Source organism: Taudactylus pleione, unplaced genomic scaffold, assembly GCF_031769625.1.
Source record: "Taudactylus pleione unplaced genomic scaffold, aTauple2 ptg000066l, whole genome shotgun sequence".
Classification (NCBI taxonomy): Eukaryota; Metazoa; Chordata; class Amphibia; order Anura; family Myobatrachidae; genus Taudactylus; species Taudactylus pleione.
The window spans coordinates 19855709-19927797 of record NW_028284468.1 but is presented as its reverse complement, the minus strand read 5'-3'; positions in this window follow the sequence as shown (position 1 = coordinate 19927797).

Sequence of the window (72089 nt, the reverse complement as noted above, 5' to 3'; positions counted from 1 at the left end):
CTAGCAGTACTTTTATGACAATTAGAAAAAAATGCAGGATAAATCTGGTTTTAACGACGTACGGATAATGCTCTCATTGTTTTATAAACAGATTTAAAAATACCAATTTATTGTATCGACCAACATTCCTGATTGTGGAATATGGACAAAATAGTCCCCCATCCCTAATCTGATGAAGTCATACACACACAGCATACCCATACTCACTGGAAAAACCCATTTTTTTTACACTTTTCTAATAAAAATACAAATATTTGTAATATTTGTAAAATTACTATTTTATTATTATTTTCATCATCATCTTTTATATATAAGGCACAACAAGAGTTCTACAGTGCCACAAAAATACCTTGGTTTCAGAATAGTTAGCATATCTTACAACCATCCCTATTTAAGCAGGACAGTCCCACCCAATGCCACAGTGTCCCACAGGTGTTCTATATAATGCTCTGCCACCGATATACCTGTATATATATTGTGTGCTGTGCCCCTATATACTTTGTGCAGCTAATTGAGGCGCTAGGGATCTTCATAAGGAGCCCGACCTATCAGGTGTGTAATAAATCCTCCTATATGTGAGCGACCGGGTCAACAACTTTTCAAGGCTGCTGGTCTGGTGGCTAGGATCATTTGCTGGCTGCAACACTTCTGTCTGGATCAGCTCCAGCTTGGAGCTTCTTGCAGCAAACTGTAGGTCACCTCAGCTCATCTGAGAGCGGTATAGAATTGCAGTAAAAACATTGTGTCATCAGTAGTAGACCTCTGCAACGAGACCCTAAAAACAGTGCAGGGACTGGAGGGAGCTGGGAACAGAGGCTGGGCACAGTAGGCTAGAGGGTTGGTGCCAAAGTACTCTGTTGGGGGACCTTGGGTGACCCGCCATTAATACAGCACTGTGAGTGGGGAGTGATGATCCAAGAATGGATGCTGGGGACGGGGCTTCCCAGCAGGAAAGAAGGGCCCAGGGGGCTGGGGCATTGTGGTGCAGGGGCCAGGCAGCCACTAGTTTGACTGAGCTGCGGGTGACAGTGACATATTGTGTATGCCCAGGGCAGAGAGGGGTGGTGTAAAACTGTAAAAACAAAGCCACATGGAGGAGAAGGGTGGGTAACAGGAGGCAGAGAGAGGATGGGGTGGGGTGAGGGGGGCACAGGGTGGACAGGAGCCAGGTAAGGATGGATAAGGGGTATAAATAAAGGAGATAATGAAAGATGGTCACCAGCCCTGAAGGGGGCATTCTGACCTCCCCCATTGTTTCAGTTTCTGCTTTATGTGCCCTGGAGCAGAAATAAGCAGGTAGACCAGGGAGCATGTCTCTATGGATGGATCTCCAGCAAGTAAACCTCACCAGTGTACATAAAAGGGACAGGGCAGAGGCTAGAGTTGATGGCCCTTCCCTCATTTGTTGGTTCTTCCAGCTCATACACATGGGACCTGCTGCCTCTGCTGTTGCAGTGGGAGCAGCAAATAGCAGGAATGGAAGACAATGATCAGCAATAGGTAGTAGATGTGTGCTGGTGTGTTGGTAGTTAATTGGGGGAGAAGTGTATGTCTGAGTGCAGCTGCTGAGGTTTTGGCACAGTGGTGAATGCAGAAAGGGGAATGTATGGGTGCTTCTGGGGTGTTAGTTGGCAGTGAAAGCAGGGAAGAGAATGTGTCTGGGTGCTGCTAGGGTGTTAGTAGTGAATGCAGGGGGGGTTGCCTGGGTGCTGCTGAGGTATTAGTAGTGAATGCAGGGGGAAAAGTGTGTGTCTGGGTGCTGCCTTGGTGTTGGCAGTAAATGCTGGGGTAGGAGAATGTGTCTGGGTGCAGCTGGGTTGTTGTAAGTGTATGTGGAGGGGTTGAGAGTGTGTCTGTGTGCTGCTAACGTGTTGTCAGTGAAAGAAGGGGGTAGAGTGTGTGTGTCTGGGTGCTGCTGTGGTGTTGGCATTGAAAGCAGAGGGGAGATTATGTGTCTTGGTACTTCTAGGGTGTTAGCAGTGAATGCAGGGGGGAGTGTCTGTATCTGGTTGCTGTGGGGCTGTTGGCAGTGAATGCAGGGGGAGGAGAGTGTGTCTGGGTGCTGCTGGGTTGTTGGCAGTAAAAGCAGGGGAGAGAGTGAGTTTCTGGATGATGCTGGGGTGTTAATAATAATAATAATAATAATGATAATAAATAAGAAGAATAAGAAGAAGAATATATAGCACTTTTCTCCCAATAGGACTCATAGTACTTTACATTTGCATTTAAAACACAAAATATTAAATAAGTCTTATGTAAAATAGAAACATTAGTGAAGAGACAGTCGGAGCTGCAAATCTGAAAGCATGGCACCCAGATAAAAGCATGTACTGCTAATAGTCCTTCATCTATGGACCACAGTAATCAATGGGCCCTAGATATGTAGGGCTTTGAATCTTAAAATCGTAAAATAGATTCTCCATCTTGCAGGCAGCCAGAGAAGGGAGTAGAGAATGGGTGTTTGGTGGCTGGAATGGTGCTGGTTGGTTAATAGCCTGGCAGTTGCATTTTGCAAGCAGTACAATTCTTTTGTTGGGAGACCCAGGTAGAGGGCATTGCAGTAGTCTAAGTGTGATGATACAAATGCATGTATGACTTTAGGCTGATCTTCTTAGGCAATTAAGGGGGTGATTCAGACCTGGACGCTAAGCCACGATCGCTTGCATCCAAAAGGGGCTGGGTATGCAAATTCCGCACTGTCAGGTGTAAGGATGCCCTCTATGTCTTGGAGAGTGACGGCAGAGTAAACACAAGCCGGTCTAAAGACGCCCACTTTTCTTTCTTAACACATGTCATCTCCAGGAAGTGTGTGATTAATCAGAACCATCGAGAACCATCGGAGCAGCACGCAGTGCTTGAGGTAGGCCCTACCCCACCGCAAGCACTGCGATCACTCCAGGCTGAAATACAACCAAGTGACATGTACAATGACGCTTCCATGCTAATTATGGATGCCCATTAAATGCCGTTTTGGTGGCCAGACGTGCCTGCGTTGCACTGCCAATCCCCCGTTCACAAGCACCTTTCCCTGTTACACCCACAAACGGCACTATCTGTCACTCAAAGTAGCATCCAGTCTGTGTACTACGAGCACACAATTCCTGAGTGCAGTGAGTGACTCATGCATGCGCATATTGACGCATAAGCATGCACAGATGGGCGATTATCGACCATAGCGTGCTTCCGCGGCTTAGCGTCCAGGCCTGAATCAGGCCCTAAGTGCTTACTATGACTTTGTACTTCAAATGAAACAATGATGATTTGATTAGTAGTGAATGCAGGGGGAAGAAGGTGTGTTTCTGAATGCTGTTGGGGAGTTGGCAGTGAATGCAGGGGGAGGAGAGTGTGTGTCTTGGTGCTGTTGGGGTGTTGGAAGTGAATGTGGCGGGGGTGACAGCATGTGTCTGGGTGCTGCTGGGATGTTGGAATATGAATGTGGAGAGAGGGGAACACCAACAACTCTCTCACCTCCATGTTCCTGGTATGAACTTACATGTCTGGGTTGGATCTTCATAATCCAGATAAATCAGGTTGAACCTCTTAGGGAATTAAGTGCTTATTATGGATTTGTACCTCAGATGAAAGAATAATTTGATTAGTAGTGAATGCAAGGGGAAGAAGGTGTGTGTCTGAGTGCTGCTGGGGAGTTGGCAGGGAATGCAGGGGGAGGAGAGTGTGTTTATTGTTTATGGGGTGTTGGAAGTGAATGTGGAAGGGGTAACAGTGTTGTCTGGGTGCTGCTGGGGTGTTGGAAGTGAATGCAGGATGAGAAGAGTGTGACTGGCTGCTGCTGGGGTGTTGGTAGAGAATGTGGTTTAGAGGGAGTGTGTGTCTGAATTCTGCTGAGACTGTCATGTTGGAAGTGAATGTGGGGGAAGGGGAACACAAACAACTATCTCACCTCCTGTAAGTACTTACATGTCTGGGTTGTACCTTATTAATCCCGATAATTTAGGTTGCTCCTCATTGTCTGAAGTCTCTGTAGCCACTTATGTTTTTTCCCCCCATTTCAAAAAAGCCTCACATGCTGGCCATGTCCACTTTAGCAAAACTCATTATGGAGAAGATGGGGGCACTGTAGTGTAGGCATGCTCCAGGTGCCATAGCTCCACGCTACACCTCTGGTTACAAGTGGACTACTGCAGTAGTTCTCATTGGTGACCACTGTCAGCTGTAGAGACAGAAAGTTAAAAAATCTACAGCATACTTGACAAATATGTTCTGAAGCATCGTGGTTCCAAGATCCCATTCCCTCTCCTGCCTAGCTTAGGCCAGTGTTATAAGGAAGGAGGATCAGGTTGAGAGTGTACACACACATTACTCTTTGCTGATCACTATCATATACTGTATGATACTGGGGGGGGTCTAGTTACTAAGCAGTGTTAGGAGACAGAGTGAAAAGTGATAAGAAAGTGATAAGGTGCCAGCCAATCAGCTCCCAACTGTCATTTTTCAAACACAGAGATGACAGTTGGGAGCTGATTGGCTGGCACCTTATCACTTTTCACTCTGTCTCCTAACACTGCTTAGTAAATAGACACCTGGGTGTTAAATGAACAAAGTGTTACATTGAATCTACAGTATGGATCCAAAGCAACAGAGTTTGTCTATTTTGTTCAATGCCTTCATTACTGAATTTATCTATACAGCAGTCATTATTCAATATGTATATACAGTACCTGTACATTTCGTAAACAAACTTTGACAATTAAGGGTTGTGGAGGAACCCATCTGGAGATGTTTTGTGGAACTCGGCAGTGATGCCCTCTTTTACCCCTCTTGTATAACTTAGTGATAGATCAGTTACTGCGAATTTAAAGGCCTTTCAATTGTTTCACAGGAAGTTAAACTAATGGCATTTGCAGATGATGTATACATTGCCATCCTGAACGACTCCCTTGGAACCATTATTCACACATTAAAGCAATGTGAACAGATGTCCAGTTTTTCTGTTAACACCAAGAAATCTGTGTCACTTTGTATAGGCACAGTCCCCACATCATTCACAAGTTAGGAACAGAACAATGAAGAAGTTTCCGACTACTTTACATATCTAGGGATCCAGATACCTTGTTGTATGGGCAGCCTCTATTTTGTAAATGACTCCCACATCAGTTAGGTGATCTCTGATGAACTGAAGGGCTGGAGGAATCTCCCTCTATCTTATTTGGGATGGTCTCACTTAAAATTTTCTCTTTTCCAAGATTTATGTACATTCTTCAGGCACTATCTCTTTTTCTTACTCTTAAAGATTTACAAAATATGAATAGATTACTCCGAAACTTTATCTGGACCGAGAAACTGCAACAGTCTAAAACAAATGGTGAGATCGGCTTTCCAGATATACAAATGTACAATCAGGCTGCTATGTTTCATTATCTATCTGAATGGATTCATGATAGAGACATTTATCCAGTGGTGGCTCCAGAGGTGGGGCTGCAGGGCAATCCAAAATTCAAATAGGGGATCCACACCAACTGCCAGTGAGTCCCAGCCAGCGATGTTTGGCCGCGTTTGGGGTGGCAGTTGGTGTGGCTCCCCTATTTGAATTTTGGACTGCACTAAAGCCTCACCTCTGGAGCCACCACTGCATTTATCCCAACTCTTTCCTTGAAAGGGGATTTCTGGAACTGGGAAACCAACTTAATTTTATTTTCAGAGATAACCCCTTGTTATGAAATACTAGACAGACCTGGCATTTAATCAAACATTTGTTTGTATAACAGGGTACTTAGCGCTCATTGCCAGGTGGCAGCAAAAACCTTATACAGAGGTGCCCACCTCCTTACAATGATATTGAGTAGAAAACAGCAATTGGATTTGCGCCTGAGTAGGGGGTGGTGTTGTAAAATAAATTCAAATATATAAAGAAGTATACAAATATTGTTGTGCTGCATAAACCTTTTATTCTATTTGGAGTCACAGTGCTATAATTAGACATAAAACTGATTTGAACTCCCATAAATCCTAGTTTCTTCCATTTTGAAAAATAACCCCTACTTCAAAGATGGCCTGGCTGCACATCTATTTATATTACGGCTGGTTGGTAGAATCACTAATATTGGATGCCTGGTAAATAGAATTCTAATGTTTGTAAAAGCGGTGGAAAAATATGAGACCCTAACTGGTTACCCCCTGGCCTTCTTACAGACCTAACACTATATTTCCTCTGTGGTCCAGGTGTTTTCGAATAGTGACTGCCAGAATCCTATGGATAAACTCTTATTGCTTCCTTCTATGCTTAAAATAGTAATCTCCTATTATTACCTGTTCTTCCGAGACACCATGGATCATTCTATCTCTTGCATTATCTATAGCAGGAAGGTACCAACGATATTACGATATTGACCAGTAGGGGTATGTCACTTCCACAACTCATAGTTTATAAAACGGGGTAAATGGCTACACTCTGCATGCATCAGCCAATCAGTATCACACCAGCCCAAGGACTTGGTACGAGTATCCACAGCTAATTGTATTTGTGCAGCAAAAATAAACAAAATTATAAAAATAAATCTTAGCTTGTCAGGCTCTGTTTAAACAGAAGTCTCCTACTCTAAGGGTGGGAGGACCAATGTCCAACTCACATAAAACAGCATTTGAATAGAGCACTTACATAAAGCCATAGCAGTGTCTCTCAAAAGGTCTGTTAGTCTGCTCTCCAGTTAGTGAGATAATGCCTAGAGAAACGGACACACCTTATATTGGCCTTTAATTGGTCTGGCAATCATGGCTGCTAATTTCCTGTCTAATTGCCACACAGAGGTTAAGAATCTGGGACATATATACCTCCCATCAAAAAGTTCCCCATTGCTTTTGTCACTACAGTATATATCAAATAGGTGGGTGCCTGAACAAAATTGGTATTCTGATGGAGAAGAACAGCACTTCAAGCTGGAATATTTGCATAAACTATAGTTGTTTATTTGCACATAAATAGCTATTAATTGTGCAAATAAACTACTATAGTTTATGCAAATGTTCCCCCATGGAGTGCCATTCCTCTCCATCTATATACATTTATGTGTGTGTGATGTGTACTGCAATACACATGAGCAAGCATTTATCTATCTATCAATATACTGTGTGTGTATATATGTGAATTTGTATATATATATATATAATATTATATATATATATATTTATACATGCGTACATATGGTAGATAAATGTGTGCGCATGCATATTGCAGTACACATTATCACAATATTAATATATTACACTGCTGTTACAGTGTTGTTGGCGTGTATAAAAGACCATCTGCTCTTGTTTGATTATTCAGGTCTCATGAGTTTCTGACCTGAGTTTGCAGTTCAGCTGTGCTTTTTCTGTCTGATTTCTGCATTTTGATTCTTGGCTGTACTTGGATTATTTGTTTGTTCCACAGGTTTATTTACTTAATCTAGTGTTTGGCCCCATAAAGTGACCTCTGTTTCTCACATGTTGCGTTTCTCACATGTTACTATTTCTTTCTCATATCTTTTTGATTATTGTCTTTGTCTCACCCATGTTACACATCAGGTTGTGCTGTAAAATTTCTCTCTTTCCTGCTATACTCACTGTAACAAGGTCAGTTTTGGCTTTGCTTCCATTTTTCACACTAAGGGCCTAATTAAGAGGTGGTTGCAAAACAGAGGAGTAGTGCCATGGTGCATGGAGCAAGGGTATGTTTCTGCGCCCCCCATCCCCTGTACTGAATTGGGGACGTAGCCAACATGTGGGGACATGTTACATTTGAAAATAAAACATTTTAAAATCCTAAATTGGTCACAGAGGGCCTGATTTAGCAAGGATCTCAATTGCAAAGCTGCACGCAGGCGATCCTTGCAATAATCAAGAGCGATTCTAGGCATTGGCAAGCCGGGCCGTCACCCGGAGCACCACTGTATCCGGCGGGCGCAAGAAACGCCCACCCTCCCGCCCGGCGCTATAGTGAATATGTAAGCTCAGGGGGAGGGAGCAGAGTAGGGAAGGGGCGGCAACATAGGATGGCGCTGGGCGTAGCAAAGCCTAGTGCCGGCCCTGGCAATAATGCAAATGCAGCAGGAGGTGTATGACACCACCTTCTGCATTTGCGATCCCAGCTCTGTGACCGAGGTCGCAGGCTCGGATCACTATCACGACCATGGGTGGTCAATGGTTGCGATGGTGAACGGCGCTGGACAGCCAGCCAGCTGAGTAAGCCCTAAGCTTACTCTGCCTATCCGGCATGCGAGCCCCAAAGACTGCGTACGTCCATGCAGTCTCTGGGCTGCCCACTCCCGGAAAACAAGGCGGAAATACCCTTAAATGTCTCTGCCTGTCAATCAGGCAAAGGCATTCAAGGATCTGCATGTGATTAAGCAGGACCCATTCTGCACACGCGCAGATTCATGATAATTGGGAATCTGCGTTCAGCAGTGCATTTTTTTCATATAGTAAATAGATTTATTTTCATATACTGTAGTACATACATTTATTTTAATATAGTACAAACATTTTCATATTGTAAATGCTTTTTTTTTATATACTACATTTTTTATGAATGTCAGTGCCAGTGCCCCCCCTCACTGATTGTAGCAGGTCCCCATACCTCATATTTATTATTGCACCCATCAGTCAGTGACCTGTTAATTGTATACCGGTGGGCCACTGATAATTATATATATAAAATATATATATATATATATATATATAATTATCAGTGGCCCACTGGTATACAATTAACAGATCACTGACTGATGGGTGCAATAATAAATATGAGGTATGGGGACCTGCTACAATCAGGGGGGGGGTACTGGGCACTGTCATTGACTTTACTCCTCCTCACTGGCCGCCTCTATAAATTATATGGTACATACTGTATTAGCCTGCCTAAGGCTATAAACAAAGTGCAGCCAGACCCAGAGAGCCAGAAGTTTTTGTTTGTTCCCGATGCTGTGCAGCACCTCCCGGGCAGCTCCTCTCTCCACACTCCCTTCTCTAGACTGTCTCCCGCCTGACGTCATTCTGCGCTCCTCACCCGTGTGGTACGTGTGACGTCGTGATGTTACATGCACCACTTGGGTCAGGAGTGCAGCATGAGAAAGCCTACACGCGGCTCAGGCTGTCACTGTCTGACAGCTGCGAGCCGCGGGCGGCCGGGCTTTAGGTGCCGCGCGGCGCCAGTCAGGCTGCGGCATGCCCTCTATCATTCTCGGTGACTGGAGCTTGCGCTCCACCGGAGCCGCCCTCCCTACGCCCTTGGTCGCAAATGTCGCCCCCACTGCGTCGTAGCACACAGCGGCTGTGCGACAAACTGCAAAAGCTACAGGAGGCATCTTGATCATTTGGCTAATCAACATCACAAGCATGGGTCGCAGCATCGGACATCTGTGTAACCCTCAGGATTTACAGCAAAACTATGCTGCTGGGGCCAGTTAAACTGCCACTGATGTCAGCATGTCCCCAAAATGGAGATGACATGCCTCTGTTTTGAGAAACGATCCCAGTCTCCTTCCCCAAATGACTGAAGCTGCGGTATCCAGGGGACTGTGACTGGGATAGCAGTAACATTGCAGCACATGTGCACTGCAAACCCATGCACAGTCCTGAAACTATTGGTCAGTTCTGACTAAATTGGGGTGCATTCGAACCTGAATAAGGCCCTAATTTCTCAAATGAATTAACCTGGACTGAATTAAACACTTGAAGCCAAATGTGATTTTTTTTTTTAATTACAGCAATTTCATAAATGATCAATGCAATATCTAGATACATGGTTTACAGATATGTTTGCATGGAGTTACATTGTATAAAATGTTAAGAGACCCTGTTCTAGATTTTCAGTTGGGCTAAATGCTGCTCACTTTGAGTACTTAAAGAAGAAACTTTAAAACGGAGTGATAAAAAATTTCACATGTTTGATACATTGTCACTTAAGAGCCTGAAATATTACCATCTTGATGGAGTAGATTTTAAAGATTCAGGAAGAATGGCTGGAAGTAAATTCTCAATATTCAGAAAAGAAGGTGCAAAGGTGCTAATTAGCAGCACAAGACTGGCACTAATTACAAAAGTTCGGGTATAAGATTGCCCAACAGAAAAATGAATATTTTAAAGTTTCATTTTAGTCATCGGAAAATTATGAATTTCATGTTTAAAAACAAGCTGCGGTAGAGGGAAATAAGGAGACGTTCACTTAGGAAGTGCAGATATTTGGCTCTTGTGGCAGAACAGCTGCAAGGAAAGAGCACAGTTACATAGAGAACTGACTGGTTGGAAATTTGCTATTTAAATGAAAACTTTTAGAATGAATTTAGAAGAGCATAGGATTTATAAACAGAGGGCCTGGTGAAGAGTGTAGCGAGTCATCTGTAATAGCTAATGACTTGTGTTTGCATGGATCTAAATGCATATCCGCATGCAGATCTGTGTGTACCCTCTGGGTTTTGGTAAAGCCACCCTCAAATGTTATGATTTTGGTTTTAGCAAACCACCCTCAAGTGTTTTGATAATTTTCTATTTTGGTTTTCGATTTCTTTAAAATTGATTAAATCAGCTAAAATCATGTAATCTGGACCTGTTTACATGCAATACAAATCCTGAGATATCTTTTTTAACTTCGGGTTCCAAATTTACAGCAGACATGGGCAGGGACTCAGATCTCCTCGGAGCCCCACAAATGATATGAACTGGGACCCAAAGTTCAGGTGTTTTCTGTTTTCAGCAAAACCACACAGCTCTATTACTACACACATACAGAGTACAATCAACTGTGGTCAAAGTAATACACTCTCTTCAATTGTCTGTTTATCCTCCTATACCAGCAGTTACTTACCTTACCACTAATCAGGACACTGGCTACTACAATTTTGCTGCCTGTTTAAGGAACTTTCAACTTCCCTCTCTTATTACCAATGGCATTCAGGGTGCTCACTTTCAAGTCTTTGGATTATATTGTTCTATTTTGCATATGTTCATCCTGGAGTTATCTTATTCATTTTAATGTTGTTTATTGTACCATGTAGCCTATGTATTTTAACATGTGTCTTTGATTATTTTTTTGAAGATAAATTTATTTTGCAGTATATGTTCACACATCAGAGCTTCATTTCTTTCTTCTTTTAAGGATACGTCCAACTCTGCTGTGGTTAACTAAGCAGGGTTGGACGTATAACCTTCATAGCTCCAGAACCTAAGATAGACCATAAAATGTTATATTAAATAGGATGAAAAAGTGATAGATATTTAATGAAGAAAGAATATCAGTAAATTGGTGTTAGGCACATCTAAAAGTAATCTGAACCTTTCCAATGGCATTATAGTGATATTGACCTAAAACCAGAGTCTAGATACATGTTGAAATAACACCAAAAATAAAATGTGGGGGCTAAAGTAATTATTAGAAATATCTACAGTCAGGTCCACAAATATTGGGACATTGACAGAATTTTCATATTTTGGCCTCTATTCACCACCACAATGGCTTTGAAATGAAACAAACAAGATGTGATTTAACTGCAGACTTTCAGATTTAATTTGAGGGTAATTACATCCAAATCAGGTGAACGGTGTAGGAATTACAACGGTTTCTATATGTGCCTCCCACTGGTACAAGTTGATCTTTGTCTCATCTGTCCATAGGATGTTGTTCCAGAACTGTAATGGCTTTTTTAGATGTTGTTTGGCAAACTCTAATCTGGTCTTCCTGTTTTTGTGGCTCACCAATGGTTTGCATCTTGTGGTGAACCATCTATATTAACTCTTGTGAAGTCTTCTCTTGATTGTTGACTTTGACACATATACATCTACCTCCTGGAGAGTGTTTTTGATTTTGCCAACTGTTGTGAAGGGGTTTTTCTTCACCAGAGAAATAATTCTTCTGTCATCCACCACAGTTGTTTTCCGTGGTCTTCCGGGTCTTTTGGTGTTGCTGAGCTCTCCGGTGCATTCTTTCTTTTTAAGAATGTTCCAAACAGTTGATTTGGCCATACCTAATGTTTTTGCTATCTCTCTGTGAGGTTTGTTTTGATTTTTCAGCCTAATGATAGCTTGCTTCACTGATAGTGACAGCTCTTTGGATCTCATATTGAGAGTGGACATCAACTGATTCCAAATGCAAATGTCACACCTAGAATCAACTCCAGACCTTTTACCTGCTTAATTGATAATGAAATAATGAGGGAATAGCCCACACCTGTCCATGAAATAGCTTTTGAGTTGATAGTCCCATTACTTTTGGCCCCTTAAAAAGTGGGAGGCACATATTGAAACCGTTGTAATTCCTACCGTTCACCCGATTTGGATGTAATTACCCTCAAATTAAATCTGAAAGTCTGCAGTTAAAGCACATCTTGTTTGTTTCATTTCAAAACCATTGTGGTGGTGAATAGAGGCCAAAATCTGAAAATAAGCAATAAAGTGTGTCTGTCCGTTTGTCTGTCCTTTATGCACAGCCAGCGCTTTGGACCTAGCTCTACCAAATTTGGCATGGTGGTGTAGTTTGACCAGAATTAGGTTTTTACCTAGGATTGAGCTTTGTTAGGATTGAACTTCATTAAACTTCATCACACAATCCCTAAAAATGGGGACACTCTTACATTACAGTGTCACGACCTGTATGGGAAAAGCCACAGGGTAAGACGGCTAAGGAACAAGCAGGTGAGTGACAGGTGACAGCTAGGTCTCCCTATTGTGGCCAAACTCAGGTTTGGCTAGACCTGCCCCGAGGCGCAGAGTCTAACTCATTTGGTGGTCTACACCAGTTACCCCCCCAGTTGGGATATGGGTTTCACAGTGCCAAGTGAGAAGGTCGTGGCCCTCTGGACAGGTACCTGGGAGTGTCAGGAAGACCGGAACTATATTAGCATGAATACCAGAACACAAGAGATGAACTGGATACTTGAACACAGGAGATGAAGTGAATACTTGAACACAGGAGTTGAAATGAATACTTGAACACAGGAGTTGAAATTAATACTCGAACACAGGAGTTAAAATTAATACTTGAACACAGGAGTTGAAATTAATACTTGAACACAGGAGTTGAAACAAACACTTGAACACAGGAGTTAAAATTAATACTTGAATACATGAGAATGTACTGGAGTAGCTAGAGGTCCAGCTGAAAGCTAACTAGCAATTAGCATGAAAGCTGACACCACAGGAACACAGGGAGGCAGTTAGAGAGCTGAGCAGTGGAAAACACTGGAGAGCATAATAATCACAGGAACAGCAAAGTTGAACAGCAGTTTCCTGTTCCTGGAGACAGACTAAAGTATCCCTGGATAGCTGGTCACTGTATCAGAGGATCAGCTGAGTGAACACAGGACTACCATTGGGAGAGACTAGTCAGGTGATATGGACCAACATGGCTTCGGCCATACCCGGCACCCCAGAAACCAGGATGCACATACAGAAGCCCTAGCAGACCCCTGGGAGAATACTCAGACACCACTCACCTCCACTCCCAATGACTGAACACCTATGCCCAAGGACACCAGCATGTAGGTGAGTAATGGCCAATCACAGGCCACATCCTGACACACAGGTTTCTGTACTGGCTCCATTGAAAATTGGCAGTCTGCCAAAAACATGTGTGAAAGCTACAAAAGTATCCTTTTAATCTCACAGTCTGAGCAATTGTCAAACTTTATGACTCGTGCAAGTTAATATTAAATCCAGCGTTAGTCCTCTTTATAGTGACCATATATATTAGTCAGCAATCTGTGTTTGCATACAGGGGCATAACTAGAACTTTGTGGTCCACACAGTAAGATTTTAAAAGAGCCCTCCCCAGAGGTAAAAACACATACAGTTGCCCCCACAGAGAGCCCATTCATGTAATGCCACACAGAGCCCTTTCAGGTTATGCCACACAGTAATACCCCTTATACACATTATGTCATGCAGTAGTAGTACCCTTATATAATATTCCACACAGTAATGCCCCTTACATCACACAGTAATGCACCTTACACATTATACCACATGGTAATGCCCTTTACAGATTTCCACATAATAGTAGTGCCCCATATGATGCATAATTTCACAAAATAATATTGTCCCTTACACATTATGCCACACAGTAATGCCCCCACAGTAATGTCCATTATAACATTATGCCATCCAGTAATTCCCCTTACACATTTTGCCCCCCCTAGCAACTCAACTCCCCCTGTCTCTCCAGTAGCCTCTTGTCTCTCCCCCTGTGTGCCATCAGCAGTCAGCAGGTATGGATTTGGTGCTGGGCCACCAGCTAATTACAGCTGGTGGACTGGCAGGCAGACATGGAAAGACAGCGCTGCAATTGCTGATTGACTGCTGGTCTGCAAGCTAATAATGCCTTGTGACCGGCGCCACTATCTCTCCATGTCTGCCTGCCAGTGCACCAGCTGTAATCAGCTGGCAGGCTGGCAGCAAATCAACATTGCTGACACCCGGGCCCCCCTCTGTGGCCCTGACTGGACCAGCCCACCTTGTGTGCATGACCAGGTGCAGGGGGATTGGTGGGCCACAGAGGCAGCTCGGGCACCATAGCAGCTGCACCCCTTGCACCCACAGTAGTTACGCCACTGTTTGAATGCATGTTAACAAATAGTGTGGTCCTTTTCAGGATCAATGGAATGGGGTACAGGTGAGAAAAATGTAAACAAATAAAGGCTGAAGGTGTACTTCAGGGTCCAGTCTTCAACCCAGGCAACGCCAGATATACCAGCTAGTAATTAATAAATGACTATATCCCCTAAGTTCTACACTGTAGGTCTGTACACCTAGAAAAATGGTAAAATGTGCAAAAAATAATAGAGCCCTAAAAAACAGCTTTTGATCTAAAAATGTAAACATTTTTTATTATATAAAACACAAGTTTTAACAATAAATTTAATACGATGGTATCACAAAAGCAATGAACACAGGGCCTGACTCAGACCCGCTTGCGAGCGCTATGCACTCGCAAGCGGGTTGATGGTAACCCAGTGCGCATGCGCACGACGGAACCGGCTCCGTCATGCGCATGCGCGAGACCCGGATAGCGACGGACAATCCGTCGCTCCAGGTCTCGTACCAAAGGGGGCGTGCTGTCGATGTTGAGTGACAGCACGCCCCCTTTGGTGGGCAGGCCGGGGGCATGGCTTCCCAGATGGAGATGTTTCCATGGGAACGCCTACCATCTGGGGCCGGCCCCATTGACATCTCAAGGGTCTCGTCGCAAGCCCGATCGTCGTTCCTTCCTGGCCGTTCGCTATAGCTGTGGGTGGTCACCCACAGCTATGCGAGCAGCCAGGAGGCCGCTCTGAAAAACAAGAAGGATGGCCCTGATTCAGAGCGAGCGCTCTGTCAGAGCATCCGGCTCTGAATCAGGGCCACAGGTCGACCCGTAATTTTGTCTTAAAAATAGGGAAAAATACTGTGGCCACAGATTTATATAGGTCCAAATGTATTCAAATATTATCAAGAAGCCTCAAAGAGTCACAGTGTCATAAATGTTATAAGCAGGATATAGATTAGTAATGCAGTAAAATAATTATAGCATACAAGGTGTGGCAATTAAATAAACCATACTGTGTGGGTTAAAAGGGAGTGGGGGAACATTGACCTTGGACTATCCCAAAACGGTTTTGCAAATTTCACCCCTCTTGCACAGATAATTTGCTGTCACACAGCGTTCAAAGAATTTGTGTTTTTCCTGTGCATCTTGAACTGCTTAGTTCAAAAGTATAGCAACATGTTAACTTAAAATTTTTAGTTAATCGAACAATGCACCCACCGAATCTTTCTGTATGCTAAACGAGGCTTACGGGGCAGGTTGTATGTCATGTGCACATGTGTTTGAGTGGCACAAAAGATTTAGTGATGGTCTTGAGGATGTCAAAGACGACGAATGCCCCGGAAGGTCTTGCACATCAAAAACAAATGATGCAGTAGGGGAGTACATAGAAGGTAAACGGAGTTAAAATGTACTTAATAAAATATAACTAAACATAAATGATAGCATCAGTCTCGTTATTTAACAGCCACACCTTGTAGTCACTACATTCTACAGTATGGTAGGGAGACTGTAATCATTTACCAGTGGTATAATGTAATCCTCTGGATGGAAGAATCTAACTGCAAATGATGTTGTATAAACTTGTACCTGCTGCTGGCTCAATGCTGCACTTGGCACCAGCTGTCCCTAATGTTGACACCACTGCAAGCGAAGCTCTGTCTCCTGCCACCGATGGCCCTCCTCAGTGCGGACCAGGTGACAAGGGGTACAGTCCTGCTGATCTGGCAGCAGTGGCTTGACTTTGCATTACTCCCCCTGTCACCAACTGCCTCCCCTGTCCCCAACTGCCTCCCCATCACCCTCTGCCTCCCCTGTCCCCAACTGCCTCCCCATCACCCTCTGCCACCCCTGTCCCCTACTGCCTCCCCATCATCCTTTGCCTCCCTCAATCAACAACTGCCTCCACATCACCACCTGCCACCCCATAACTCTATGCCTTCTGCTGTCACCTGCTACCTCCCTCTGTCACCTTCTGCCTCTCCCAGTCACCCTCTGTCTCGCCTGCCACCCTCTGCCTCTTCCTGTCACCCTATGCCTCCTCCATTGCCCTCTACCTCCCATCACCCCTTGATTCCCTCTGTCACTCACTGCCTCCCCCTGTCACTCTCTGCCTCCCTCTGTCACTCTCTGCCTTGCCTGTCCCTTGAAGAAACATGGTGAACTACTGGCATATTATGAACTCTTGGTGAGATATAGGAGGGGGCCCAAAGCATATTTTTGCACCTGAGCCCACCAGGTGCCACTTGCAACTTCCACCACTGACCAAACTACCTACCTGAAATGAGCACTACCTACTGAGGACACATTTTTTGTCTACTTTAAAGTTTACTTAACCATAATAATTAATAATACAATGAAATATTGGTGGGATTAAAATATTTTTCCTTTTTTTTCAAATACTTTTCCATATAGTATTTACATTCACGTCAAAAGCATTCTATTCTAAACTATTCTCAGTCGTAGTTTTCTATATAGTGCTATTTATTGTTCTTTTTTATGGCAAATATCTAAGTTAAGAATACTGCAAACCTTTTCTCCCTCTAGTTCTTCAAACTAAACCTACATTTTGTATTTATTTTTATGCATTGTACAAAACATACGATCTATATGTTTCTGACAAGAAGATCTGAATTTAGCTGTATTTCTGTCAAGTTGCATTGATTTTGAAGCTCAGCAGAAAGAACTTGATGAAGCTCTATATTGTGACACTTTAATTTCTGTACCCAATTCCAATCCTATTAACTCTTCTTTTCACTAGACTGCTAAATTATATAAATGTCAAATAAGAACATGGTGGGAAGTCTCAGGCTTCCATAATTATTCTATGAATCCAATATTCCTGTGAGGTTTGAAGATTAGTCTCAATCCCTGAGAATATATTTCTTCTGAGACCTTTGCGTGCACATGGCAATCAGTCCCCAGAAACTGCTTACATGATCATATGCTTCTATTAATCACTTTCTGACAAATTCCTAACAGAGAGGATTATTATACTGTATGCCTGGAATGAAACGCTATTGAGAAAAATGAATGCAAACATCAATAGTTCATTAAGTCTGTTGGAATTGAGACTAAGGAAAACTGTATATTTTTATATGTTCACTTGCTGAAAATAAATGTCATAAAATACAGAAATTATTCATTACAAGCCACATCCTTTGTATTGGATTCATATTATCAAAGAGAATCAAATTGTGAAAATCAGCAAGACTCTGGAAAAAGAATACACTGAATACAATACCTGAATAATATAAGACCCAAAGCCTGGATTCAGAGGTGGGCGGTATTGGAGTGACTGCAACTTCATATGCAGCTCGATTGCATCTTTATGTTAATGCTGGAGCTGATGGGATTTGGACAGAGACACCCATCGGCTGTGACTCAAATCCGTCTCTTTGCACAATAAGTTGAACCATCGGCACCATCGGACGCACATCGGTTACACCATTGGATATTAGAGCAGCACTATGGTGTCAGTGCAACTGCAAAACAGGATGAAGTCGCTGGCCACGACACCCCCCACATCTAGCTAGGCACTTCCCTGTTTCCACTCAGGAATGCCCACTGACATTGTCTCTCTCTGTGTCCAGATTGTGAAGTGCGACTTGGATGTATGCACAGACTGACAACATCCGTTGCCAAAATCAAAACTGCATCCACCTCTGAGTCAGGCTCACAATGAAGAACACAATAAAAAAGACACATTACTTTTGTGTTGCAATCATTTTCTTAACCTGATCGATGGCGCAGTTGAAAGAACAATGAGGCAGCAGAACGTCAGCCTTCCTTTTAGAGAAAACTTCAGCCAAATCACGGTAAGGAGCAGGAGTGAGTAAAGACTCGGCTGAGCTGGTGGCAGCAAGATGAACAGGACAGGACAAACATCCGGAGAAGCAAGTCAATCCTCAGTCCAGGATTTCACCCATTTGCCACTGGATTATGGGGTTTTGTTTCTTCTGCCAGGGTAACCCCAGAACAACTGGGGCAAGCAGACCCTGAAGAAGTAGGAACGACAATTCCTCTTGATGCAGAGCTCCAACAGCAAATTGCAATGACGGGGTCCTGTAGACGACTGGGAGCTTGGAGAGATTAGACCCGTCCAGACCAATAAGTGACACAGGTGTGGATAAGGACTCAGGTTCCAGGCCCAACGTCTTGAAAAAGGTTACGTCCATGAAATTCTCCGCAGCTCCACTATCAATGAACGCAGGCACGGAGACTTGATTGTTAGAAAGAGAGATGACTACGGTAATCAGGACAGAATTTTCCAGGGAGATGGATGCAAGGCCTAGATGTACCTCTCCTAGCTCATCTAGACCTTGCCTTTTCCTAACTTCAGTGGGCAAAGCTGAGCCATATGTCCTCTACCACACAGGCACAGACCCAAAGATCATCCCCTCCGAACTCTCATTATGTGTCAAAGAGAGCCATTCTCCCGTGCATCCAGTTCCTCTCCAAGAACCGAAAATTAATTAGCCAGATCTGTTTTCTGGGGATCGACGACAGCTTTTAAACTTCCGCGAGAGTTGCAAGTTTTACTTCAGACTTCATCCAGTCTCTTCAGGGCCACAGTTGCAATGAGTGGGACTGCTAATCTTTCTCCTTTAGGGGGAACCAAAGACTTGGGCCTTCGGATTGCCTTCAACCCATGCTGCATTACCGACCATTGATGCCTTCATTACGGCCTTGGGCCTATTGTATGATGACCCGGACCGGACTGATCTGGCAGTCTAAATTGCATTCCCTCAAACAGGGTCAAAAGGCGGCAGAGGATTACTCCTCAGAAATTTGCAGATGGGCAGCCGACTAGGGTTGGAATGATCTGGCCTCTTTCTGAGGCCATCAAGGACATCCTTGTTCAACATTCACCTGTACAACTGTACTTTCATGGTGTGTGTTGTGTGTTTTTTTACACATTTCTTCACAGGTGAACTACAGGTACCAGTGGGACATTAATGCCCTGCATGCTGCTACTCTTGTGGCTGTGGCTTCAGCGGGGGGCTAGAAAGGGTCTGGTGCTAGTTTTAATTATAGGGGTACCCTATGCAATTTCCCCCCCCTATAATTAAAACCAGGACTGGCCATGTAGCCTGGTGCTGGTACCTAATTTACAGTGGAACTCTACACATGTTCCCCGGAATTTTAGGTACCAGGACCGGCTGGCAAGTACGGGGCTGGTTAGCCTTTTGGGGGGGACCTCACATAATTTAAAAAAAAATATTTAACCCTAAAAATAAAAAATAAAAATCAAACAGTCTGCACATATTTCACTGATATGTGCAGGCTGCTTGTTCGGTAGACAAATTCGGCCATTTAAATCATTTAGATCGGACAGTATCAACCAAAATACACCATCCATCAAAATGATCCTGTCAAAACCGGGAGCTTGGTAATTTCACGATTTTTGTGTGTGAAAAAAATGGCCATTTTTGATCGATCCTATCTGAGTTGAAAATCAGGACAAATCGGGACTTTGTCTTTTTATCTCCTCCATTGTCCCTTGGCTCCAGTCGTTCTTGGTCTTCCGTGGCTTAGGGATCATAATCCCGTTATTGATCGGCAGTCTGGAGAGATAATTAGATGGAGTCATGCCTGTCAGAATTATTGCTTGACCATTCCAGTTCGGTCAGTACAACCTGCGGTTGCCGAGGCTCCTCCAGCCATTCCACTTCAATACCATGACTATGCTGATGTTTCTTCCAAATAACTTGCGGTTTTCTTTCTCCACATAGGCCCTACCACTGTGCCATCAACTTGATGCCAGCTAAATTACCCAAATTACCCAAAGGCTAGTTGTATTCCCTTTCAGTACCAGAGGAAAGGCTATGAAAGAGTACATTGAGGATGCTTTGGCAAAAGGGTTCATCCATCCCTCTAAGTCACCAGTGGGAGCTGTTTTTTTCTTTGTGAGAAAGAAGGATGGATCTCTTCATCCCTGTATTGACCTCTAGAGGACTTAATAACATCATGGTCAAAAATTCATGTCCCTTACCTCTCATCCCGGTACTGTTCGATCAGCTGCGCCAGGTGCTAACATCTTCTACAAGATTGACCTTCAAGGGGCATACAACTTGATTCGAATCAAAAGTGGGGGATGAGTGGAAGATGGCCTGCAGTACTCACTTGGGACATTATGAGTACCTGGTCATCCCATTCTGCTTATCCAATGTCTCGGCAGTTTTTCAGGACCTGATCAATGACGTCCTTCAAGAGTTTTTAGGGGTATTCATTGTCATATATCTGGACGACATTCTCATTTTCTCTCAAGCACTGGATCAACACCATCAGCTCGTAGGTCAGGTTATTCAAAAACTGCAGGAGAACCAGCTGTATGCCAAGATGGAGAAATGTGATTTCGATGTCCCTCAAGTTTTTTTCTGGGATATACCACCTCGTCTCAAGAATTTTCAATGGATCCTGCTAAGGTCAAGGTTATACTGAAGTGGGTCCAAACCATTTCCCATAAGGCTATACATCATTTCCTTGGCTTTTCAAATTACTATCGCCGATTCATTAAATCTTTTTCCAGCATTGTGGCACCCATTGTGGAACTGACCAAGGAAGGAGCAGACAACCAAAATTTGTCAGTTAAGGTGACCCAGTCTTTTGAAGCCCTCAAAGTTGCATTCACTCAGGCACCAGTAATCCAACATCCTGATCCTGACCTTACATTTGTCCTAGAGGTGGATGCCTCTGAAGTAGGATCTGGAGCTGTTTTGTCACAGAAAGACCCTTCTGATGATAAGTTGCACCTGTGTGCATTCTTTTCTCACAAATTTTCTTCTACTGAATGCAACTATGACATGGGAAATCGGGAGTTGCTAGCAATTAAATGGGCTTTCGAGGACTGTAGACACTGGATGGAAGAGGCCAAAAACCAGATTATGGTTCTTACTGACCACAAGAACCTGTCTTACATTCAGTCTGCTAAAAGGTTGAACTCACGGCAAGCACGATGGGAATTATTTTTTACCTGGTTCAACTTTCCCATCTCCTCCCATCCTGGTTCAAAGAACATCAAGGCAGACGCCCTATCTAGGAGCTTTGATCCTCTACAACAAGTCTTCAGGGCAGATGAAGCTATCATTCCGAACTCCTTCTTCCATTGTGACATCACCCAAAATTTGGCTGATCTCATTCGGGTCTGTCAATCAGAGTCACCTCCTGAAAAGCCTTCTGGTCATCTGTTTGTTCCAGAGAAGTTCAGAAGAGCTGTTCTACTGGATTTTCATGCTTGTTGAGTTTCTGGTCACCCAGGCATCAGTAAGACCTTAGAGTTGCTCTCCCGCTCTGTTTGGTGGCCTTCGTTGACCAAAAATGTGCGTGAATTTGTCCTGGCATGTGAGGTCTGTGCCCGGAATAAGACACCTCGAACAGCTTCTTCAGGTCTGTTACTTCCACTTTCCATACCTAGGAGACCCTGGATCCACACCACCATGGATTTTATCGTCACCCTCCCAATGTCTGCTTGATGTTCTGTGATCTGGATGGTGGTGGACCATTTTAGTAAAATGGCACACTTCATACCAATGACAAAGCTTCCTTTTGTCAAAGAACTCTCTGGCCTGTTTCTTAAACACATCGTTCGGGTACACGGCTTACCGATGGATATCGTGTCAGATCGAGGAACACAATTTGTGGCACAGTTCTGGAGAGCATTCTGTGAATCCCTGGGCATTGACCTTCTTCAGGTTACCATCTGCAGTCCAATGGACAAACTGAGCATGTTAACCAGTGTCTGGAACAATATCTATGCTGTTATGTCTTCAAGTGTCATAATGACTAGGTATCCCATCTACCGCTTGCTGAGTTTTCTTTTAACAATTCATGCCATCCTGCATCTCCAACGCTTTCAACTCCAGTTCACCAGCCTCATCTTCTGTCTTTTAGTTCCGTCATATTTGGAGTAGGGTTCATCAAAGCCTTCGGAAGGTATCTCTCCACACCAAAGATTCTGCTGATAAACATCGGAGGTCATGTGGATTTAAGAAGTGTGATTTGGTTTGGCTCTCCACCAAAAACATAAAGCTCCACCAACCTTCTCAGAAGTTGGGTCCTAGGTTTATTGGTCCATTTTGAATCATTTCACAGGTGAACCCAACTCTCTCCGTATCAACAATATCTTCCACTGTTCCTTGCTCAAGCCAGTCTTCTCATCAGCCAAGTTCAAGCCTAGGTTCTCATCCAGGCCTGCTTCTTTTGTGGTCCATGGCCAACACAAGTTTGTAGTGGAGAAGATCTTGAACTCTAGAATTTCCAGGGGTCATCTACAGTTCTTAGTCCACTGGAAGGGCTATGGTCCAGAGGAATGCTCCTGGGTTCCTGAGACTTCTCTACAAGCTCCCAGGCTGAGAAGACAATTCTTTCAGATTTTTCCAGACAAACTAGGTTCTGGGGGTTCTTTAACCTTGCGTCAAGGGGGGGTACTGTTACAAGTCACGGTCATAACTTGTCTCCTTCAGGCAGTTTACCCAGTTTGGACTGGGTTACTCCAGTTTCTCCTGTCACTAGGCAATTGGCACACCTCAGGAAGTAACGTGTAATCTACAGTGCTACGTATTGGTGTTTCCTTCTATTTGAACACACTGGACTTTTGTCGCCTCGCCGACTAAGCGTATCTGTGAGTTCCATCGGCTTGGTTGCATGGTCAGCATTCTGTTCCTTCTCGTGGCACAGACTTTGACCTTCCCAAAGTGGTTTCCATGCCACCCCCAGCTTTCCAGCTTCTTCTATGGCTTCCAAGCCGCACCTACACTACCATGCTGCCATTGGCTCTCCAAGCAGCAGCATTGTCTACTCACTCCTCTACCATCGGCTCTTGCCGCACCTTCAGCACATTTGTTGCACCAACAGTTTCTGTGCTGTTACCAGCTTTCCAGCTTCTTCTATGGCTTCCAAGCTGCACCTACACTACCATGCTGCCATTGGCTCCCCAAGCCACAGCACTGGCTACTTACTCCTCTACCATCGGCTCTTGCCACACCTTCAGCACATTTACCGCACCAACAACTTCCATGCTGTTATCAGCTCTCCAGCTTCTTCTATGGCTTCCAAGTGCACCTACACCTTCATGCTGCCATAGGCTCTCCAAGCCACAGCATTTACTTAGATCTACCTACTAATGGCTTTTGCAACACATCACCACTTCAGCCACACTATTGGCTCTCAAGCTGCACCATCAGCACATTTGCTACACCATTGGCACATTTACCGCACCATCGGCTCTCAAAGCCACAACATACTATGACTGTCTACTAACTGCTATTGTCACACCATCTGCACATTTGCCATACCATTTGCACATTTGCCGCACCATTGGCACATTTATCGCACCATTAGCTCTCAAAACCACAACATACTATGACTATCTACTAAAGGCTATTGCCGCACCATCAGCACATTTGCTTTACCATCCAAACATTTGCTGCACCATCGGCTCTCAAAGCCACAATATACTTTGACTGTCTACTAATGGCTATTGCTGCACCATGGGCACACTAGCAGCACCATGGGCACATTTGCCGCATCATCAGCACATTTGCTGCACCATTGGCTCTCAAAGCCGCAACATACTTTGACTGTCTACTAATGGCTATTGCAACACCATCAGCACACTAGCCACACCATCGGCACATTTGGCACATCATCGACATATTTGCCACACCATCGGCATCAAAAGCTATAGCATAACCATTGACTGTCTACCAATAGCTATTTCCACATCATCGGCTCACAAGCTGCATCATCAGCACCTTTGCTGCACCATTGGCTCAGTAGCTGCACCATTGGCACACCACACCATCGGCTCCCAAACCGAATCTCTCCGTCTTATACTAAACTCCTTCTTATCACCTCAGGATTCCAGTTAACACTGCTGTAAGCTTCTACTATTCTGAGCAGTAAGTACAGGCAGCCGCCTAAGTACAAGTGAGTGAATTACCTCTAAGGGAACAATGGGCGGTTGTTAGTGGTGGAAGACCTTGTAGCCTGAAGTTCTAGATGGCTTACTGGGAGTGGTCACTGGTAATCATAACATAGTGGTAGTGTAATTACCCACCTGTATTCTCTATGCTGAACAAGTAATGGAGTTCAGTCTTAAGTCCATACTCGGAACTACATCGACAGCATTGGACTGGGTTGGTTGCATGTTAGATAAGTTTGGCAGATCTCTTCCTGATCAAGTTTGAGAATGGAGAGGATGTGTCATGAAAAGCTGCCAGCTATTACTGAAGCTGCTCTGATTGAGAAGTTGAAACCTTCAATATGTTTGTTATCTACTGTTAGCTCAAACTTCCCAAAAAAGGTTGCCACAGACTTCTTGATTGCTACTGACATTGGGTTGTAGGGAGTTGCTGCCACAGTGAAGTATGGTGAACAAGAAAAATAATGTGAAGAATCTTCACAACAGGCGCTCAGGTGGGCCCTATTTCCACAGCAGCTGCAAAGGATGAGTGTAGTCACACTCAGTATAGTAATTACAAACAGTAAATGAAAAATTTACAGCGCTGATAGAGGGTAATGATCTTCTTAAATCTTAGTAAAACGGATGAAGTGCAATCAATTTTTTTTTAAATTGTATAGAATTTTAATAATATATATAAAGGAACATACATATATAAAACATATATAGACCAGTCTGTATTTGAGCTACCCTTGCATGAAATAATAATATTTCAATGGATATGAGTACCAATGTCTTATTGCTCTATGACTCCTTTAAAATAACAGTGGAAAGAATATTAGAAATTCCAATTAGGTTAGTCTCTACCAACTCACGATGTATAGGGATCCAGAGAATTTCAAAGCTGCATCACACTTATTGAAGTGTCCCTTGGAGCGGTGAAACACAAATATAGTCCATGGGTTTCCTTTAGAAGCCACTGTAAAAGTCCATCTGTCGTTTGGTGAATGCCCAGACAAGAAATTGAATGGTCCACGGAGTCCGTTTCCAAATTAGAGCTGACAGCAATGTGAGTGTATCCAAAAGAGTCTTCTTCATGTAGAGGGGTGCTCAGTCTCCTAATGCATTTCACTGGGTAACCCCCAGCTTTATCAAAGGTGATCATATGTTGGAGTATTGGGAATATTTATACAGGGTCAATATGGCCACTAATTGCTCACACATGAGATTAATTGCACTTCATCCATAAATACACATTAAAAAGAAACAAATTAACACTAATAAGGAAACCTAATTATGAGGCAAACCTGTTATTGTTCAAAAGTTAAAAGTTTAAACATACAATGAGCTTTTCCGTCCAGAATTCCATCTCTCTGCTTTACACTGCTTAGCGTGTTAAGCCGATCATGTGATGTAAAAAGAGACCATGTGACATTACTAAGTCCCATGGTCTATTGTTGATAGGAGGACGTCACATTCAACCTGGCATTCCGGCGCATTACAAGGCCGGAGGCGGGAGACCAACCATGTGACCTCCCGCCGTACCTGCGCACGCGCCCTGCGTTGTTTCCATTCACACTGTGCACACTGGACACCTGCACTTCTCGGCATCCTCTCACCTCCTTTTCACTTCTCGCGATCCGCGAGTAGGGGCAGCACGTGACTCTCGTATGTCACGGGACCGCCATATTAGATATGGTTTTGCCCTGAATAAAGATGGCTATTTTGAATTACTCAGTCAACAGGATAAGTTCAAATGACGTATATATGAAACATATTAGATGTTTATATAAATATAAATATGAGCACAAAAATGTATTATAATCACAATCCTCAAATTGGATATATAGCATAATTGCCTAATCGCCATAATAATTACGGATTTGCCCTTAACAAACATGGCGGATTTAGTATCGTGTAGTAAACACTATTGTGGTCTAGTCTATATACCTACAAACATATAGGGATAACAACATGATACAGATTGCATGAGATCATCAGTTATAGACTATACAAATAAATATTCCCCAATAGATGATCATCTGTAAAGGGGTACAGAACCACCATGCTTAGTGGGTCACGTCTAATGATTTTAATGGATCTTGATATTTAATATATCGGATCATACGATGGATCAACAATATATTGTGTCACCATCTAACAACACATCATAGTTATTTTTAATTCAATTGAAACCTACTATTTTCAGTAATCATAGACTCTTCGGTACTCTATAACTTCCTATGTTTAGTCTATAGTTGTATATTATCTATCCATACTCAATTGTTGAAGTTCCAAAACATTATTATAAAATGTATTCAATTACAAAGAGAAACAAAAGGACTAAGTCTAATATCAACATTGTCATTATTGGGACTATTGGCATCAAACTTCCAGAGCAGCAAATAATAAGTGACATCATCAAAATTCTACACAAAATATATGGAGACGAGAAATTGAGTAATAAATTTATAGAACTACATTCAATTCTACCGATTCATTTAAGCCATTCGGGTGTAATGTATCTAGCTTAAACATCCAGAAGATTTCTTGAATACAAAGACGTTTAAACCTGTCGCCTCCTCTTTTCGTGACTGACATATGTTCTAATCCCATAATTGTCAAACATGTCGGATCTCCATTATGTTTCTCATCATAGTGTTTAGATACACTATGATTGAGATTCCTATTAAGAATATTTCTACGATGTTCCATGAATCATGTGAGTAAATAAATAGAAAATTCAGTATTACAATTTAGGAAACTCCTAATATTAATCTGCTCTTCCTTCCCACAAACTATAACCTTAGTGGATTTTTTCATGTGTTCACACGTGATACATCTATTCCCTCCACACTTATAAAAACCACACGTTGGTTTTAGCCAAAGTGGGCCAGAGTTGAAAACATCACACTTCTTCTTGATTATTGGGAGCTTTAGATGACTTGGTGCCAAAATATTTCTTAGTGATTTGTTTTTCTTAAAGATAAAAGTCAGTTTGATAGGTATGCAACCTTGTAGGATGTTATCCTGTCTGAGAATATTATAGTTGTTTAATATTATTTGTTTAATCTTCCCGTATTGGCTGTTATATGTTGTGATAAATGCCAAATTACTATCATTATTTTTATTATTATTGTTTACCTTCTTATCTGAATTCTCTATAGTTATTTTAGAGTTTTGATGTAAAAGAGTCTCTCTAGATGTTGCTCTGGTTTCGTTCAATGCTTTTTGAATAATAAAATCAGGATATTCCCTAGATAGGAAAGATTGTGCAATATCTTGTGCTTGAGTCTCAAAAGTAACTAAATCTGTGCAATTTCTCCGTAATCAGAGAAATTGGCCCTTGGGGATGTTCCTCTTCCACGCGGCACTATGTTCGCTTTTGTAATGTAGGTACGCATTTGTTCCAACTGTTTTATTATAGTTGGATGTGTGAATCTCTTTTATCTCTAGGGTTATATCAAGAAAATTAATTAAAGTGGGGTGATAAGTGTGTGTGAACTGTAAATTATAATCATTAGTATTTAGTGCTGTGACAAATGTGAGTGCTGTTTCTAGATCACCATCCCAAATTATAAATAAATCATCAATATAATGGCCATAGAAGACCAGGTGCCCGCCGAGCCCGCCTCCCCACACATGTTGGTCCTCAAAGTGACCCATGTATAGGTTAGCGTAGCTCGGCGTGAACCTGGTCCCCATGGCCGTTCCCATCATCTGTAAATAGTGCGTATGCAAAAAAATTAAGTGATTGTGACGTAAAATGAAGGAAATAGAATCCAACAAAAATTGAATGTGTTTCTCAGACAAATCATTATCCAGCTTCAATTTTGCTTCTATAACTTGTAAACCCTTATCGTGAGGTTTGTTTGAGTACAAACTCTGTGCATCCAGAGTGAGGAATTCATAAGATTCCTTCCACTCTAGATCATTTATTAACCTAAAAAAATGGGTAGTGTCTTTAATATGTGATTTTAACTGAAAAACATGTGGTTGTAAAAAAGTGTCAACATAATGTGATAAATTAGAAGAAAGGGACCCAATACCTGAAATTATAGGATGACCAGGAGGTGCTGTGAGGGACTTGTGGATTTTTGGGAGGTGATAGTATATAGGGATAATCGGATGTTCAATTAAAATAAATTTATATTCTTCTCTTGAAGAATATAAATCCTCTATCCTCAAGTGCCGCGTCTAAGAGATTTATCAAGGTGGGGAGATAGAGTTTAGAAGGGTCTGATGTTAATTTGCAGTAAAAATTAGAGTTATCAAGTTGGCGAATAGCCTCAGTTATTTAATCATCTCTATTTTGTATCACCAGGCCACCCCCTTTATCAGCCTCCTTTATTATTATTTGAGTATCCTCAGTTAGTCTACGTAATGCTCTTTTTTCCCATTTGTTCAAATTAGACTTACGTTGATGTGTAAATGGAGAAAGATCGTGTTTACATAATTGTTTAAAATTATCTAACGTTGTCTTATAGAAACTTTCAATATTAGCACTTTTGTATTTCATTGGATAGAGATCTGATTTTTTCTTTACAGTTTCTTTGTTAACATTATAAAGTTTCATTATGGCATCTCTCTAAGGAGCTCATTAAGGTTATGGAGAGTTTTATCATCATCATTGTCCAGTATGATAGGTAGAGCTTCCTCATCCTGTTTCACTATACTCTTTTTGGTAAAGTATCTTTTTCTACAAAGGGTCCTAATAAACCTATTGAGGTCTGTAAAGAGCGTGAAAATGTTAGGCGTTGCTGTTGGTGCAAATTTTAGACCCTTAGTAAGTAAGGAGATCTCTACCAACTCACGATGTATAGGGGCAGAAGGGGGGGAAAGAAGGAGAGATTGAAGAGATTAAAACAAAATAGACCCTCACAGAGTAAGAATATATTCAATCTTTCATCCAGACAATTATCAGCTGGGGAGATCTCCTTATTACTAAGGGTCTAAAATTTGCACCAACAGCAACGCCTAACATTTTCACGCTCTTTACAGACCTCAATAGGTTTATTAGGACCCTTTGTAGAAAAAGATACTTTACCAAAAAGAGTATAGTAAAACAGGATGAGGAAGCTCTACCTATCATACTGGACAATGATGATGATCAAACTCTCCATATCCTTAATGAGCTCCTTAGTGAGAATGGGGAAGTCCCTAATCAAGATGCCATAATGAAACTTTATAATGTTAACATAGAAACTGTAAAGAAAAAATCAGATCTCTATCCAATGAAATACAAAAGTGCTAATATTTAAAGTTTCTATAAGACAACGTTAGATAATTTAAAACAATTATGTAAACACGATCTTTCTCCATTTACACATCAACGTAAGTCTAATTTGAACAAATGGGAAAAAAGAGCATTACGTAGACTAACTGAGGATACTCAATAATAAAGGAGGCTGATAAAGGGGGGGGCTGGTGATACAAAATAGAGATGATTACATAACTGAGGCTAATCGCCAACTTGATAACTCTATTTTTTACTGCAAATTAACATCGGACCCTTCTGAACTCTATCTCCCCACCTTGATAAATCTCTTAGACGCGGCACTTGAGGATAGGGTTATATCAAGAGAAGAATATACATTTATTTTAAATTGAACATCCGATTATCCCTATATACTATCACCTCCCAAAAATCCACAAGTCCTTCATAGCACCTCCTGGTCGTCCTATAATTTCAGGTATTGGGTCCCTTTCTTTTAATTTATCACATTATGTTGACACTTTTTTACAACCACGTGTTTCTCAGTTAAAATCACATATTAAAGACACTACCCATTTTTTTAGGTTAATAAATGATCTAGAGTGGAAGGAATTTTATGCATTCCTCACTCTGGATGCACAGAGTTTGTACTCAAACATACCTCACGATAAGGTTTTACAAGTTATTGAAGCAAAATTGAAGCTGGATAATGATTTGTCTGAGAAACACATTCAATTTTTGTTGGATTCTATTTCCTTCATTTTACGTCACAATCACTTTATGTTTTTGGATACCCACTATTTACAGGTGATGGGAACGGTCATGGGGACCAGGTTCGCGCCGAGCTACGCTAACCTATACATGGGTCACTTTGAGGATCAACATGTGTGGGGAGGCGGGCTCGGCGGGCACCTGGTCCTCTATGGCCATTATATTGATGATTTATTTATAATTTGGGATGGTGATCTAGAAACAGCACTAACATTTGTCACAGCACTAAATACTAATGATTATAATTTACAGTTCACACACACTTATCACCCCACTTTAATTAATTTTCTTGATAGAACCCTAGAGATAAAAGAGGGCACCATTCACTTGTCCAACTATAATAAAACAGTTGGAACAAATGCGTACCTACATTACAAAAGCGAACATAGTGCCGCGTGGAAGAGGAACATCCCCAAGGGCCAATTTCTCCGATTACGGAGAAATTGCACAGATTTAGTTACTTTTTAGACTCAAGCACAAGATATGGCACAATCTTTCCTATCTAGGGGATATCCTGATTTTATTATTCAAAAAGCATTGAACGAAACCAGAGCAACATCTAGAGAGACTCTTTTACATCAAAACTCTAAAAAAACTATAGAGAATTCAGATAAGAAGGTAAACAATAATAATAAAAATAAAAATAATGATAGTAATTTGGCATTTATCACAACATATAACAGCCAATACGGGAAGATTAAACAAATAATATTAAACAACTATAATATTCTCAGACAGGATAACATCCTACAAGGTTGCATACCTATCAAACCGACTTTTATCTTTAAGAAAAAAAGATCACTAAGAAATATTTTGGCACTGAGTCATCTAAAGCTCCCAATAATCAAGAAGAAATGTGATGTTGTCAACTCTGGCCCACTTTGGCTAAAACCAACGTGTGTTTTTTATAAGTGTGGAGGGAATAGATGTACCACGTGTCAACACGTGAAAAAATCCACTAAGGTTATAGTTTGTGGGAATGAAGAGCAGATTAATATTAGGAGTTTCCTAAATTGTAATACTGAATTTTCTATTTATTTACTCACATGTGGTTGTAATTTACGTTATGTAGGAAGGACAACTCGAAAAATTAAAACCAGATTCATGGAACATCGTAGAAATATTCTTAATAGGAATCTCAATCATAGTGTATCTAAACGATACTAAATCTGCCATGTTTGTTAAGGGCAAAGCCGTAATTATTATGGCGATTAGGCAATTATGCTATATATCCAATTTGAGGATTGTGATTATAATAAATTTTTGGGCTTATATTTATATAAACATCTAATATGTTTCATATATACGTCATTTGAACTTATCCTGTTGACTGAGTAATTCAAAATAGCCATCTTTACTCAGGGCAAAACCGTATCTAATATGGCGGTCCCGTGACATACGAGAGCGGATCGCGAGAAGTGAAAAGGAGGTGGGAGGACACCGAGAAGTGCAGGTGTCCAGTGTGCACAGTGTGAATGGTAACAATGCAGGGCGCATGCGCAGGTATGGCGGGAGGTCACGTGGTTGGTCTCCCGCCTCCGGCCTTGTAATGCGCCGGAATTCCAGGTCGAATGTGACGTCCTCCTATCAACAATAGACCATGGGACTTAGTAATGTCACATGGTCTCTTGTTTACATCACATGATTGGCTTAACACGCTAAGCAGTGTAAAGCAGAGAGATGGAATTCTGGATGGAAAAGCTCATTGTATGTTTAAACTTTTAACTTTTGAACAATAACAGGTGTGCCTCATAATTAGGTTTCCTTATTAGTGTTAATTTGTTTCTTTTTAATGTGTATTTATGGATGAAGTGCAATTAATCTCATGTGTGAGCAATTAGTGGCCATATTGACCCTGTATAAATATTCCCAATACTCCAACATATGATCACCTTTGATAAAGCTGGGGGTTACCCAGTGAAAGGCATTAGGAGACTGAGCACCCCTCTACATGAAGAAGACTCTTCTGGATACAGTCACATTGCTGTCAGCTCTAATTTGGAAATGGACTCCGTGGACCATTCAATTCCTTGTCTGGGCATTCATCAAACGACAGATGGACTTTTACAGTGGCTTCTAAAGGAAACCCATGGACTATATTTGTGTTTCATCGCTCCAAGGGACACTTCAATAAGCGTGATGCAGCTTTGAATTTCTCTGGATCCCTATACATCGTGAGTTGGTAGAGACTAACCTAATTGGAATTTCTAATATTCTTTCCACTGTTATATTTGTGTTTCACCGCTCCAAAGGACATTTCAATAAGCGTGATGCTGCTTTGATATTCTCTGGATCCCTATACATCGTGAGTTGGTAGAGACTAACCTAATTGGAATTTCTAATATTCTTTCCACTGTTATTTTAAAGGAGTCATAGAGCAATAAGACATTGGTACTCATATCCATTGGAATATTATTATTTCATGCAAGGGTAGCTCAAATACAGACTGGTCTATATATGTTTTATATATGTATGTTCCTTTATATATATTATTAAAATTCTATACAATTTAAAAAAAAATTGATTGCACTTCATCCATTTTAATAAGATTTACTAAGATCATTACCCTCTATCAGCGCTGTAAATTTTTCATTTACAGTGAAGTATGGGCCTGATTCAGACCCGCTCGCGAGCGCTGAGCACTCGCAAGTGGGTCGATGGTGGCCCAGTGCGCATGCGCACAATGGAGCCGGCTCCATCGTGCGCATGCGCGAGACCCGGATAGTGATGGGCAAACCGTCGCTCTGGGTCTCGTACCAACATCGACATCAACCTAAACAGCATGCCCCCTTTGGTGGGCAGGCCGGGGGCATGGCTTCCCAGACAGAGGCATTCCCATGGGAGCGCCTACCATGTGGGGCCGGCCCCACTGACATCACAAGTGATGTCAGTGGGAGTGCTTTCAGCTCTGTTTGAGCCGAAAGCACTCCAGGGCTTGTGGCAATGAGACCCTACCACAAGCCCGATGGTCGCAATGGTCTTGACCATCGCGACCTTCTTCCTGGCCGCTCGCTATAGCTGTGGGTGGTCACCCACAGCTATATGAGCGGCCAGGAGGCCGCTCTAAAAATCAAGAAGGATGGCCCTGATTCAGAGTGAGCTCTCTGTCAGAGCGTCCGGCTCTGAATCAGGGCCTATGGCCTTCTACGACCGCACGGCCGCCTCGATGTTTGGCAAGTCCGCATGCACACGAGGGAGCCGGCTCCTTCGCGCGCATGCATGAGACAGCGCTGGTCATTGCGGGTCTCTTTCCAAAGGGGGTGAGCTGTTGATGTTGATTGACAGCTCGCCCCGTTTGGAAGGCGGGCCGGGGGGTGCCAGCCAAAATGGAGGCGTTCCCATGGGAAAGCCTACCAATTGGGGGAGGCCCCACTGACATCACTAGTGATGTCAGTGGAGAGCTTCCGGCTCTGACAGAGCCAGAAGCTCTCCAGGGCTTACGACAAGTGAGACCCTACCCTAGGGTCTCGTCGTAAGCTCTGATGGTTGTGATGGTCTCTGACCATCGCGACCATCACCCTAGCGGTCATTAGAGCTGTGGGTGTAAGCCCACAGCCTAACGACCGAAACAGAGGCGGGCGGTCAGGATGCAAGCGGCCGCCCAGTTTCTGAGCGACCGCTTGCATCCTCCGACTGCCCCTAAATGAGGCCCTATATCCTTTGTGGCAACAAATGAAACTTTAATTTAAAATAGTCCTATTAATTGTACTTTTCTCCAATAATCCTTTCCCACAACATATTCCACATCCTGGATAGTTACCTGCTTATGACAAACACAAATGGTGGTGCTTGCAACCCTATCAATTCCCAGTGCATTGTGTGCACAAACCAAGACTCAACAGACAATTACATACCACTGGGGTTAAAAGTGGAACACTACTAAATAAACAATATGATAGTGGAATGGCTCCAGAAAAATCAGCTACAGTACATCAATAAAAGAGAAAAACCACCAAGAAACAAATACTTGCCAGAAGTAAAAGAGTAGCCATATACTTTGTACTACAACAGTAATTCCAAATAGAAGGTAAACTCTCTCATGGTCAACAACCCCCCACACTTTTTTTTCATGTTTGCATTTATTTTGTCTACCTTGTTTTATGTACATTGTCATGCCTTCAGCATAGGGTTTGTTAATCCATCTCAGTTCTGTTATACTAATTCATAATAGCAGCCCCACCTTGTGATCAGGACAGTAGCATTTTAAATCTGATCTATTTTGTCCTTCCTAAGATGCCTTAGCAGTCTAGCAATGCATTCTGGGCTAAAGAAGCTGTAAGTAGCCATTTTCTTATTCTCACATGGTCCCAGGCAGACATCACCTCATATGCTCAACCTGGTATAACGTCCGATGTTTTACCACACTAGCTTATACGCACGTACCTGTGTACATTCATACAAGTTCCTCTACTGAATAATAATTCTGTTCTTCAGACCACATATGACTGGATTATTGGAAGATAGAGTATTGGTTATGCTGTCTGCTCCAAATTTGTCAGACACTTAGTGAGGGGCAGAACAGTAAAACATCGAGCTGTCAGCGTGTGATGCATATATCTGACTTCATCAGCAACATTGTCTGTCAGCAAATGGGACACATACTGACTCACAGATCTGCTACACTGCCAGCCAGAGCTATCTGCATATGACAGCACAAGAGTTTCTATACAGTCTAACAGCTCAGCCATTGACTACACGGGAATTTCACACTGTCAGTACAGCCACCTGCATATGGCAAGACAACAGTCCCTGCACAGTCAAACAGTCCTGACTACTCAGAGACCTGCTACAGTGTCAGCTCAGTTACCTGCACATTGCAATACAGCAGCCTCTACACAGTCAAGCATTTCCATTCCATCATCATGTCACAGAAAACGACATCTTCATACAAAACAAGGACCCTAGTCTCTAGTTCCTAGAAATCTGTATCTGTCAGCAATGCAGCCATAATTGCAAGTGCAAAAGCGGAAGCTGCAAAAGTGCGGGCCACCTTTGCTGAACAAGAGATGCAATTGAAAATAGAAAAATCACGTTTAGAAGCAGAGAGAGGAATAGAAAGATCACATCAGGAAGCAGAAAGATCACGTCTAGATGCAGATAGAGATATGGAGAAAAAACGCTTAGAAGCAATTAGTGAGAAGCTCACTGCCAAGAAGGAAGCAGCAGCTGCCATAGCTGAAGCAGAGTTCTTAGAGTCTGTAGAACTCCCTGATATAAGGAGGATCAATGTGCTTGACGCAGAGCTTGGATCACTGAATGCATTGCAATGCACATCAGAATATGTCAATCAAGCATCCAAAATGGGTAGCAAACCTCAATCAGTACAAAGCATGCACTCAGACTTTGTCAGTGAAACAAGCCAAACACACTATGTAGCGCCCCCACTAGTCAACAGTGAACTGCAAACTTGCAAACAAGAGAATTCTAGACACAGGAAACCCATGTGGGATAACTTCGCCCACACCAGGCGTCTGAATCTGCAAACTACAACAAAGGCACAACTACCCGCACACAAAAGTGGTATGATATAAGCCAACAGGAACCATACAATCCCAACAGGTATGACCACGTACCATTTACCCACCATGTTAATGCACAAACAGCATCTCCTAGAGCCAATCAAGACACATTAGACTTTGCCAAGTTTCTTGCTCGCTGTGAGCTGGTAACAAAGGGACTCTCAAAGTTCAATGATCGCCCTGAGAGCTTCAGAGCCTGGCAATCCTCTTTCCAAAATGCAATCAGAGGGTTAGGCCTTTCACACAGTGAAGAGATAGACCTTTTAATTAAATGGCTTGGGAATGAATCCGCTGAACATGCTAGAAGGATAAGAGTGATCAATATTAACCACCCTGAGAATGGCCTTAATATGATCTTGGATAGACTTAATGAGTGCTACGGCTCACCTGAGATAATAGAAAGCGCACTATTCAAAAGAATTGATGATTTCCCTAGGTTACCTAACAAAAGCTATCAGAGAATTAAGTGACCTACTAATGGAGCTTCAAAAGCCAAGTGTGAGGGAGACTTACCAGGGCTTGCCTTCCTCGACACAGCCAGAGGCATTAACCCTATAGTGCAAAAGCTACCTTACAATCTGAAGGAGCAATGGGTCATCCATGGTTCCAAATATAAGCAGCGGCACAATGTGCCATTTCCACCATTCTCTGTTCTTGTGGACTTCATGCACCAACAAGCTAAGACCAGGAATGATCCTAGTTTTGCCTTTACCCTGATGAGCTCAACCCCTATTCTACCTTACCCCCACAAAATGTCAGTCGCAGTTCACAAGACTAATGTGCATTATACAGATTCTTCCCACAGGTCTACCCATTCTACTCACCAAGAGAACAGAGATAAAGATCCTGCCAAGCAGTGTCCTCTGCATAACTAACCGCATCCTCTCCTGAAATGCAGAGCCTTCAGAGAAAAGTAATTGGAGAACCGCAAAGCATTCCTAAGAGAAAACGGCATCTGCTACAAGTGCTGCTCTTCTACAACCCACCTTGCCAAGGATTTTAAGGTTAGTGCTAACTGCATAGAATGTCACAGCACAGAACACAACACTGCTCTACACCCTGGACCTTCCCCATTGGCTTTACAACACAATTATGGGGACACAGAGCATGGCGGGGAGCTCAGTGTGGAGCAAAGAGACACTACTGCAGTCATACCAGAGATAACTTCACAATGTACTGAAGTCTGCAAAGACACTATTAGCGGCAGATCTTGCTCTAAAATCTGTTTGGACAGAGGCCCTGATTCAGAGCCGGACGCTCTGACCATCGCGATCATCGGGCTTGCGACAAGACCCTTGCGGTAGGGTCTCATTGCCGCAAGCCCTGGAGTGCTTTTGGCTCTATCTCGTGATGTCAGTGGGGCCGGCCCCAGACGGTAGGCGTTCCCATGGGAATGCCTCCGTCTGGGCAGCCACGCCCCCGGCACGCCCACCAAAGGGGACGTGCTGTCACTCAACATCGACAGCACGCCCCCTTTGTAGCGAAACCCATAGCAACAGTTTGCCTTTCGCTATGCGGGTCTCGCGCATGCGCATGACGGAGCCGACTCCCTCGTGTGCATGCGCACTGGCCCAACATCGACCCGCTTGTGAGCGCTCAGCACTCGCGAGCGGGTCTGAATCAGGCCCAGAGTCTACCCCAAAGGCCTGCTAGAAAAAGCTGTCAAACTTTATGCAATCCTAGATGATCAAAGCAACAAGTCTCTAGCTAGATCAACATTATTTGAGACCTTTAATATCAAAGGACCCAGCACTCCACACTCCTTAAGGACTTGTGCAGGGAGTTTTGAGACAATGGGGAGAAGAGCAGTAGGCTATCAAGTCTAGTCCTTAGATGGAAAGACATGCCTTCCCTTACCCATTATCACTGAATGCAATGAGATCCCTGATAATAGGTCTGAATACCCTACACCAGATGCAGCTAAACATCATGCACATTTGAAACGTATAACACATCTGATACCAGAACTGGACCCACTAGCCCAGATAATTCTACTCATTGGGAGAGATATCCTACAAGTTCACAAAGCCAGAAGTCAGGTTAACGGCCCACACAATGCTCCTTATGCTCAAAGATTAGACCTAGGATGGGTCATAATAGGAGAAATGTGCATAAACCAGCTACTGTCAACAGCATGCTTACCTGTACTTTAGAAAATGGGTGCCCTTCTCTATTTCAACCATGTCACAACCACTTCCTGCACTGCACTGTCATGGACTCTCCTAATGACAACCACATCTGTGACAGCTACCAAGAACATTTGGCGTGCACGGTCTTCCAAAGAACAAAAAGGGATGACCAAGTGGCAATGTCCATAGAGGACAATTTATTCCTGGAAATAATGAAAAAGGGACTAGTCAAAGATGATGCCAACAGCTGGGTTGCACCTCTACCCTTTAAAACACACAGATGGCGCCTACCTAACAACAGAGAGCAAGTACTTAAACGCTTCTCTTCACTAAAACACAACTTTCACAGGAAACCAGAAATTAAAGATCACTTCTTCTCTTTCATGGACAAAATATTTGAGAATGGTCATGCTGAGATAGCTCCCATTCTTAAAGACACAGACGAATGCTGGTACTTAATGTTTGGAGTATACCACCCAAAGAAACCAGGTCAGATCAGAGTCGTGTTTGATTCCAGTGCCAAGGTTGAAGGCATATCCTTAAATGATGTTCTCCTGACTGGACCAGACCTTAACAACAAACTCCTTGGAGTACTCATACGTTTCCGTAAGGACTCTGGACCTCATTCAGAGTCGGACATAGCGGCTGCACGGTTGTACGCATCCAATGTTTTTCTTTCTGCACTAGCTGTGCGCATGTGCATATGAGCTGTACCGATGCAGAATACTGTCGGTTGTAGGGCTTCCGAAACGGAAGTGGATTGCAAAAGTTGATTGACAGGAAAGTCCATTTGTGGGTGTATACGGGGGTGGTGGTCTGCAAACTGAGGCGTTCTTCAGCGTTTCCAGGCATTTTAAGGGAGTGCATAAATTATCTGCTTCGTACAACCATGACTTGCGGATGCATGACAACATCACTCTACGAACAGGATGATCGTCTAGGCTAAGGTAGGCAAGAAGCGTCTGTAAGCCACAACAGTACAATCGTTAATCCGATGTTACATGTGATGTTTCTAATTAGAACCACACAAACCAAGCAGCTAAGATTGGTGCATTGTAACTATTAACACTGCTAATTACCTTGTAAATGATTTCACTTGCGTGTGCATTAGGGAATTCGTAACACAAATGTTTATTTGTGCTTTTTAAACTTATTTTGTTTGGACATTTTTTAAAACATCTAGAATTGTGTTTTGCATAGCAGCCTTTTCAGATACCATACTTTTTAAACCATGTATACATTGATATAGTTAAATTTAGACATTTTGTAATAAAAAAAAATTATTTTTAGGAAATTAGCCTTTAATCACAATTTTACTTACAATTGTTAGGGCAACATTTGCATATAAATAAAAATAAAAAATAAAAAACACAATTCTAAAAATAAATTAATAAAAAAAAAAAGAGCTTGAGACATTGGTGACAAGAAATATGGGGACTGGACAAGAGGTGGGGGAGGAGATATCCAGGGCTACTTGCGTCATTTGGGCTTGGCTCGGAGGAACAGGTAAGCTACGGACAGCCAACTGGCGTGTAACACGCCGACTGGCCTGGCCAGAGGTAGATGGGATTTCCTCAGGCCTAGGCATAGGGCTCTCCATACTTGCCTGGGTGGCTGTTGGGCTGCCAGAGGTGGTGGTCCTGGGAGGAAGGGAGTCTCGCTCCATCATGGCAGGTGGGTTTGCCTGCTCCTGGGTATTGGCCCAACAATCTATGGCCCCAGCAATGGTCTCCAGGGCCACTGCCACCCTCACCAGAGTGGTCTCCATCCTCAGAAGAACACATCTGTTCTCCTGAGTTTGGGAGACCAACCTGGTGAGGAGAGGCACTGCTCGGTCCGATGGTTGCCCTGGAGTAGACTCCACAGGGTCCCCAGATGGAGTACTTGGATCCTCCCCTGTAGAGTCTCCATCTGTGCTGGACCCAGACCTGACCTCAGGAGTAGGCACTACCTCCTCTGAGTCTGGAAATAAAAAAAAAAACATTAGTATTTTTTTCAATTAAAAAAACGCATACACGTTTGAGGTTTATACTTTTTTGCTTCCAAAAAATATTTACATTCTTGCACATGTGGAGCATTGAAGTCAGCCATGTCAGTGTCCATAGTGGACATGCCGACTATCTCCTCTTCCATCACACATCCCTGAGCCAACGTCTCCAACCTCGTCAAGGTCAGCTCTTCAGGGATGGGACCACCACCTGTCCCCGCAGCATGGTCCACCCTACTCCGTAGCTTCCTCTTCAACTGGTACTTGAAATCAGTCCATCTGACAATGTGATTTAGCATTTTTTAAGGGTTTATTTATTGAATTAAGATCTCGCTTTTGACTTCAGTACACTCACAATATCATTTTCTTACCGTTTTTTCATGACTTTCATGGTTCTGTGGGTTGTCCCCACAGCATTAACAGCCCTGGATATCTCCTCCCAAATCCTGTCTTTGGCTCCAGCCCCCATATTTCTTGGGGCATGGACAAGGTTATCCATTGTCATGGTCACCAATGTTTCAAGCTCTATCCTTCAAAACGGAGGATTTCTTGGCCTTGGCCTGCTTGGCCCCGCCTCCTCCTCCTCTAGTGGTGGTATTGGATTCCCAGCACCTACAATATTTTTAAATTTAGATTAAATAAAAAATGCATTTTTGGAAAATATGTACTGTTCTTGTGTTTTTATCAAAATGTGTTTAACACTTACCTGCCTCATTTGGCCTCTGCCCACCATGCTCCTTGTTTGTCATTTTCAAAACTTGTGAGAGAGCATGAAGAATAGTGCTTGTGAAGACTATTTTATAGATGTGCGCACATCCCTGGATTGGTTACCTGTGCATCCCTATTTGCCTACATATAATGCACACCTTGCCTGAATTCTGTAATCACTGCGTGGGTTGGGCTAGATGTGAGCACATCCCTGGATTGGTTACTCGTGCATCCCTATTTGCCTACGTATAATGCACACCTTGCCTGCATTCTGTAATCACTGCGTGGGTTGGGCTAGATGTGAGCGCATCCATGGATTGGTTACCCGTGCATCCCTATTTGCCTACGTATAATGCACACCTTGCCTGAATTCTGTAATCACTGTGTGGGTTGGGCTAGATGTGAGCGCATCCCTGGATTGGTTACCCGTGCATCCCTATTTGCCTACGTATAATGCACACCTTGCCTGCATTCTGTAATCACTGCGTGGGTTGGGCTAGATGTGAGCGCATCCCTGGATTGGTTACCCGTGCATCCCTATTTGCCTACATATAATGCACTCCTTGCCTGCATTCTGTAATCACTGCGTGGGTTGGGCTAGATGTGAGCGCATCCCTGGATTGGTTACCCGTGCATCCCTATTTGCCTACGTATAATGCACATCTTGCCTGCATTCTGTAATCACTGCGTGGGTTGGGCTAGATGTGAGCGCATCCCTGGATTGGTTACCCGTGCATCCCTATTTGCATACGTACAATGCACACCCTGCCTGCATGATTCAATCATTGTGTTATTTGTGGCCTTATTTAAGGCAAAGCCAAATGTTCCCTTACTTGTGGGTTGTAGTTGGAGTGATTTGTGGTGCAGGAAGGGATTGCTAGTGTTTACAGTGTTTGGAGTTGTTTGAGTGGTGCTTGTGTGTGTTGTTTGAGTGGTGCTTGTGTGTGTTATTTGAGTGGTGCTTGTGTGTGTTGTTTGAGTGGTGCTTGTGTGTGTTTTTGGAGTGGTGCTTGTGTGTGTTGTTTGAGTGGTGCTTGTTTGTGTTTTTGGAGTGGTGCTTGTGTGTGTTGTTTGAGTGGTGTTTTTTATTTATTTTTTTTATTATTTTTGGGTGGTTGTTTTATTTTTGGGGTTTTTTTGGTTGTGGTTTCTTTTTTTTTTTTGGTTGTGGGGGTTTTTTTTGTATTTTTTTGGGTGGTGGGTTTTATTTTATTTTTTTGGGGTGGTTGGTTATTTTTTAATTTTGGTTTGTCCATACATTTCCCAAACCCGGTTACTTTGTGTGTTTGGGTGGCCGTGTTTTTTGAGGAACAAAATAACAACGTTCTTTGCAGACTCCAGTAAGTGTGCCAGCCTACTGCAAGCTGTTTGTTTTTTGGTTGTTATTTAAAACCAAAAAAAAGACATTATTCAAACAATTATTGTCATGTTCTATTGTTTTGTTTTAGGTGTTTAACAGTCCAGTTTGTACTTGATTCAGGTAAGTGTCTATTTTTACAAACCTAAAAGTTTGTTGTATTTAATAATGAAGTGTTTTTTGCAGTCTTTTTTACATTTAATAATGCATTTGTGGTTTTTATTGTTAAAAAATTATTATGTTTTCAAAATGTAATATTGCCCAATTTCAAAGTTAAGGATTGTTTTAACAATAGTAGTAATAGTGGTGTTTTTTGCATAAAATATTATTTTCTTTGTCTTCCATAAAATAAAAACCCATACACAAACAACACCTGAAGGGGTTCCCGAAGATGGCACAGCCCGACCCTGTAAGAATATGCACCATTATTACTAAGCTAAGTATTTTTGGAAAAATATTGAAAATTCATTCTCACAAACACTATTTTTTTTTAATTGTAATTTTACAGAGCGATGTGGGCCAGCTAATAGTGGCCATGTTGCCCCCCACCAACCTTCCTCAGTCTCCTCCTGGGCGTAGGCATAGGAGGTGTGCAAGGGCCAAGATATATAGAACACATGTCACCCTTTTTGGAATGCCTGATCATGTGGTTGTAACCACTTATCGCCTGCATCCAAATATTATCCTAGACACTCTTTCAATAATAAAGAATTATCTAGAAAGTCAGATTCACATTCCTACAGCAATCACACCACTTACACAGTTGTTGGTGGTGTTACATTTCTGTGCCTCAGGGTCCTTCCAAACTACTGTGGGGCTGGTGGGTGGCCTCTCTCAGCCCTCATTTTCACGGATCCTGATGCGTGTGCTAGATGCATTCTTCAATCATATAGCACATTTTATTAGTATGCCTTTGGATACGGAAGCCCTTGATGTGGTAAAGCAGAAGTTTTTTGAGATTGCAGGCTTTCCACACGTCATAGGGGTAGTGGATGGCACTCACATAGCACTTCAGCCCCCTGCATGCAGGGAACAAATCTATAGGAACCGTAAACATTTCCATTCGCTAAATGTAATGGTGCTATGTGATGCCTCCCTCCAGATCCTCTCCCTGAATGCTAAATTTCCAGGCTGCAGCCATGATGTGTACATGATCCAGCATTCAGGGATTTGGCCAAAATTAAGCACACTGCAAGCTGGTGACCCGTGGCTTCTTGGTAAGTATAAATCCAGTATGTAGCTATAGTAATAGTGCAAACATGTTTTCATTGACAATTTATGGATCTTTTGGTGTCCCATTTCCATCAGGTGACAGTGGATATCCTTGCACGACCTGGCTGGTGACTCCTTATTTGAATCCCACAGCAGGGCCACAAACTCAATATAATGCCGTGTTTACTGCCACCAGGCAGGTGGTGGAGCACTGTATCAGCCTTTTAAAGGGCCGGTTCCGGTGTCTCCATCACTCTGGTGGTGCACTCATGTACTCGCCGGATATGGTTTCTCGCATTGTGGTCCTGTGTGGGAGTCGAGTACCCATGCAGCCAGAGGATGCCTTGCCAGAGGATGGCCCCCCGGAGGAAGGTGTTGTGATGCTGTCGGGGGGGGCCAGACGCAATTCTGTTGTTTCCAGATTTTTTAGGTAATAATTTTTAAAATAATTTTTAATTTTACAGTTAGAGCAAATGTATTTTAAGGTGAACCTAATTTTTTATTTTTTTTTGCTCCAAAATCACAACACTTTCCAAAACTGAAAAACTAATGGAACCCATTGGCAATACCCTGTACTGTATTTGGACAACTAACATAATTTTTCCGGATATACCACCACATGTTTAGTTAATTTTGTTTGTTTTGTTAAAAATTGTCTGTTAAAAAAGAAATATTATGTTTGATTTTTGTTTTTGTTGTTTGTCTGACTAAGCCAGATATTTTATTTTTGAAAACCCTGAGGCCATTTTTTTTGTGTGATTCTGTGATGAAATGCTTTTTACAATTAAAAGCATGTTGGCAACATGTTTGTTATTTAATAAATGTTTTAACAAAAAAAAAAGGTTTGGTGTAAATGTATTATGTGAAAGCCATTTTAAGGTGGATAATGTAGGGCAACCCCCCCAAAAAAAAAAAAAACATTAATGCAAATGTTCTTAAGGTTTACATAAACATTTTTGTATTAGTTACACTATGGAAAGGCACCCAGCTTTGTTCACAAAGTATTTGAAATGCAGAATTACACCATTTAATTTTAAAGAAAAAAGAGGACAAATGTTTTTCAAACAAAAACTTTACTGGAAATAACAAAAATTATAAATGTACAAAGAGAAAAAAAAAACTAAAAACGCTCCAGACTCCCCACAATCCGCTGTAGGCAGCAGTAGGCCTCCAACAGATGGCCACTTGTTCTAGTGAGCTCCTCACGAATGCCCACAAGTATGTTGGTTAGATCTGTGGACAGAAAAATGTATTTGTAGGTTAAAAACATCTAAAAAATGACCCACATTTTAACATTAAACATTATTCAATGTCCCAAACAGTGGGTAGACACAATGAAGTTAGGGAGTGTTCTAAAGTTTCCTCCACACAACATTATTATTATGTAGAAACTTTTATGGTGTAAAAACACTTTCAAACCCTAACTATGTGGCATAACCGAAAAAACCCTAGGATGATCTATAAACAACTGGGAGGTGTATTCTTAAGTCATGATGACCATATCCTTAAAACCCACTGCATGTATTCACTTCTAGAATGTTCTTGATAATCCAAAACTACAATGTTTGTTTGCTATGGCTAACATCACTTTTCCTAATGAAGTTACGTCTTAGTACATTTTAAACACAGTGTATACAACATTAACAAGGTTAGTCTGGTTCCTATCACCTTCCCAAGTTCTGTGACATTTTTTTTTAAAATCTAAAATACAAATACAAATGTAATACATTTTTACACCAAATAAAAAGCATTTTGTAAACCCCAAAAGGCATACATTTTTGGGCACCCCCCCAAAAAAAAGGGCCCAGGCACAAAACATAAGCACAAAATATTGAATAACAGGATTACTGCGCAATGATTATGACACCCATACTGTAAAAATGAAAACAAACACACAGCCAAAATATTTAAAAAAAAACATGGATAACAACAACACTCCACAAAAATAAATAATAATAAAAAAATATTAAAAAACACGTACCATCAGAGCGTGGCAACGAAACACCCGATGGAGATGGTGCTGGAGATGGAGATGGGGAGAAATTTGGAGTTGGTGGAATGGTGGGAGGGGAAATGGAGTGGAAAACATCAAAGGGAGGGGATATTTGGGATGAGGACTCGGGCATGGGAGTGGTAATTTGGGATGAGTGGGCAGGGGAGGGAGGAATACTAGGGGAGTTTTGGAAGAGGGAGGGAGGGTTACTGGGGGAGTATAGTGGTGGGGAGGGAGGGCTGGGTTGAGCGGATGGGGAGGGCTGCAGGTTGGGACCTGCATTGCGGCCAAATCTGCGGACCCTTCTCTGTCTCTGCTGTGTTTCTAAAATTTAAAGATATTAAAAAAATCTAAGTTTAGTTTTCACTTTCGCCTACACAATACAAGTACACTTTACACATTCAGGACAATAGGGACAACATACAGGAGGGTTTGTTTACATTTAATAAAAGAATTGGAAAAGGAACAGACATTTTTAATCGTCCAATAATTATAACATTTATACAAACGCATACTTACGTCTGCGTATTCGTGCCCACAAATTTCCCAAAAGGACTGGCGACCGGCGGCACAAATCCGACCACCGCCTCTCTAGTTGCGCTATATTGCGCCTAAATCCCGCACTGCGAAGGGCTCTCCTCGCCTCCGCATAGGCCGCACGCTTTATGCGGTTGGGAATTGGAGGCTGTGCGTTTGTAAGCCGCCTGTCCATAATATTAACAAGGATCATCAATTCCCGACGGGTAAAGGCCGCGGCTCTCATGATGGCAATGGTCGATTTTACAGAAAACATGAAATATACAAGGGGTAAAAGAAAGATGATAGGCTAAAATATTTACTCAGTTTCCTAAAAAAAAACACTATTGGCCAATCCTTTAATCATGTGACCCAAAAAATAAGGTCAGATTTGATTGGATAAAACACGCAGTGTGCAATTGCAAACATAAGAGTGCAAATGATCCTAATGCAAAATGCACATGCATTTTTAAAGTTAACACAATTAGCAACAGTACATTCACTGATAATAAACATTACTTTGTTTTGGAAATTTTGAAAAAAAAAACGAGAACGGGGAAAACACCCACAAAAAAACCAATAAAGTTTATTGACACATGACAAAAAACTGAATAAAAAGAACAGCAAGAGTTAAACACTCTTAATTAGATAATTGACAACAAGCTAATAACAAGCTGTTCGATAGTCCATGTAAACATGACATGTGACCATCAATACAACACATACGGCCAAAACCAATACAACATAATTGGCATACAGCGACTGACATCGCCTGACTACGACTGTCTCGTTCGTTCGATCAGATCAGTCGGTAGCTAGAGGAGGTGCAGTGCTAATGAATGGGCGTCACTTTGTTTACGATCGACCAGCCGTACGATCGGATTTTGCGGCCGTAGCCCGTACGACCGTGCAGCCGCTACGACCGACTCTGAATGAGGTCCTCTGTGCCTGATTCAGACCCAGTCGCAAGCGCTGAGCGCTCGCAACCAGGTCGATAGTGGCCCAGAGAGCATGCGCATGATGGAGCCGGTTCCGTCGTGCGCATTTGCGAGACCCGGATAGCGATGGGCAATCTGTCGCTCCGGGTCTCGGACCAAAGGGGGCGTGCTGTCGATGTTGAGTGACAGCACGCCCCCTTTGGTGGGCGGGTCGGGGGGGTGGCTGCCCAGACAGAGGCATTCCCATGGGAACGCCTACCATTTGGGGGCGGCCCCACTGACATCACAAGTGATGTCAGTGGGAGAGCTTTCAGCTCTGGGGCTTGCAGCCATGAGACCCTACCACAAGGGTCTCGTCGCAAGCCCGATGGTCGCGATGGTCTTGACCATCATGACCATCATCATGGCCGCTCGCATTAGCTGTGGGTGGCCACTCCATAAAAAAAAAAGACGCCCTGATTCAGAGCGAGCGCTCTGTCAGAGCGTTCGGCTCTGATTCAGGGCCTCTGTTGCCTTCACAGCTGACATTCAACAAATATTTCATTGCTTCCGCATGAGGGAAAGTGACAGGAATTTCCTAAGATTCCTTTGGTTCAGAGACAATGACCCCTCTAAAGATATTGCAGAGTACCACATGAGGGTACACATCTTTGGTAACAGCCCTTCCCCTGCAGTTACCATCTACGGACTCAGACGTTCAGCTCAAGAGGGCGAACTAGAGTATGGTTCTGATGTTAGACAACTTGTGGAAAAAGATTTCCATGTAGATAACTGTTTAAAATCTATGCCAATGGATGAGACAGCAATCAGCCTCCTCACGAGAGCTCAGAAAATGCTTGCCTGCTCTAATCTCAGGCTTCACAAAATAGCTTCCAAAAGCAAAAGATCATACAAGTGACTTATGGGATTTAGATTTAGTAACTGATTCTCCACCAGCTCAAAGTAGTGTCGGACTCTTATGGGACTTAAAATCTGACTCCTTTACCTTCCAAGTGTACAGTGAGGAAAGACCCTACACCCGCAGAGGTGTCTTGTCTGTTATAAACAGCTTGTATGACCCCTTAGGATTTACTGCTCCCATCACTATCCAAGGTAAAGCCTTGCTCAGAGACCTAACCAGTGAGTCATCCGACTGGAACACGCCACTGTCTCCTCGGAAAAGAGATTTGTGGGAGGAGTGGAAAGGTTCTCTGTGCACCTTAACCAACCTTTATATTACACGTTCATATGCTCCTGTGCCTTCTACAGAAGTACAGAACCAGAGACTATGTGTATTTTTTGATGCTTCAATGCAAGCAATTGCCACTGTTGCATATCTTAAAACTGTGGATATTAGAGGTCAATGTCATATTGGGTTTGTCATGGGCAAAGCGAAGTTAGCACCACTTCCAGAGCATACCATACCCAGGCTAGAACTTTGTGCTGCAGTGCTAGCTGTAGAACTAGCTGAGCTCATTTCATCTGAGTTGCCAATTGAACTCTCGGGAACAGAATTCTACACAGAAAGTAGTGTTAGGATACATCTGCAATGAGACAAGGCGATTCCATGTTTACGTCAGCAACCGCATGCTACGGATCAGGAGGTCCACCAATCCAAAACAGTGGCACTATGTGTCTACTGCTCACAATCCTGCAGATCATGCTACAAGAGCCATCTCAACCAGTCTCCTTAAAGACACTTCATGGCTCAGAGGACCAGAGTTCTTGTGCAAAACATATGGGAACAATCCAGTAGGTGACACATTTGAGCTAGTAGACACAGATACAGATGTGGAAATCCGTCCATAAGTGACTATGATCCATATCATGATCTCACATTGTCAACTTGAGCCACACAGATTCCAAAGATTCTCTACTTGGAAATCACTTCTTAGAGCAATTACCTGCTTAACTCATATAGCCCATTCATTTAAACATGCCACAGCTCTAAGGGTGAATGAATGTACAGATTGGCATCACTGTGGAAAAGACAATATATCTCTACCCTGCATCCAAGGACCAAGCGGCAAGTAGGCAAACCCAACCTAAAACCTGGTGAAATTGTGCTTGTTAGAGATTGCCAGTCACAATGTAACGAGTGGCCTTTAAGTCTTGTCACCAAGACATTCCCAAGCAAGGATAGGAAAGTTCGTAAGGTCGAGATCAAGATCTGTAAGCAAGGAGAGACTAAGTTGTTTCTCAGACTAGTGTCTGAACTGTTCTTACTGTTACCTAAGAGTTTCAATTTGTGGCATCAGTGATACCAGACGGGGAGTGTCATGCCTTCAGCATAGGGTTTGTTAATCCATCTCACTTCTGTTATACTATCTCATATTAGCAGCCCCATCTTGTGGTCAGGACAGTAGCATCTTAAATCTGATCTATTTTGTCCTTCCTAAGATGCCTTAGCAGTCTAGCAATGCATTCTGGGCTAAAGGAGCTGTAAGCAGCCATTTTCTTATTCTCACATGGTCCCAGGCAGACATCACCTCATATGCTCAACCTCAGTGGCGGAACTAGAGAGTGGTGGGCCCAGGTGCAAGAATATGCTTTGGGCCCCCCATCCCACCCCCACCCCACCCATTCCTGGCACCCCAACATTTTTTCACCACCCCTCACCCCTCCCCAGTAATTAAATACAGTGTCTGTCCTGCTGCCCAGCCTTGTTTTCTCACCACCCCTCACTGCCCCCAGTCAGTAGATTCAGTCTGTCCAGCCTGATTGTGTCAGCCTCGTTCTCCCCCCAAGCCCCAGCATGTCAGCCTCATTCTCCTTCAATCCCCAGCATGCCTCTGCCTCGTTCTTCCCGCCAATGTGTGTTCCTTCCAACCCCAGCATGTCAGCCTCTTTCCGCCCCAGCCCCAGTGTGTGTGCAGCCTCTTTCCCTCCCAGCGTGTGTGTCAGCCTCTTTCCGCCCCAGCCCCAGGGTGTGTGTCAGCCTCTTTCCTCCCCAGCCCCAGTGTGTCAGCCTCTTTCACCCCCAGCGTGTGTCAGCCTCTTTCCCCCCCAGCCCCAGCATGTCAGCCTCTTTCCCCCCCAGCATGTGTCAGCCTCTTTCCCCCCAGCCCCAGTGTGTCAGCCTCTTTCCCCCCCAGCCCCAGCATGTCAGCCTCTTTCACCCCCAGCGTGTGTCAGCCTCTTTCCCCCCCAGCCCCAGCATGTGTCAACCTCTTTCACCCCCAGCATGTGTCAGCCTCTTTCCCCCCCAGCCCCAGCATGTCAGCCTCTTTCACCCCCAGCCCCAGCGTATCAGCCTCTTTCCCCCCAGTGTGTGTCAGCCTCTTTCCCCCCAGCGTGTGTCAGCCTCTTTCCCCCCCAGCATGTGTCAGCCTCTTTCCCCCCCCAGATCCAGCATGTGTCTCAGCCTTTTCCCCCCCCAGCCCCAGTGTGTGTTAGCCTCTTCCCCCCCCAGCCCCAGTGTGTCAGCCTTTTCCCCCCCCCAGCCCCAGCATGTGTCAGCCTCTCCCCCCCAGCCCCAGCTTGTCAGCCTTTCCCCCCCACAGCCCCAGCATGTGTCAGTCTCTTTCCCCTCCAGCCCCAGTGTGTGTGTGAGCCTCTTTCCCCCCCAGCCTCAGTGTGTGTGTCAGCCTCCCCCCCATCCCCAGCATATGTGTCAGCCTCCTCCCCAGCCCCAGTGTGTCAGCCTTTTAAACCCCCAGCCCCAGGGTGCATGTCAGCCTGTCCCCCCCAGTGCCAGCATGTGTCAGCCTCTTCATCCCCCCCAGCCCCAGTGTGTGTGTCAGCCTGTCCCCCCCCCAGCACCAGCGTGTGTGTCAGCCTCTTCATCCCCCCCAGCGCCAGCGTGTGTGTCATCCTGTCCGCCCCCCAGCATGTGTCAGCCTCTTCATCCCCCCCAGCTCCAGCGTGTGTCAGCCTCTTCATCCCCCCCAGCGCCAGCGTGTGTGTCAGCCTGTCCCCCCCCCAGCGCCAGCCTCTTTCACCCTCCCCCCCTCCATACCACTGCCACTTACCTTATTTCTTCCTCTTCTGCTCCTCTTGATCCGCGGCTCCTCTCGATCTTCTTACTCCAGCAGCCCGGCCCCTTATTTGATTTGAGATACTGTACACATACTAGAAAAGGAACAAAACACAGCAGAACCTTATTTAATCAAAATGGCAATTAAGTCTTTTTTGTATCGCCCCCACTACTGATCTTCAATACACAGAATATAATCATTATATCAGCAGTGATAGAATCCAGCCTGGAGATAATGTCTGAGCTTATTCTCATGGTGTGTACAAGGAGATTATAGGCACCTGTGGGTTTTTCTTTGAAGAGTATCATCATGGAATATTGTAACCATGACCTGAATTTAGCAATTGGCTGGGCTCTATATCATGTATTCCAGTGAGGACAGGAGCAGCTGGGGCTATTGGGGCTGCTCTTGATGATTAGAACACTTGAATTCATCTGAAAGACAACTGAACTTTCACAAATGAGCTCTGCTAGGTGGGGTTGGAGACTGGATCTTGCTGGACTCAGGTGGGTACTAGGCTGAAGATCTTGGTAGTGGTTACTACTGGGAGTTTGCTTCTTAGTGGAAATTGTGTTCACTGAGGGCAAGTTAGGGCTCTCTCACTTCTGTTTTCTCCATGTAATTGTTGTGCTTTATGTGTGCTGTAATTATGTACTTATGTGGATTTTTGAACCTCTCTGCAACTGTGTAAATTATCAATAGCATGGATTCAACAACTTTCTGGTGTCACGCACTGGTCCACAGAGCGTACCTACCAGGGTTACAGTAGTTACAAAGAGCAAGATAGATGCAAAAAAGGCTAATTTGTGGTGAGCATTTCTGTATACAATCGGGAAGCTGGCTGCCTTAATACCGGGAGCCGGCTTCCCGACTGTCATATCCCGGTGAGGGATGAAATGCTGGGTGTCTAGATGTAGACGCCCGGCATTTCCCCAATGCCGGGAGACCGGTGCCCGGCATCCCAATCGAAGGGATGCCAGGCGCCGTGAGCGGACAGCCGTGGGGGGGTTAGGTTTAGGCCACCTGGGGGGGACTTAGGGTTAGGCACCCCTCCGGGAGGGTTAGGGTGAGGCTAGGGGGAGGGAGGGTTAGGGTTAGGCACCCCCAGGGGGGACTTAGGGTTAGGCACCCCCCCGGGGGACTTAGGTTTAGGCAGTGGGGAAGGGGGGGTTAGGTTTAGGCACTTATAGGGGGGATTAGGGTTAGGCACTTGGGCGGGGGAGGTTAGGGTTAGGCACCCCCTAAGAAGGGTTGGGGGTTAGGTTAGAGAATACTTACCTATCCATGATCAGGATTTCCAGCGCTGTCAGGCTTCCGCTTCCGGGAACTCTGCTGATGTCGGCCAGGCGCTGCCGGGAATCGAACCGCCGGCCATGCGGCCGACGGTATTTCATACCGATTCCGCGTTTCCAATCCAGGAATCTTTAATTGCTTCTGTCTTTTCTATATTTGTAGCCAATATTTCCATTGCTAAGATAAGAATAAGTGAAGTTAGAGGAAACCCTGCCAAGGTTTGTTTATTATAGCAAAATTAGCAAATAGATAAAATGATGAAAACACGTGCTGAAGGGCCTTTATATAAAGTTAGGATTGCCTGAAGAAACCAGCCTGGAATTCCGAAATGAGATACAGTAAGATGCTAGTGAGATACCCCCAGTGTAGTCTACCAAAGCTTATTCCGCTTCTAGGGAAAGCAACACCGATGTATTTGCATTATGGCTGCTATAATGGGGCATGCATAAATTATCCACTGTGATGCCATATGCAGTGTGAGGTCTCATAGTGTGCGTGGTTGTTAGAAATTTATGAATAAGGTCAGAGCTTGTGCAAGTGTACGTGAGGCTGCGATGGTACTCGATTGTACCGATGGTTTAGCTATTCTGCTAAGTATTGCGAATGTGTGCAATGTAAAGTGGATGTGCTTATGTAGTGCTGAGTTTGCAATGCGATCACAATGGATTAGCAAACTATCGTAGTTGAACTGCTTGTGTATGCAATATTGCGATCCGTAGTGAATCAGGCCCTCTGTTTGTAATATATGGGGCTTGTCTAAAGAATATATATTTTCAATGGCATAAATTGTCTGCTAGTGTACCAAACATGAAATACTATTGTTCTACATGCTAGTTACTGTATGGAAATATACAGTAGGATGGACCACAACAAGTTTCCAAGTAAAGCCTGAGAACTTTTCCCCTAAAAAGTAGGAAAATATTTTCTTATTTAGCACCAAAATAACATTCTGTGTGCTGTGTAGTAATTGTATATCAATATGGAGATCCCAACAGGGTAAGTAGTAACCCTGTCAATACCCCTCTCTCCCCCCTAACACTAACCCTCCCTTAGTGGTTACCTAACCCTAACCTCCCCCCTAGTGCCTAAGCCTAACCTCCCCCGAAGGGTGCCTAAACCTGCCCTCCCTCCCCGCACCCTAAACCTAACCCTCCCGGGGGTGCATAACCCTAACTTACCCCCGGGGTGCCTGACAGTAACCCCCCGTTCCCTTAGCCTAACCCTCCCTCCTAACCTAAGTCCCCCCAGGAGTCCCTATACCAAACCCTCTCCCTAACAGCTCCCGACGCCCGGCTTACCTACGTTCGGTATGCCAGGCATCCGGATTTCGGCGTGGGGCTAATGATAGGTGTCAGTATTTAGATGCCTATCATTGGTCCCATGCCGGACTTTCTATCGGGAAGCCGGCGGTTGGCATTTCGACCACCGGCTTCCTGACTACATCCTCAATAAATCACCATGCCTTCTGTTTATCAGATTTAAGGGGCACATCCACTAGGCAACAATGAAAAGACTAAGCGATAACGATATCGTTATTGTTCAGTCGTTCATTATACTGTGCAGTGCCTACTCTGAATGATATGTCGTTCAGTGTAGGCACCCTCCATCATCCCCGAACATGGCCAATCTGTCGTTATCTGTAGATTGACCGGCATGTTCGGGCGATGATTGATGTCGAAAATTACTAGCAGGAGCACGCATCGCTGGTTGTTTCTGACATTTTAGTGCCCGATTCACGCACAATTAATTGATGACCGAACAATAACGTTAGTGGATGTGCGCCTTTACTTGTACAAACCGATTTCTTACAAGTAATACATTAATTACTAGACTTCACAAATTGATACAAATATATGTGGACTGCGCGTACATTTTTATACAATGTGAAATATTACTGCACTTATTGAAATCTTGAAATCCTAAGTTAAAATGTCCTAGATTATTGCTGTAGGTCAAACTGGTTAACTGTGCATTGCACCCAACTGAGTATTTCGTAAAATGTTTATTGTGAAATACCTTTGACTGGGGGAACATAAATACTATTCACTTTCTATGACATGCAAGGAAATGGCACTTATAAAATAGATGAAAGTTCTTGGAACTCATTATTTGTAAGAATTTTCATTTAGTGTTCCAAAGACTGTGTTGTGCACAGAGCAGAAGTATATTGAGATGTATAAAAGACTATGTAGGTGCAATATTTTCTCTTCTCTGCTCTATGCTAGTTATGTGTCATACACATTATGGATTTTAGTAAATAGAAACTTTAAATCAACAATATACATTTCGGTGTTCATTTTAACTCTTAGGGGTAAATTTACTAAGAATCAAGAATGGTCGAGTTTAGTTTTTTTTATCTTAATTTGCATCGCCGAATCTCGGGTGTTTTTCCCGTTTTTCATCTCACAAATTTACTAAGAAGTGAGTTTATCTGAAAGTGAGATGGCCGCTTGTGAAGCAGATCGAGATATCTCCCCTGAGTTGCAAGTGAAGATGAGATTACTCACCCGAGATTGCAGTGTTTTCTCTCTGCAAATCTCTCCCGAGCTAGCAGCCTGCACATATCAGTGAGATATGTACTGGCTGCTTGTGTGTTAAAACCTGTAAAAAACGGGTTAAATGTTATTAAAAAAAATGACATCGGGTCCCCCCCCTAAAGCTTAACTAGCCCCGGACTTGCCAGCCAGTCCTGGTACCTAAAATTACGGGGAACAAAACGAGTAGGGTTCCACCACAATTTAGGTACCAGCACCAGGCTGCAGGGCCAGTCCTGGTTTTGATTATAGGGGGGAAAAATTGCGTAGGAGTCCCCTATAATTAAAATCAGCACCGGACCCTTTCTAGAGGGGGGCTGATGCCACAGCCAGGGGAGCCCTTTCACCAGGCCCCCCAGCCACAGCATCAGTCCTGACCACTAGTCAGCCCAGGCCAGGGATCCCTGGGGAGTTGGGGACTCCCTCTCCAGGGCACTCCTGGCCTAGGCCAATAGCCCCGGGCTATCCCCGCCACCCCTGGGTGGGGGTGGCGGGTTGATAGTGTATGTAGTGTTTAAAAATTGGAATTAACAACATTATCTTTACAGTGGAACTACAGGTCCCAGAAAGCCTCCCCTGCATGCATTAATGGCCCACTGGTACCTGTAGTTCACCTGCAAAGAAATGTGTAAAAAAAAACACAACACACACACCGTGATAGTACATAAGCATAGGACATAATAAGAATTTGCTATTATAGGGCTTCCTTCTGGACATTATTACTGCTGGATATATTGCATGAAATTTGATTTTTGTGTGTGTTATGCTGCAAATAATATTCATAGGAATCCTACAAGTCATATTAATATGGTTAAACAAATTATTGTCCATTTTACTACTTTAGGGCATATTAATTAAAGTGCCAGGAGTAGGCATAGAACACAATAAGAATTTGGTATTATAGGGCTTCCTACTGGACACATTTTTACTGCTAGATATATTGCATGAAATTGATTTTTGTGTGTGATATGGAAAAAATAATATTCATGGGATACTGGGTATTAGATCACTGGACACTATAAGAGCTACAGTATATCACTCCGGGGAAATAATACTTAATGGCACAATAGGTGTATATTGTACATGGAATAATAATTAATAATATGCTGGAGGTACTTCTGGTACAGTATATCCTGAGGCCATCGGTGTAATATGTAGGAAATAATAATAGTGTATGAGTTGGTATTGGATATGCAGTATTGCATTTAAAATACATAGGTTCTTGTTGGAATAAGATATGGAGCACTAGAGTGATGGTATGGAAAAATTATTGCTATGGTGTATGCAATATGCTGTTTCTGTCCCTTACAAAACAGTATACTGCATGTTTTATAGCTACAGGTATGGCACATTTGTTTTATATTTTATTGTGTGGGTCTGTGCAGTTAGTGCATTTAAGAAACTGTAATAATCTGAAGCTGGGCATAATTTAAGATGCTTATATACTGATTGCTTTATTTTGAGCACTGTGTATGGTCAATGAAGACTAAACTATAAAACTACAACTCTGGATGACTAAAGAGTAGCTAACAATTACTAATAATCAGATTATACTAAGATCTGCAGACGCCATGGGAATGGCAAGAATTACTGAATAAAAATACACTAATTCTATTCTCCCTTAGTATCAATATAGGTTCCATAAGGCTGCCAAAAAACAGGTAACAGTAGTAATTGACAGGAAATATGTTAATTAATGTGGTTTATCTTTCCTGAAACCTGTGGAGACACCTTCTGCTAACAGTTTGAATAGTTATTGTGGAAATATCATTAGTTAAATTGGCATATTGCAAGTGTCTCTGTTATGAAGTTTTATTTTTATACAGTATATTATATAATTTTATATTATGGGGCAGGGCTCACATATGGACCAGATTTCAAGGACCACAATCTACTACCTAACTTCATATTAGGTGCACCCCACCCATTCAGTTTAGCTTTTCCATTCTTCTTAAATACTCCTCACTCCATTGTTCATTGTTTTTGATATACAACTTATTATTATCTTTTATTTATAGGACACTGCAAAGCAGTGACGTGCGGTGAGGTAAATTGCAGTGGAGGCACTGGCTAGTATCAGAGCCAGATTTACAGATACAGACATGAACCCGAGGGTTCATGTGGGCATTATACAAAGGTGCAGAAGAACATAGTCCTGGAAATATATATAATATATAAAGGATAATAAAAAATATTTTCCATATGTAAGCCATTTCCCCCCATGTGCCCTTTAATTGATATGTGTGGGTGAGAGTATGTTTTATTAAGCCAATGAGTTAGCAGACCTAAACCCATGAAAAGCATACAGTACATGTGATTTTAATTTCCATTACAAAGCAACAAATACCAAGTACAATTATTTTGCAGTTAGACACTTCCAGGAGTTTGCTCTCTCTCCAGATGAGAACTGTAGTAACAAAGTTTACTAAATCCTCGATTAAATTGTCTCCACTGTCATAAACCTCTGGTCTGGCACTCTGCACGCCCAAAGGACACTGAGATTGATGTGTCTGGGGGAGGGTTTTTGGGAGGTCAGTTGGTAGTCAATAGGATGGTATGATTTATAGGGGGGGGGTGTCGATGTGGGTTTTGATGGGTAAGCAGCCTTGGCTTGCCCTCTCTCTTCTCTAGATCTTGGACAGAGAAGTACTGTATTGCTTATATATTGTATATTGTATTGTGTGAATATTGTATTGTTTAATTCTTTGTTCTCTTCTGTTTTCAATTGTCGTGCTAACTTCTTCTATACTCTTTTCTAATTTCTCACTATACTTCTTTCTTCTCATACTTTCCCTTACCTTTACTATTATGGATAGGCCCCGCAGAGCCCGCGCCAACCCCGCGCATTAACTAAGGGATATGGTGGGAGGCGGGCCTGTTGCTTCCAACGGGAGTGCAGGTGCTTGAGGCTGGGGCAGAGCCTGGGACCGGGTTTCCATCCGTGGCACCATGGTTAACGTGACCGCAAATGGGGGGGTGGTCGCTGTGCAGTGCACAGGGCGCCACCAACCACACAAACGGTTGGCGAGGGATCAGGTATGCTGTGGTGCTGGGCTGCACGGAGGGTTTCATCGGCATGTTTTGTGCCGGATGTCAGGAGAGAGCGTTGCAATCCCCCAGGTAGGGGCGGGCGCCATTTTGGGCAAAGTCTTGGTATGGAGTCTGAAATTGAGGGCACAGAGTGTGACTCCTCTGATTCAGACTCATTGGCTAATGTAAGGGACCCGGTTCCCTCTAACTTGTTGGGGAGTGATGCAGTCATCGTGACACCGTGGGGTGATATGGCCACGGACGATAGGGAACAGCGATAACATGCAGAGGAGAGAGCAGACGGTGGATGCGGAGGCATCAGCCACTGCGGGGCCTGCGGGGAGATCTACTGGTGAGTCTTCATCTGACCCTGATTGAGTGGACAGTGGGTCTTCTAGCGGAAGTTGCCGTTTGTCCCGTCAAGCCTCACGGCGTAAGGGGAGGAGTGGCAACGGGACCAGTAGTACTTCCTGCACCAACTCCTCTACTAATTCAGATAGACACAAACATTGGAAGGGTGGTAAGGCTAAGCATAGGCGAAGATCCTCCTCGACTAGTTTATCTGACACATCTGTGCTTTCAGATGAGGTACTTTGTTCTAACACAGCTGTACTGAGGGGAGTGTAGCCCAGAGTAAGGGAAAGGATTAGACGGGGGCTCTTTGTTAATATTTTCGCCTTAACTAGCAAGGCGAGAAAAGCATGGAATGCAGCTAATAAGAAGGGTGGCGCTGCGGTGTATTCCTGTATGTCCTATCATAATTGGTTGAAGGGGATGTACATATTTGCGTCATGCTAACTAGAGACGCGGTCGGATGAGCATCTAAACATCATTCGTTACTTGTATCTCATACATGAAATTGTGAACTCCGCAAGGGGTGCATGTGGCGGATCTACGACGAGGAGTTTCGTCGGAGGCAGCATGGGAAGGTAATCATTGATTTTGGGGCCAAGGACGTGGAGGTCTTTGTGGATGTTACACAGCCACCGAAGGGGGCTTAGGAGGGAGTTAAACCCAAGCGGGCATATGGTGGGGGTGTAGGGAGTGTAGGCGGTGGGTCCAGACCTATGGGGGCCAGGATAGGGCATGGAAAATGCTTTGCTTCTAATAATGGCCAGTGCGGGCTGGGTACGAAGTGTCGCTTTCGGCACTGCTGCATCAGATGTGGCGGAACCCATCCCATTAAGGATTGCTCCCAACAGGGAGGAGTTGGAGGCGGGCTCGCCGGCATTGGGGCCAATGGTCGCGGACCTGCACCCATCCCACCAAAGTAGGGGGCCTACCCCGGTTGATGTAGGGGTAATGTCGGTTTGGTTAAAGGCTTATCCTGATCAGACTGATGCTAGATTCCTACATCATGGGTTTTCTCAGGGTTTTTTGCTACCGGTGGATGGGGTTGTCATTGGGGGTAGAGGTAGGAATTTACGCTTGGCTCGAGAATTACCAGGGGTGCTTCATGAGAAGGTGGAGGCCGAGGTGTGTCTGGGGCGCATAGTTGGTCCTTTTCAGGAATCTCCTATTAGTAATCTAATTCTGTCACCGTTGGGTGTAGTCCCTAAGAAGGCTGAGGGTAAGTTTAGTTTAATTCACCATCTCTCGTACCTGAAGGGTGGTTCAGTGAATGACGCTATCGCGGAAGTTCTCTGTCAGATTTGTTACCAGTCATTTGGCGATGCGTTGGGGGTGGTACGTTCATTTGGATATGGAGCGTTAATGTATAAGTTAGATACTGAGTCGGATTTTTGTTTGTGGCCTCTTCATTCATCCGCTTTTAGGTTCATGGGGTTTCATTGGGAGAATGGTTTCTACTTTGATAAATGCCTACCCATGGGCTGCTCCATTTTCTGCGCCTACTTCGAGAAATTCAGTTCAATTTTGCACTGTTGCTTGTAGGTGGGGTCCGGGGAATGGGGTATCGCCCACTACTTGGACGACTTTTTGCTGGTGGGTCCGGCGAGGTCAGAAAGGTGCGCTATGCTGCTGCGGAGGGCGGTTACCCTTTTTTCTAGTTTTGGTGTTCCATTGGCTTTGGATAAAACAGAGGGTCCCACTATTACCCTATCCTATTCGGGTATCGAAATAGACACCCTGGAGGGATTCTGTAGGTTACCATGGGAAAAGGTTAAGCGGCTACATGACGGCATTTTGTTGACGCTAGCGGTTTGGAAGCTCACTTTAAGGCAGGCGCAGTCACTTTTAGGTTTATTTCATTTTGCGTGCAGAGTTATCCCCATGGGTCGGGTTTTTTGTAGGAAGTTGGAAAGGTTGACGTCAAAGGCCAGAAGTCCCCATCATTTTTTGAGGTTGTCAGGGGAAAGAAGGCATGATTTGTTGATATGGGATCGTTTTTTGGAGACATTTAACGGAGTGAGGATTTGGCCGGAGACACCGGTTTACAATTGGGCACTGCAGCTGTTTACGGACACAGCTGGGTCAAAAGGCTTTGGAGCTTTTTTGGGGGGCAGTTGATGCGTTGCTCTTTGGCTTGAGGAATGGGTTAGGGAAGGGCTGACAAGGAATCTTCTCTTGCTGGAGCTATTTCCTATAATGGTCGCAATGGAACTATGGGGGGAGCTTCTGCGGAACAAGTCGGTAGTGTTCTGGTGTGATAATTTGGGTGTGGTACAAGCTTTAAACAGGCAGCGGTCCACATTCTTGCCGGCCATTAAGGCCATCACCCAGCTCGTGCTGCGTTGCTTGCAGTACAATGTTAATTTCTGCACCAGGCATGTAGCAGGAGTGGATAATAGCATAGCGGATGCATTGTCCAGAGGAGAGTGGGTGCGGTTTAGGGCGCTGGCGCCTCATGCTGACCCAGTCGGTGAGTTATGCTCCACTTATGTATGGCAGGTGATTCATCCAGCCTGGTGGCAGTAGCCCACCAGTCCCTGGGCCCAGGGACTTGTCACATCTTCTTGGCCTCTTGAGAACCTTGGAGTCAGTTCCTTTTGGAGCGAGGCACCAGAGGTAAGAGAATTCAAGTTATTCTTGCCTTTGTTGGAGTCGGGCCGAGTTTGGTGTCATGATTGGGGGATGCAAGGAGTGGCAAGTGGGATTGCGTACCACGGCTACTTTTTGCATTGCGCACAGTCTGTCGCGGGGATTCAGTGGCCAGATGCAATGTTTCATGCTTTGGGTAAGAGTCTGGAGGGTGGGTTCCTTCGGGGGGCACCTGCGGAGTCGCAGATGAGATTTGTGACTTCGGGAGGGCCTTCTGAGGGTTCTTACACTTCTGTAATTATGGTCTGTCAGCAGGCTGTATTTTGGCTGAGTTTTTGCGACGTTGCACGTGGTGGCTGGGTCAGTTGCCAATGTTCTGCCCTAACTTCGCTGTGCGGGTGCTTTTTGAATACTTTTGCAGTGAAGTGCTTTATGGAACTATGGCAACCGGGCGAATGGAAGGAGGGCGTCTGTTAGAGGATCGCCGGAATTCCGTTTGCCCTCTTCCCAACTTGAGGATTAGCTACTTGCCCTAGGTGGGGGTCCTAAGGAATTTTTGTTTTATCACTAGTTTTAATCGTGGCTGTTGCCCGCCGGTGGAAGTTTTGTGTTTTTGCCTCAGGTCAAGTTTGGGAACTCCTGTCCTGCCCATTGTCCCTTCACCCACCTGAATAGTGTTAAGGCATAAATAGGCCTAGCTAGACAGTAGGTGGCAGGGTACCAAATTTTGTATTGTTCAAATAAAAGTGAATCTGTTCAAGTTCATAGTTTATTAACCCATTAAATCTTTTTTGTTTTTACCAGGACATCAGTTGGACAATTATCTGGGTGATAGGGCATTCCTTTGTTTTCTGGTTAGCCCGGTCGGAGGTGTTGTTGGGTTCGACCGAGATTCCAGAATTGCCTACTTTTAGGTGGATAGGGCAGAGGGGCTTGCGGTGGCAAGGGTTGGAGAACTTGCTCCAAAGTTCAGTCGAGAGGTATGGGTATCCCCGTTTCCTCATTGTGCACTTGGGCGGTAACTATCTAACCTCGCATACATGCCTGGATTTGCAGATGTCCATCCATGAGGACATGTTGCGCCTGATGGCACGCTGGCCTTTTTGTCGAGTCCTGTTGTCGGACATTGTGCAGCGGTTAGTCTGGCAAGGAGCTTTCAACACGCATGCCATTGAGTTATCCAGGAGATGGATTAACTCGGTTGTGGGGCGGGCAGTTGTGGCACATGGTGGTGCAGTGGTGGGCCATCCAGCTATCTCCATTCACAACAGGAGTTATATAGAAGTGATGGCGTTCACCTGTCCCGAGGTGGATGCGAAATCTTGGTGCAGAATTTTATGTTTGGGCTGAGGGCCCTTTATGCTTGAGGTTTTCATTTGGGTTTTGGAATTTGGGTTAAGGTTCTGTAGGTGAGGTTCTTGAGTATGGTGGCGGCTGCGGATGAGATGTCCTAGTTTGGCCTGGTTCAGGAACGGCCTGGGTAATATAGTTAGGTTATTATTTTTGATTATTAGGTTGTGGAATAATGTTAGTTTTTCCCTGGGGGTCACCCATGCGGCCGGGTTGGCATGAGGACGATGTAGGGCGTACGTCGGATGACCACCGATCCAGGTGGGTCTGGCCCTTCATGGCTGCGTGGGTAGCTCCTCAAGTCGTATTTAAGTAACTATCCCCGTAGGGTGGGGCAGGAGGCCCTTGGTATCCCTATGAGTTGTATTGAGGGGCAGTTGGTCCCATTGCGGGAGGTCAAAGAGGGCTTTGGCCTATCCTCCCCCTTTTTTATTTTTCAAAACGAAGTATTTAAGCTGTTACGCCGTTCTGAATCCCCGCCACCATATTTTCATAATTACAGATTTAATTAGTTACATACTTAAGTTAGGGAGGGCTATAAATAGGTTTTAGTACTTATTATTATTAATAAAAAGACTGACCAGTTTCCCCGGCAATTTTGGTGTCCGGGAATTTATTTTAGAATAAGTTTAGTTTATGTGTGGCTGAGTGTGCGGAGTTTTCTGACGCTAGAGAGTTTAGGGGGATTTAGTATATTTCAATAATTTGAACCACTTATAGTGGCATTGGTTTGAATAAAAAAGGTGATTTTAAAGGGGATATCAGTGATATCTCCTGCACTACAGCAACACTGAAAGGCTCCATTATTAAAAAGATATGGAAACTACTGTTTCTGCATATATAACAGACCTACTCAGTTTAATGAATAGGCCCCATAATTACTCTACTCCCTCCTACATTTCTAATCTCTTTTATGTCCACATTCCTGCCCCCACCGCTCTTCCCATGATTGTTGCCTCAATTTCACCCTGCTTAGCTCCTCTTATGCACATCTTCAAGACTTCTCCTACTCAGCCCCCTCCTTTGGAACTCACTCCCTTGGTAAGTCAGACTTCCTTCCAATTTCACCAGCTTCAAACAGTCACTCAAAAGCCACCTATTCATCAGAGCCTACCACTCCTCCTAAATATTCACTCTTCTCTTCTTCCCTGTCCTACACTCCTCCCCAGTTTACCCTCCAACTGTTCACTCCTTCTCTTAGTATCTAAAATCTCATGGCATGCATTCCTCATGTTCTTTTCTAGCACTATCCTTGCTTCCCATGCTCATGGTCTCCTGTCTCCAAGTCACTTTCAGTGACTCTGGGCCTGACTCAATGGTGGATGCAAGGCCAATGTTTGCGGTGTTGAGCCATTATTTGTGTACTGCGTATGCATATAAGTTGCACTGCACATGCGTCAAGTTTCATTACCGATGGCAGTCGCTGGGAGGACTTGGACCCAGAGTGATTGACAGACGGGGAGCATTTGTTGGACTTAATGAGAGGTGGTGACTCAAATGCAGTCATGTGACAATGGTTTCAGGGGCATGTGTCTGTGCCTCGACTGCACATTTGTAAGCAGTAGTAAAGGCTCCAGCGGCTTATTTCCGACGGACATTCTTAGCGACAATAGGGTTGCTTAGAATATCAATGCTGCGACCGATGTGAGACCAATGATCCATCTGTGTATGCAAGCGACAAACTTGAGATGCCACTAGTGGGTGTCTTAATACAAATCCCAGCAGCTGCAATATTTTCATATTTTCGCAACCAGTGCGTATGTGAATAAAGCCATGATGGGATTTGCATCCACCACTGAATCAGGCCCTCTGACTCTGGGCCTGATTCAGACCCGGTCGCAAGCGCTAAGCGGGTTGATGGTGGCCCACAGTGCATGCGCACTGTGACAGCTCGCCCCCTTTGGGGCCAGGGGGATGGCTGCCCAAATGGAGGTGTTCCCGAGGGAATGCTTGCCGTTTGGGGGCGGCCCCACTGACATCATGAGTGATATCAGTGGAGAGCTTCCGGCTGTTAAAGCCGAAAGCTCTCTGGGGCTTGCAATGGCCGAGACCCTACCACAAGGGTCTCGTCGCAAGCCCGCTGGTCGTGATGGTCTTGACCATCGCGACCATCATCCTGGCCGCTCGCTATAGCTGTGGGTGATCACCCACAGTTATGCGAGCGGCCAAGAGGCCGCTCCAAAAAAAAAAAAGGCCGGCCCTGATTCAGAGCGAGCGCTCTGTCAGAGCGAGCGCTCTGTCAGAGCGAGCGGCTCTGAATCAGGCCCTCTGTGTGCTCGCCCTTCCCTGGGTATATTCACATTGAGTTCTTAACTGCCTACTGATCCCCCTGACTCACCTACACTTGCCAGCAAGATTCATTGAGTTATCCAACCCTTGCCTTTCTCCGCATCATACCTTGTACAATCAATCAAGCTGTCAAAATAGGGTTAAAACTTAAAATGCTAACTGGTGATTTCTACATGGTTAGCAAATATCTTGTATGAATCCCTTAGGAGTTTGAAAACATACTTGAGACAGAAAATGACAGACCTTGAAGATAAGACAATGAGTAATGCTGTTTTCTGTAGCATTATCGGCCAAATACCAGTTAGAACATGATTATGGATAATAGCTTCATAAGCAGAAAGTATAGTATATGAAGGGTATAACAAAGAGTGGGCATTTTTTCTCAGATCTTCTTGGGCATTCGCTTGTTGGGCATTGACAATCCAGTGAACAACTTCTGTTCCATCAGCACAGATTTAAATTCACCCTCCACAGAGGTCTTTAATTTCAACTTCTGTTTAGCTGTTTTACCTGCTTCATGCATTGTAGTGTGAGACAACTTTACTTCCTGCATTGAAATTTCCATCCTGGTTGCATAAATGCCCTGTTTCACAAACAGGAGTATTACTCTTCACAATACTGTCAATATTAACCTTCTTTAAGGTTCTGCTTTTACTGCAAAATTGTGTGGCCTGGTCACATGCACTTCACTCTGATCACATGATAACACCATAGTCTCATCCTTGGAAGCCATCAATATCTCTGTAGGCTTCTGTATATCTTGTACCTTTGTCTCAATGGACAAACAATCATCATCTGTATTGGTCAACTCCACAGCACCAACTTTAGACATGGCTTTATTATCTGGAACTAGAACTCTTTGGAAAGACTTCACTCCTTCAGACATAACGGGAAGCTAAATGCTCCTGCAATGGTATCTCATCGACTTTTGCAACACTGTCTTTTAGTAAGTTTACAATTTTGATAATTTGGTCCCATCTTGCACATAGGTACATTTTAAGAGGACATTTCCATTGTCATATTGCTGCTGACAGATACAGTATTGTCCTTCTTTTCCTCCTCTGCATTTCGAACTTCCACATGGTGCTTTTTCACAGTTGCAGAGAGCTGCTCTTCCAGCTGGATAATTTTTCCCATGGCGCTTTCCAGCTTGTTCTCAGACTATAGAATATTTCTCTCCATATCTTCAAATTCAATCAGTCTCAACTTTTTTACAGCTATTTCAGTTCCACCTGGAGATTGTGCAACTGGTTCTGTGTACTTAACAGAAATTTTTCAAGGCTCTTATTTTCTCCTTGAACCTTTTCAACCATAGTTTCATGACCAGGGCTGTGAGGGGTCAGGGTCAGCGGCGCTTACCTGCCCGGACGCTCTGGCGGGGTCCTTCTGGTGGGGGCGCGGGCACATGGAGATATGTGCTGCAAGCTACAGGGGTCAAGAGGCATAGTGTCCTGGCTGCTAGTGTGAGTGTTGCACACCTTGGCAGCGCTGCAGCGTGACATGGGCACCACCATCTTGGATGTGGTCAGGTGACTCTTTTTGGCCAATCCATTCAGAGCATTCCTGGGAGCCCTGGCAACTGTTGTAACTTCGTCCGGGTACTTATGGGCTAAACTGCAGTTCTTCTATGCCAGTGCAACATTATTCCCAGCCTAGCTGGGTGCTAATTCTCTGAGCTCCTTGCTATACCTTGATCCTGCTGAGTTTCATATATATGTATATTGCTCCAGGTTTCGGCCTCCTAGACACTCTGCATACCAGCGGTGCTACTCCCTGCTACCACCTCCAGAGGGAGCCCTGCTTAGAACTATTCTGGCAGTCTGTGATCCTCCTTGACTTCCCAGTTACCTGTTGTGTGTATCTGTAGTCCTTTCCTGGTGTATCTGTCCATCAGTATCACTTCTTCGTCAGTGGGCCATCCATGAGCAACACACATCTCAGACCAGAGTCCTTTCAATACCAGACGTCTGCCCTTATAACCTCTCCTGGATTCACCCCAGGTTCATCCCCACAAGTACCTAATCCTCTTGTGATACATAGCATGTACAGTGTAAATTTCTTTCTGCAAAGCTTCACTTACAGTAGTTCTACTGTGTAAGGATACTGGATTTTAACCTCTATACGCACCTACCTATACCTTCTAAACCCTGCCTATAAACCTCTAAAATTGACGCTATTTGCGTACACAGTCATACAGTAAAATAAAGACTTTAGATCTTGAACATGTGTTCCAAAGCACAAAGTATTATTCAAGTAAAGTACAGTCAGTTACACGCTGTGATCTAAGTACAATTTAGCGCAAAGAATTATACAGACCCAAGAAACAGTCATACATACGCACGCGCTCTGGACCAGATACAGGCATCAGCAAGAAACCTCCGTCAATCAGCAATTAGCAAGAAGACTAGAAACTCAGGATCAGAGCACACATATTTATACCCCTCCAGAAATAGACAACACAATAGAGGATGCAAAAAATTGAATCTACCCCAGAGATAATTGGTCTTCCGGGGGGATTCGTAAGGCTTTTGTGCACCTTAGGCAAAACATATAGCACTGGGGTCACTGGCTGTTCAGTCATCAAAAACTGTGATTCTTTTAAAGTAATAGTTCCCTTTTTTATATTTATCTATTAAATTATTAAATTTGTTTAGTGTAATTTTAGTTGGATCCCCTCTTAGTTTTTTATACGTCTTTGTGTCTTTCAATTGACGATAAACTTCGTTTTCATAATTTTCAATGTCCATAAGGACAATACCCCCCCCCTTTTTCCGTGGGCTTAATTATCAAATCTTTATTTTCTTTTAAACCTATCTGCAAAGAGGAATTTACCTTAAGGAATGGACAACTCATTTATATACCCAAAGAAAATGGAAGAAGACTTCAATACCTTTTCCTATATTATGCAAGGAAGAATCAAGTGTTGAAGAATATATTTGTTAATCATTACTAACAATCTTTTGTTCTCTTTTTTAAATGTGCATAATTGATGGTTATATATAGATTTTAAAATGGCTGAGGTTACCGTATAACTGATGGTTTATATGTTGTTTTATTGTATTGCTTTAGTATGGCCAATGTTTACATAGGTTACTATGGTTACCGCATCGATCACTGACGGATGACATATATATGTCATTTCCGGCAGTGAATTTGATCCAACAAGCGGTGTGGTGGGTGCGCATGACGATGATGTCATTGCGTTCCACCACATCACGCGACCGGAAGGAGGCTCGATGTGTGAGTCATGCTGATAGGAGATGTAATATGCTGGTGTGGTGGATGCGCATGATGATGACGTCATTGCGTTCCACCATATCACGTTACCAGAAGTAGGATTGATGTGTAAATCATACCAATAGGAGATCTAATACGCGGGATACTACACCCGTGTCTGGTGATGGATGTGGGTATGTAATTCCCATTTGTTGATACAGAGCCAGATGTGGAGATAATCTCCAGATCGGCTTTTTAGTTATCCATTCCACCGGAGGTGATTGAAGTTTCTCTGGCCCTATCAACTGCCAGATATTGGGCGGGAACTCCTCCCCTCATGAAAACTGATTGGTGACCATCTGTATAAATATGTTAGAATCATGCACCTTTCCTTATGTCTTGACAAAGGCTCCCAAGGAGAGCTGAAATGCGTTGACAGATTCAGAAGGTGTATGGTTTTTTCAGAATCCAGAGGTATGTCATTTTACCACCTTTTGTCTGCTGGGATGTACCATCCATTCCAGTCAGCTATCTAGACTACCTCTGGTCAGGTCCATATTTATTTTAATTTTTTTTCATTATTTTTTATCTTTTTGTATTTTTGTCATTTTATGTTTTTTATGTATTGCTACAATTGGATTTTTTATTGTACTATCTGGAATATTTGTATGAATAAATTTTTTCACTGGAACTTGATATTTTTGGAAGCACTATTTGATTTGGATGATGTTTTGAGAACAAATGGGAAAAAGAAAGATACCTTGATGTGCAGTAAAAACTCCATGAGAATTGTGAGTTCGGTACGCACTGAGTTATTATAAAAGAAACCTTTATGTGATTTCCCCCAACTCTCTTGATGTGAGTGAATGGTACGCGGCACTTTCCTTTCCACCACACATATTATGGTTGTGAACATTTAAAGATACCTTTTTGGGAGATACTCATGTATATCCTATGTGAGAGTTAACTTACGGTGGTGATCCTTGAGGAAGAATTGTATGCAAAGAACTTCAAGCAATATAAGGATTGTTCCAGTTCATCATGCATATTTAAGTATTTCTTTAATCATTAGCGCCTGTTGGTAACCCCTGTGTTACCTTTCTTATTGAACACAATAGAGGAGTTTGTTGCTGATACCATTGGTTCCCAGTGTGGGTGCATTTGTTACAGGGCATTTAACAGGTTGGTTCAAATGGACACAGAACAGCCCTTAACAGCATGTTGCCTCCTCTATTTCCCCTGCATGCAAATCTAGGCTGTTGGTTTCACAAAATACATTTTGGTGCTTTATATCTCTACAGTCCATAAGTTGAGAATGCATGTTGCGATCTTCACACCGATGATACCGGGAAGCTGTTGAGAAAGTGCGGATCAGTATAATATCATAATATCAAACACGGCTTACTTATCACATGTTAAACCTTAGATACCAAAATAGTCTTTATTTCACAGCATTTGTAATAAATGAATAAAACTTGGATCTTTTACTTTATAGCTATGGAACCTTTTGTGTAAGTGTGCATTATGTAAGTATTAGGGATATGAGAAAAGACGCTAGTTAGGTTTATCTGATTTGGGGCAGATGTGCACGCATGCAGCTAAAAAACAGCATTCGCATGCAGGATATTGTGCATTCGCTACTGTGCATCATGTTAGCAGCGCAACTGTGCGTAATGTGCGGTGTTTATGCATGAAATTCTATTTATGATGGATTTAACATATATATATATATATATATATATATATATACACACATATCTCATTCCTTACTAACAGTTTCAAACTGCAATGCAAATGTGTTATGGGCAGTGAGCTTCACTTCTCAAACAAGTGGAGACCCCCAGCTGTGAAGCTGGGGCCATTCCATCTCGGAGTGAGACTAAATCCTGTTTAGGATTCAGACAAATTCAATTGTGTAGATCCATGTCTGGGTTATATTACAATTGCCACAACTATACTTGTCTATATACAGGGATTCCCAATTTGTATGTAAAACACTCACAGTATTCTGGTGTATTGTCTATTCTATTTACTTTTCTCAGGAGGATGTTTTTCTAGTTGTTTTGGTATTTGTCTATGCAAGGTTGTCCCCAGAATGGGCCTGTCATGGCTTCTAAAAAGATTCTCAAAAACATTGCCATCTGTACTTAGCTCGTGAGTTGTAACTTAAAATGGCACTGGTCGCAAAATGGCGTCTTGCAGATTCTTGTTTCTAAAATGGAGTCTAGCTGCCATTTGCAAGATGGCGTCGCGCACGTTAATTTTTACGCTGATTCCGTCTCAGCCACTAATCCAGCTTCGACAGACCACCCTTTGATAGCGAACAACATGCTATCACATCCTGATGTTAATATTAATTTAGGCATACATTTATATATTACTTAATGTTATTAGGGGATGGCACAAGGTGGTTCTTAATCCATCAATAATGTGTCTCTAGGAGGGGACATAAAACTACCATTATACGCACACCGCGGACCTTGGGAGATCATGTGAAAGATGTGGGGATGCACCAGTCCTATAAAGGAAGTTTTGATGGGGAATTAGGGACTTACATTATTTGAGGTGTTTTTAAAATAACATTTTGATAATACTTTTTATGCACATCTAAATATAATACATTATATGATGGTATTCCCAAGTTCAGGGTTGTAATGCAGTTCTATATTTACCTCAGTATTCATATTGTCATTACTGACCACCATCATAATTTCGTTCCTTCGTTTTACCTTATTCTTACATTTTCCACACTTCAACACAATAGGAGCACACCAGACACATATGCCAATTACTATGATGATGACCAGTACAAGGATCAGGAAGTTGCCTACACTTGCGTTCATTTCCTGGGCCCATTTCCCTAGGCCTGAGAACCGTTTTACAGGGTTCAACCATGACACCCATTCCTCTACCTTTTCCTCTACTTCAGCCACTGAAGCATTATGGTTCTTCCGAAATTCCCATTTCAGCTGCAGAATTCCATCCATCTTTCGATCTATTACCTCTTTGGGATTGCTGGTATCATTGGTGACATAGGTGCAACACTTCACTCTAAATTGGGTGGCCAAGGTTACGCAATATCCTCCAGTGACAGCGGTTAAATAATTTAACACTAGCCTGTGTTGCACCAGTTCTTTCTTGTAGGCTTGCAATTCTCTACCTGTATACCTGAAAGTGTCATCATACATCTCGGTGATATTATCTATCAATTTAGCAAGATCTTGGATATATCTAAAATATAGCGTACCCCGAGCGATCCTGGTGGGATCCAATGCGACTAAAACTAGAAAGCCAGTTGTCTCACTAACTAACTGAGTGGCTTTATGCACGTCACCAGGTATCATATTTCTTTGGTCTCTGTGTTCATACTGTGTGTGAAGATATGGTGATGGTGTGTTTTTATGAATGCCAAGCATTTCACCATGTGTAAGGGTCATCATTTCTGGAAGTAGTCTTCCCAAATAACATAACAATTACGGTACTAAGATTGGTCAGACACTCCCCTGATTTGGCATAGCACTCCTCCTCCTGACTCCACTCCATCAGCCTGCCATCAGCTCCCATCTCCTCTATCGGTCCTCCATCACAGAAACTGGGTATCCCCAAATGGATCATCATGACAGAAACTCTGGAAGAAAGAACTAGGATGACCACAGCAGACCACTCCATTGCTTGAAGCACTGATCTACACATTTCTTTAGCTCAGGTATCTCACCGCACCTTTTAACCCTCCCGGAACAGGCTTGCAATTGACAGGTTCACGTTATCTGCCTCTACTCCACCTCGTATCTCCATCGGTTGGTTGACCTTTCTACAGTGAGTGGAATGGACCCAGGTATCTCTCTCGGCCACCTTCAGCAACACCTGATTCGGACCTTCCCAATGATCAGTCAAACAACCTGAGCTAAAAAAAATTTGGATCATAACAAATTCCCCAGGTTTGACATCATGACAGTTTGCAGCAGACATGTTGGAAAATAACATTTTCAATTTCAGTTGTTCTTACTCATCTTCGTGAGACACTGCACAGTAACCTCATTATCATATTTTCACATGAGACTGCCTGTTAAACAGTATCACAGGTTATAAAAGACATTACTTGTGAAATGAGTATACCTCCTATATTCAATTATTCTAGGGATACTGTATTTGTACACAAATTCCTGCAATTTAAATTCTGTTATCAATATCTATTGCTCTAAATATTGCCTGGGCCCCTGGGTTGGACAGTATTCCGAGTATTTGACCTTAGCCTGGCATGGCTGCCGTTTGTCCTTAGCAACCTTGTGTCCTGTGTGTGAGAGATAAAGCACAACAGTTTAATATCATTTAAACATGACCTAAATACTGACAGTCAGGGTGCTAGGGCACAGGGAAGAAAGCAGAACAGAGATTGGGTATCAGTTACATCAATTACCATTACCAGTTTTTTCCTAGTACTTCCCGTCAACCTGTCTATCTGCAGACCACAAGTATGACCCGACTCCTAGCGTTGGCTCCCACTCTCCAATAAAGCATTAACGGCTACAATTGGAGCTGGTGCCTGTTGGACATTTGCTGGTCTCTGTGCATATCCCTTATGGGGATATCCAGGTACTCCCTGGTTTGGGGGTCCTACCCTCTTTGCCATGCAGCTCTTACTTATGTGTCCTGGCTGGTTGCAATTAAAACACTTTCGTGGGAAGGATTGTTGTGTGGGTTGAGCAGGAGAGAAAGGTGGTGGGTA